The 60,948-nt window shown below is 50.9% G+C and overlaps 2 protein-coding genes across 2 annotated transcripts; one reads left to right on the top strand and one right to left on the bottom strand.

The window, feature by feature from the left end:
• Positions 1 to 4,283: 4,283 nt before the first annotated feature.
• On the bottom strand, positions 4,284 to 8,209 carry KRT18 (keratin 18). Its single transcript, XM_047868489.1, has 7 exons — positions 7,722 to 8,209; positions 6,863 to 6,945; positions 6,350 to 6,506; positions 5,634 to 5,798; positions 5,402 to 5,527; positions 4,857 to 5,080; positions 4,284 to 4,463 (listed from the first exon to the last, which is right to left on the bottom strand). Exons 1-7 carry the CDS (start codon positions 8,136 to 8,138, stop codon positions 4,343 to 4,345), a joined length of 1,293 nt encoding a protein of 430 aa, XP_047724445.1. The 5' UTR covers positions 8,139 to 8,209; the 3' UTR covers positions 4,284 to 4,342.
• A 34,193-nt stretch (positions 8,210 to 42,402) lies between these two features.
• On the top strand, positions 42,403 to 50,036 carry KRT8 (keratin 8). The gene is made up of 9 exons (XM_047868042.1): positions 42,403 to 42,847; positions 45,565 to 45,773; positions 46,389 to 46,449; positions 46,900 to 46,995; positions 47,617 to 47,781; positions 48,058 to 48,183; positions 48,889 to 49,109; positions 49,248 to 49,306; positions 49,612 to 50,036. The coding sequence occupies exons 1-9, from the start codon at positions 42,506 to 42,508 to the stop codon at positions 49,800 to 49,802; spliced, it is 1,470 nt and encodes a 489-aa protein (XP_047723998.1). The 5' UTR covers positions 42,403 to 42,505; the 3' UTR covers positions 49,803 to 50,036.
• Positions 50,037 to 60,948: the final 10,912 nt, after the last annotated feature.

Below are 60,948 nucleotides of genomic sequence, written 5' to 3'. Positions count from 1 at the left end.
CATAATGAAATGAAGGATGAAATGAAAACAGACGGCTGCATAATATAACCTTGGAATTGCTAATATTCCCCTTTGGCCACAAAATGGGCTGCCCCTCAAGAGGTCGTCTTCCCCAGTGGGAGACGAGGAGGATTGGCCCGGGGGCCTTGGGCTTTTCCAGGAGTGTGCAGTGTAAAACACACACATCCGTGACCTGCATCAGGAGGGAAGGCCATGGTGTTGACCCTAGGCACAGCTTGAATGGGAGTCTCCACTTTGCCTGCCTCTTGGAATCACCAAAATCATATTTTAACACTTGCCAGGAGGCCTGGGTCCTCACCCCAGAGCAACCAAATCACAATCTTTGCAGATGGGACCTGGGCGTTGGTATTGTTCGTAAAATGCCTCTAGTGACTGGAATTGCCGCCAGGGCTGGAGAAACCCTGGGCTAAGTTAGAATACACGGAAGAGAGAGTGTGGGACTGGGGATCTGGATAGGTGGTTTCCTGCCTTAAGCCTCTAGCTCTGTGGCCTCGGACAAGTCACATGATCTCTGGGAACCTCAGTGCCTACTTCTCTGAGCTAAAGCCAGTAATACCCTCTGCCTCGCATAGCTCACAGGATTGTAATAGGGATTAAATGCATTAGCGCCCTGGGAACTGGGAGACATTGTCTGATGGGGAGGGATAGTCATATCAGGTGCATCGTTTTGGGTTACCCGGGTCAGCTTGACTCTGCCGCAAGCACTGCTCAGACACTGCCAGGGGCTTTCTGCTTCCCCTTCAGGCACGTCCGCATACCACGTTTGCTTGCAGTCCCACATCTGGCGGCCGGGGCCATCAGTCTCTCCTTTTTAGGGGCCCAAGGAAGGCCGGATACCTCGTGTCTAAATTACACTGAGGACCAGCCAGGGCTGTGCAGCCCTTTGCGGGGGTGTGTGTGTGGGGGAGGGTGGGGGTTCATCATCAGATCTGGGGCTTCCGTGTGGCCTGAGAGAGCACATTCAGTATTACACTTACATATCTAGAAAATAGTAGGGCAGACGGGGCAAGAAAACCACTCTGATTGCTTTCCTAAAACAGATCTCAGAAAGTAAAACTCCCTGCCCCAGGGCTTTGTCTCTTGTAGACTCCTGTAAGGGCTGGGGAGGAGGATATAGACAAAGCAGGGCTTGGAGAGAGGATGTGGAGAGGAGAGGTGGGACGGGATTTTTAGGGTTATTCTGGGGAGGTAGGCTTAGGAAGGGTGAGCAACCCCTCAGCGGGGTGCCTTGGTTTCAGCTAGGATGTTTTCCTCCAGGTAGCAGCACCAAGGAGCCCAGAGAAAGCAAGTGTCCCGGCTCACAGAAGCTCCAGGTAACGTCTTGTGTAACTCAGGAAGCTGGCCCTTGCTCTGCTCACTTTGCAGCTTCTCAGGGCCCTGCAGTGATAAAGACTTCCGCCCTGTCCCTCTGGGGAGCTGCCCCCCCCCCCACACCTCACCCCCCCACACCCATGCCAGCTAGCCTGGAGGGCTGCCTGTCCTGGCTTTTGTCTCCCTGAGCCTCCCGCAGACAAAGGGTCTCAAACAGTGCTGTCTTTAGCTTTTTTCCACCAAGGACCCCATAGTTTTAGAGGTTGCAGAGTAAACATGCTGTATTTTAGGTAAAGTACATGCTGTATTTTAAGTTTATTTCTTCATTTTGAGAGGAGAGAGTGGGGGGTGGAGGGCAGAGGGAGAGAGAAAATCCCAAGCAGGCTCATTACTTTCAGCAGAGCCCCCATGCAGGCCTTGAACCCAGAGCCTAGTGCGGAGCGTGAACCCAGGAGGCGTGGGTTCATGACCTGAGCTGAAGCCAGATGCTTAACCAACTGAGCCATCCTGGTGCCCCCTCTGTAGTTTTTTTTTTTTTTTTTTTAATGTTTATTTATTTTGAGAGAGACAGAGACAGCTTGAGCGGGGGAAGGATAGAGAGAGAGAAGGATAGAGAGAAAGAGAATCCCAAGCAGGCTCCACGCTGCCAGCTGCAGAGCCCGATGTTTGAACCCACAAACTGTGAGATCATGACCTGAGCCAAAACCAAGAGTCAGACGCTCACCCGACCGAGCCACCCAGGCACCCCATTTGTTTTTCATTTTGATTGAAGATCTTCAGGCATACCCCTTTCACTTTCCTGACTCTCCCCACTGTGATCTTCCTTGCCTGCTCAACCCAGGCCCAGGTCACTTATTACCTTCTATATGTTATGTTTCTGGTTTATTCTTGGTGTTTTGTCTCTAGGATATAGAGTTCCATGAGGATAGTAATTTTGTCTTTTTCGCTCATTGATGTATCTCTAGTACCTGGAGGAGTAGCTGGTACATAGTAGGTATTCAGCAAGTATTTGTTGAAAGAATGGATAAAAACGCACATGTTTTTTTTTTTTCTTAGAATTTACTTTTTAAAGTAATCCCTACACCCAACATGGGGCTTGAACTCACAACCCCTAGATCAAGAGTCACACGCTCTACAGACTGAGCCAGCCAGGCCCTCCAAAACTGCACATAACTTTTGACCATTAGGCTGTTACTGCTCTAGCATGGGGCCTGGCATAAAGTAGGCACTTCCTAAATATTCGTTAATGTATAGCATTTTGAGCCCAGCATACCATTTCGAGACATTTGTCCTATAGATCTGCTCACACATTAATACATATTAGTTATGGATATTAATAGCATATTAGCTAACAATAATTGCAACCTTTTTTTTTAACGTTTATTTTTGAGACAGAGAGAGAGAGAGAGAGAGAGAGAGACAGAGTGTGAGCGGGGGAAGGGCAGAGAGGGAGGGAGACACAGAACCGGAATCAGGCTCCAGGCTCTGAGTTGTCAGCACAGAGCCCAATGCGGGGCTCAAACTCACAAGCTGTGAGATCATGACCTCAGCCAAAGTCAGGTGCTTAAGCCACTGAGCCACCCAGGTGCCCCTAATTGCAACCTTTTTGTAAAAACCAAACTACTGGGGCGCCTGGGTGGGTCAGTTGGTTAAGCGGCCGACTTCAGCTCAGGTCATGATCTCTCAGTCCGTGAGTTCGAGCCCCACATCGGGCTCTGTGCTGACAGCTCAGAGCCTGGAGCCTGTTTCGGATTCTGTGTCTCCCTCTCTCTGACCCTCCCCCGTTCATGCTCTGTCTCTCTCTGTCTCAAAAGTAAATAAGTGTTACAAAAACAATAAAACAACAACAACAACAAAAAAAACTACTGGCAATCAAGATGTCCATCACGAAAAGACCTGGGTTAGGTACATTTGTACTCTACACACCATAGTACCAGGCAGCTATTAAGAATAGGGTGTACAATGTACAGATTAAATAGAATAGTCCTTTGCTACCAAATGTAAGTTTTTTTGTTGCTGACACCTGAGAGAAAATCATTCTGGGGATCCTTCTAAAAAAAACGATCCCAATGGCATTCCTATACAGATACAAGACGTTTTACGTAACATGATGTCATATTTTGTACGACATCACTCAAAGTAGACGGAGGACTGTTTACTAAGCAAAAGGTCAAGAAAGGCCTAGGTATCGTCTGTCAAATTGGTTTCTTGACCATGACTGGACATTATACAGATCACGCTTCTGATTCTTGGAAGCATTTGGAGCATGGTAATTACTCTTTGTTGCAGATTGAGAGATTTATGTGATATAGACATTCAGATGCATGATGGGGAGGAAAAAAATCATCAAAATGGCTATCAAAACAGGAGAGGTGATAGAGTGCAAAGTTACTGCAATTCCATGCTTTTTCCCTCAATAGCGGATCAACCATTTCCTTTCGGAGAATGGAATATGCATGTGGATTCCATATGAAGGTAGAAGAGATTCCAAATTCACTCAACCGGGCATAAAAAGCAAGGTAGGTCTACACATACTGCTTTAGAAAGGTGTCTAAGACACACTGAGATGAAGAAGGCAGAGTTTGGGAGTCCAGGCTGCAGAATAGTACGGTCCCACATACATAAAATAAAAGGAAACACATTCGTATATGTCCAGTTTAAGGGACTGTTTTACAAGTGGTTGCCTCTGGAGTGGGGTAGGAAGTATTTCATTTGATTTCCTTCTTTCCTTTTGGATTCTGCGCAGGTTGCTTGTATACCTTTTTCAGTTTGAAAAGACAAATTCTCATCGACCATTCCCTCCTCATTCGGAGAAGGTGGGTCCTCAGAAGAGCCGCCCCCCCGCCATATGAACCCCTGCGGTCAGCAGTGACTTCTGCCTGGTCAGAGATAGGACTACTGGGTCAGGGCGTTGGCACGTGTTCTGAAGACAAGCAAGGAAGACACAAAAGTGACCTCTGAATTTTTTATTGGCCTCTCGTTCCCCAAAGGGTAGCCTGCTTCTGCTGCTTCAACGCCTCAGAACTTTGGTGTCGTTGGTCTCAGACACCACTTTGCCGTCCATGATCCTGCGGGTGGTGGTCTTCTGGATGGTTTGAAAGGAGTTGCTGGTATCCAGGGCGTCGCTAAGACTGTCACAGAAGACCAAGCCCCAGTTACAAACAGCTCGCAGAGTAGAAGGGAGTCAAGGAAGAGGAGGAAAAATGCCTCCTGATCCCTGCCTCTATCTCCACACTCTGTTTGGCCGCTTCCTCCAGAAAAGGGAAACCCAAAGCCAAACTCCACGTGTGCTCTAAGTACGGCTGGGGCAATACTCAGTCTATTCTCTTCTCCAGGGAGGGAGCCTCTGAAGCTCTTACTTACTCCCTTGGAGACGCAGGAGCCCGCACAGAGCACCGGCCCAGCGCTCAGTGGACACCGATGCTCAGGGATGAGGGGGGCGGGGTGGGTTACAAAAGCTCAGACTCTGGGGATAAGTGTATCCTGACCCCAGCTTGTGAGGGTGGGAGGAGAGCCCCATTTACCTGAAGTCCTCCCCGTCTTCCAGCAGGCGACGGTAGGTGGCGATCTCAGCCTCCAGCTTGACCTTGACATTGAGCAAGGCCTCGTACTCCTGGGCCTGCCGCTGCCCCTCTGTCCGGGTCTGGGACAGCTCTGACTCCAGGTGCAGCAGGACCCCGTTGAGCTGCTCCATCTGCAAGGTGTAGCGGGCCTCCACCTCCCTCAAGCTGTTCTCGAAGCTGGCCTTCTGCAGGGGCGCAGAGAGGAGGGGCGGGTGAGCCCCGAGATGGGGTGGAGGGAGTGTCTCCGCAAATTTTTCAGCAGAACAGTCCAAATCCCACGACCGTTCATCCCTTCACTCTCGGAAATGTCTTCGAGAACTTAGGGTGTGCCAGATACTAGGGTCGTGGGTAGGAGCAGTGGGAAAATGCAAAGAGAAACCACCCTTTCTAAGCATAAGGGACTTAAAATGGAAGGGAGTAGGATTTGGGCTGAGATAGGACTGGGTCTGAGGTGGACAGAGGGTGGGACCAAGAGTAGTTGGGGCAGGTGACGTGAGGACTCTCACCAGGTTTCTCATCGAGTCCAGGTTGATCTCCAAGGACTGGACCGTGCGTCTCAGCTCCTTGAGGGTTTTCTCAGCTTCTGCTATCTCAGCAGTCTGGGAGGTGATCACTGTGGTGCTCTCCTCAATCTGCAGGGACAAGAGAGTCCTCAGGTCCCTCCTTCTCCGTCTGCTTCCCTTCCACACCCTCAGGCCTCTGCGCCTAGCCTGGCACCCATCCCTTCCCTTCGTGCACCTGCTGGGACCAGTATTTGTCCAGCTCCTCTCGGTTCTTCTTAGCCAGCTCTTCATACTGGGCCCGGATGTCCGCCATGATCTTGCTGAGGTCCTGAGATTTGGGGGCATCCAACTCCACGGTCAACCCCGAGTTGGCAATTTGGTTTTGTAGACCCTTTACTTCCTGAAGGAGAGAGGACCAGAGTGAGGAAAGAGGGGACTCGGGGCCAGAACTCCAGGAAGGCTCCACCTCTGCAACTGTCTCTTGCAGGAGGCCTGCGGGGTCAGTTGGAGACAGGAACAGAGAAGACTCTCGGTTTTGTGCTCTGGGCGATGCCAGGTCTGGGCTTTCTACTCCAGATGGATAAAATGGCACCACTCACTATCACCCACAGGTGGTTTCTCCCTTCTCACTTTGCTCTGTCCCTGCATCCACCCTCCTTCCACAAACCTGCTCCTCGAAAGTTCTTCCAGGAAGCCCTGCCGGCTCCACTTGCTCTCACTCCCCCCTCAGCCCTCACCCTTAGTGCTAGCTGCTTCTACCTTTTGTCCTCACCTCGCTCTCTCACCCATGTCCTCTTGACCCCCTCACGCTGTCATTCAGGTGACCCTGAGTGTGGCAGCTGTGTGATTCAGAAGAGCCCAGGCTGGGAGTTCTAGGCTTCCCTGTAAGCTACTTACAGGTGACACGGCCCATCTATTCCCCCACCCAGACTTGTTTGGTCCCCTGCTTGCCTCCTCATGGTTCTTCTTCATGAAGAGCAACTCTTCCTTGAGAGCCTCGATCTCTGTCTCCAGCTGCAGCCGAGTGACATTGGTGTCATCAATGACCTTGCGGAGCCCATGGATGTCACTCTCCACAGACTGGCGCATGGCCAGCTCCGTCTCATACCTGTGGGAGTGGAGGCGATCAGAGGGGCCTCCTTTCTGTTCCAGAACCTTCTCAGGCCATGCCACCTAATAGCGCCCCTATGGTCATTGCAAACTATGGAGTTTGCAGTGACCTGATTTTGACTCAGCAACCTGAGTCAAGATCAGGTGCTAATCCTCTGGGCACTGTTCTTGGCACCTGGGGGACAGTATTCTTTAACTGTGTTACATGAATGAATAAACTGATGGAGCTTAACTCTCTCTTATCCACCCAGCTCCGACCACAGCTGAAGATCCCACTGTGAGCCCCTACCTGACCCAGCCTGTAACAGACCGTTCTTGGCCCCACCCTCAGCTCCCTAGCACCCTGAGGCTTACTTGACCCTGAAGTCATCAGCAGCAAGACGGGCATTGTCAATCTGCAGAACGATGCGGGCATTGTCCACAGAATTTGCAAAGATCTGGGGGATTGTAGAGAGGTTGCTCCATAAATGGGAAATCAATGATGGGCTGAGCATGGGAAGGTGTTATGTGTCTGAGCGACACTTCCTGGTCCCAAGGAATAGCCAGAGGCTCTTCTTGAACACCTATCCCCTTCCACCTGTGTCCCTCACACTGTTCCCTCATTTCATGGAGTCCCAAATCCCAGAGCTCCCACGGGTCTCCCACTGCCCGTTTTTGGGGCCTCTGCTGGCCTTCCCGCCCTAAAGTAACAAGTCCTCTCTCTGGCCCTCTCCTGGCATTTTTTCCCAGGTGCACCTGCTCACCTCTCCCCGGCTCCCCCCATTGGCCCCTCCCACAGGTAGGCCTCCTGTTTACTCCTAGATGACTCAGCCTTAGCCACATCCGCTTAACCCTCCAACTGTCTCCATTTGGCCAGAAGCCAGAGGGTCCTTTTTATGGGGCCTTGCCTCACCTCCTTCCATGTGTCTACTTCCTCTGCAAGGCGTCCCCCCTCTCCCCTTCCCACCACCTCTTGGGAAAGGGCCTAACCATGCCCAGTCGCCACCCTTGGGGTCCCAGGGGACAGGGGGATGTATGGAAATGCAAGGCTTGCCGACACCCTACCTGGGGAGCAGGGGGCGGAGTAGTGGGCGGGGTGGCGAGGGGAAGCGGGAAGGAGTCAAGGCACCTCCACCCCTATTAAAATTCCTATCCTTGGGGGAGGCGGGGGAGAAGCAGGGAGTGGATAACTGGAGGGTCAAACATGGCTGGGGGTCGGGGGAGGCCCCCTTACCTGAGCCCTCAGCTCCTCGATGGTCTTGAAGTAGTGCCCCCAGTCTCTGACCTGAGGTCCCTTCTTCTCCAGGTGTTCCCGGATTTTGATCTCCAATCTCTGATTATCAGCCTCCAGGCTCCTCACCCTCTCCAGGTAGGAGGCCAGGCGGTCATTCAGGTCTTGCATGGTCTCCTTCTCGCCCTGGATGCCCCCGATGCCCGCCAGAGCCCCGGTCATCACGGCGGCCATGCCCCCGGACCCCCAGCCGCTCCGGAAGCTAGAGGAGCGGGATATGGAGATCCGGGAGCCTGAGCCCCCGGCGCCTGCATAGACGCTGGCTGCACTGCTGACCGGCCGGACCCGGTGGTTGGACCCCTGCACCGAGCCCACGGACCGGTAGTTGGAGGAGAAGATGGAGTGGGTGGTGAAGCTCATGCTGTTCTAGGAGTAAGAAGAGAGGCCAGGACTCAGGCTCGGGCCACGAGGGGGGTCAAGTCCGCGACTCAAGTTATATCGCCGAGGGAGGGGGTGGGGACCGGCCCGGGCAGGCCCCGCCCCCGCCACCAAGTCGCCTGGAAGCTTGGGCCACAGGTGGATCGCGGCGGGACTCCACGCCCTCCGTTCCCGCCCCTCACCCCAGCCTCCCTTCCCCCAGCCTCCTCAGCACCTTCCCGCCAACGCCATCCTCGACCCCCCCACCCCCAGAACGGGCGGGGGGCGGGGGGAGGGGAATAACCTGGACCGACCAGGGCCGCAGGTGGAGTCGGCTTTGGCGGTGTAATTTCGGGGCAGGAAATGACGTTATTACACCCCCCCCCCCTTTCCCAGGTAGAGGAGGTCCCCGCCGGTTGCAAATTTGGGGGTTTTTAGGGGACGAGTGAGTGAAGTCGGGTGTGAATCTCTGTAACTACCTTCAGCCTGCAGCCCAAGGTCCCACCTGCAGAGGAGACCGAGGGGGGATCCCTGAGCCCCAGGAATGCTGGGGAAGAAAAGTTTGGGGCTGGAGAAGAGGAGGAGAAGCTCAATCCTGAGCCTCAGATCTGCTGTTGTACACACTCGACCCCCACCTCACTTGGTTCCCAAACACGCCCACTTGCCCGTGTGCACTAGCACACCCTCACACTCACATCACATAGACGTGTCTCGTCAAACACCCGCAAACACATTCACTCACTGCGTGGATTCAGACCCCTGGAAACAAACCGATTCTCTGAATCCCCTCCCTCTTGCACCTCTCCCCTCCACTCACTGCCTTGGAAGCCTGCCCTCAGTGGGACACTTTGTGATTTAAACAAGGGACACTCTTCCCTTCTAAACATCTGTGTATCAGCCTTCCCCGCACCCTTGGGTAAACAGATACTTCCTGAGCGCTTTACAGTTCAATAAATATTTGTTGGGCCCCTATTGTGTGTCAGAGCCTGCTCTAGTCGCTGCCGAGAGGACCGCAGTGTAACAGACACTTGAAATCCCTCCTGAAGATTGTAATGTGTCCACATGGTGCAGAGTCGAAGAGGACGGACGTGCACGCCTAGAAATATTCCAGCTGAGTGAGACTCAGTCATTCTGGCCAGCCCCCTCCCCGTCCTTACTAGGATTTTTCTGCAGGTACCCTCCTTCCCGCCCTCCTCCCTTCAAAAGGCTCTCTGGATCCCAAGCTGGTCCCTGGGGGGCTGCCTCCTCCAGGAAGCTCTCCACAGGACCCGGGTCAAAAGGATGGATCTTTGCTCCGTCTACTCTGCTCCCTGCACCAGGGGGATGGGGCAGATGGCCACTCCCCTGCTGAACGAACTGGGGGAATCCTGAGGTACAGGGCCTTCGAGTCTGTCACCATCAGCAGCTTGTTTGTCCGGCAGGGCCTGGCATTATACACTTGTCTGTGCTCTTTGGTCTGGAGTGGACCTATTGATTTTAATCAAGCTGCCAGCTGAACTGAGATGGGGGCAGACCGGAGAGTAGGCCTGGGAGAGAAAGAGGCATAGCTGGGCCAGTGGACCTGCCAGAGGGGAGACACGGCTTAGATGGGGGACTTGGCCCTGGATTCTCCCAGGCCTGCCGCCTTCTGGTGGGGAAAGCCTCACAGAGCTCGGTGGGAGCCGGCCAGGGGCAGATAAGGGCCTGCCGAAGGCCAAAAGGAGAATGGATGCAAAAAGCAGACAAAGGAGTGCCTCCTCGTTTTTTCTGCATGGCAGGTTTCTGGGAGATGAGAGGCGCCAGCCAGACAAAGGGGTTTCTCCTGTTTTCACCTTCGTGTTCCCCGCTAGGTTCCAGAATTGTCATGTGGCGCAGGATTGCACAATAAGATACGTAGGTTATACATGCGATGTATTGCCTTTGCTGTTTTTGCAAAGCTCTAAGTCAGCCGATTTGGGCTCCTGGCTAGCTGTGTGACCTTGGGGAAGTCAGTTCACTCTGAACTTCAGTTTCTTCACCTGTAAAGGGAGAATAATAAAGTCTGTCCAGTCTATCCCCTTGGGTGGCAGTGGATGTGAATGCCAATTATCACTCATTCATTGAACAAATACTAGTTACTTACTGCAGAGTAAGTCTTTAACACATCCAGGAAGGCAGAGGTGGAGGGAGGAGGGGTGGTCAATTTAAATGTAAAGATGGTTCAATGCTATGAGGTCTAAGTCACTTAAGACCCCTGGGGGACTTTGAATTCCATCGGGGATCAAGCCCAGATCCCCAGATTCTTATCCAAACTCCTTCCCAGGTGCTTCTCTGATCCCTGACCCATTCCAACTGCTCAGGACCCTTTGGGGCCTGGGGAGGCTCAGTCTAGTGCAGGAGGGGAGAGCTGCCAGCTGGGTCTTATCTCCCATAGCTGATGTCAGTGGCCACATTCCTGACCTCTTGCAGCATCGGGCAAATACCAACCTCAGCCTTCTAGCACCGGCCTGCCCTTTTCCACCACTTCCAGCTTGCTCTGTGATTCAGGGCCTTTTCACTCAGTTAGAGAGCTTGGGGGGAGGGCTGGGGGAAAGGGGCAGGAGGGAAGAGTTTCAGTCTCCAGATTCCCAGCACTGTGGGTCTGGGTTAGCATGAGCCGCAAGATGGAAAGGGGAGTAGGTGTCTCTGAGGCCAGTCCTGGGAGATGCAGGAGAAGGAGATGCCCTGGTGAGAGGTTTCTGGAACAAAGACAGAGGGCTTGCAGAGTGCAGAGACCCAGCAGAGGGGGCTCCTGGGGGAGGGGAAAGGGTTTGCTGCCCCTCCATCGGGCCCCACATTCTGGTGTCCTGCTGAGGAGGAGTGGGGAACCTAAGAAGCAGGTGTTTTGTTTTTTTTTTTTCTTTTCCTGAGAAGCAGTTTTTTTTTTTTTTTCTTTTCCCGAGAAGCAGGTTTAACTCCTGAGTAAGCTCAGCGATGACCTTCGATAAGGAGGTCAGCCCTTTCCTCCCCATTCCCACATTCTCTGTCCGAGGGAGGGTGGAGCCGGCAGCCCTGGGGTGGGGGGAGGGGGGGACGACTAGATGGTGGGGGGTAGGGGGCAGGGAGGGTCATGGGGGCCTGCAGTCCTTCAGGCTCGGCTTCATCATTTAGGCTGGAAATTTCCTACTTGGGGCCCCAAGGAGGGAGATGTTTAGGAGACCGACTGAGGTGTAAGGGTGGGGGTCTGTAGCCCAGACAGGGAGGGAATGGTGCCCATCATCTTCTGGAAGGATTGAGGAGGACCTCAGAAAGGACTTCCCATAGGTGCGAGTGCATGTTGGAGGAAAGGAGAGGCCTCTGTGGTGGGGGAGGTTGGAGGCAGTAAAGTGGGTGACAGCCTGACCTGGGAGGCTCCCTTCAGCTCTCCTCACTGCCTTGAGGGCCCAGGGCTGCTGAGCTCAGGGCAGAGCCTCAGGGAAAGAAGTGTGGGGGTAGAGTGGGACTCCCTCACCCCTCGCCCTGCATCTGGCATGTAAGGGGGGCTCTGTAGAAGATTTTTATTTAAACAATTAATGAAAGGGCAGGGGTGGGGCTGGGAGAGTCTGGGTAGGCTGAGGAAGCAGGGAGGAGGATGGGGGGTTGCAGCTGGGGTGGATGCAGGACTGGATCTGACACTCTCTCGAGACTTTGAGACTTTTCCGGAGGTGTCCCTAGTCCCATTTGGCGGCCCTGGCGCTGCCTGTCTGGTGTGGCGTCAGGGATCGTTTCTGAAGGCTCAGGCCAGGCCCGTTTTCCCAAGGCTGGGAGGGTCAAAGGATGCCCTGACACTTTCAGATCATTGCTTTGGCTGGGTTTGTACCCGAGGGGTTATTCCCCATGGAAAAGGAAGGAAAGAGCAGCACGGAGGGGCATGTGGGCCCAGGAACCTCCAGTGCGGAAGCTCAGGAAAGAGTCCTCGCAAGCTGGCTCTTCTCTGAGTCCCCTTAGACCCTGGGCCCTCCTGCAGCCTTTTCTGGCAAAGTCAGTGACCTTATGACCCTTTCTCTTCTGACCCAGCCGCTCCTGGTCTCTCTTCAGGTACAGCCCCACTGCACAAACTGCAAAAAGGCAGCCTCTTCCTTGTCTCCTTGACCTGTGCACTGACCGACCTGCACAGCCAGGTGTGGTGGCTCTGTCTGGAGCCACCCGCCTGGGAGGATTTGGGGAAAACTCTGGCACAGATGAGATGGCCTATGGAAAAAGATCGGACCAAAGTGGACAGAGGCCTAAGGCAAGAAGATGGGGAAGAGACAGAGGGAAGGAGAAGAGAGAGGGGAGGGGGCCCAGGCTCCTGCCAGTTCCCAAGAAAAGACCATGAGAGAGGGGTCAGGAAAGCCAAGGAGAAGGAGTATCAAGGAGAAGCGGTCCACGCGGCAGATACAAAGAGTGATCACAGAGGCTGAGGACAAGAAGGGCACGCCCAGAAAGTGGTGGAGACCGAAGGCAGGTGGCGAAAGGCTGAGGAGTGAGTGGTTAGTGACACGGTGGAGGCGGAGCGTTAGACTTCTCTCTCAAGGACTTTGTTGGGGAGGGAAAGGAGAAAATGGGGGGACACGCTATGGTAGGTAGTGAGGTTGCTGGAAGCCTTCCCTGGGATGGTGCAGTTCAGCAAGGCTGCTCAATGGTTACACAAGCAGTAACAATAAAGTGTGGCTGGTGCCGTGTGAGGGCAAGGCCAGGAACGATGGAAGCACGGAGGAGCAGCGGCTAACCTAGCCTGAGATCCTGTGGGAAGTGACATTTAGGCTGGAAGCTGAAAGGGAATAGTGCTTATGGGTGGCAGAGCTGGGACTTGCCATGCGTCGCCTCTACATACTCTTGCCTCTCTACCAGTGGGTAGTGGGGACACAGGCAGAGGAGACTGCACCCTATGCAGTGGGATTCAAGGCCTCCCCACCAGGTGTGAATAGCTGGGGGTCCCAGCGGAAGTGACACAGCATAGCTCTGTGATGATCTCTCTCCTGGGGGATCGCTCACTGAGAGATGAGAGGGAAAGAAGGGTGGGTACTCAGGGGCAGAGGGTCTAGGGAGACTTTGGGCTGGATTGAGTGGGGAAGCAAAGGCATCCAGGAGACCTCCATGGAGGAGGAGGAGTCCAGGGACTGGGAGTTGACAAGACCGATGGCAGCAGCTATGTAGGAAACAAGGGAGCGTGAGACATGGAATGTCAGAGAGGTGTTCTCAGAGTTTGGGTCAGAGCAGATGATGGCATTGGAGGGTGGCTGAAAATCAGGAATCTCAAGGAAGAGAGAGGATGGAGAGAGAGCATAGGTTTTGGAATCAGACAGATCTGAGTTTGTGCCCTAGCTTTGCTGTTTGCCTCTGAGTGACCTTGATCACCCCATGGGATCACAGGATCACGATCTTGGGATAATGTGGGGTTAGTAAGCTTCTCTGAGCTTCGGTTTCCTCATCTGTTGCTGCAGGAATCAAATGTGCCTGGTAGGGTCTGGAGCACAGCCGGTGTTTTTCAAGAGTGCTCCCGTGGGGGCACCAGGGGGGCTCAGTCGGTTAAGCCTCTGACTCTTGATTTCATCTGAGGTCACAATCTCGAAGTTCGTGAGTTTGAGCCCCACGTCAGGCTCTGTGCTTACAGTGCAGAACCTGCTTGGGATTCTCTTTCTCCCTTCTCTCTCTGTCCCTACCGTGCACATTCTCTCTCTCTCTCTCAAAATAAATACATAAACTTAAAAAAAATTAAGAAAAGAAAAAAGAGTGCTCCCTTGCCTCCTTCTCCTGGAAGAACCATCACCATGGACCTTCAAGCCTCCAGTTTGGTTCACTTCCACAGTGAGCTGATTATTATTCAGTTCCTCTAGTAATAATCAGGGAGATCATTATTAGAGGGGAGAGATCATCATTAGAGGGAGCAGATCATTGAAGAAACAAAATACAGTGTGATGGGTGCTATGAAAAGTTCCAAAGTACTATCAGAGGAGAGAGTACCTCATCTATCAACTCTATTATTTTTTAAGAGAGAGAGAGAGAGAGAATGAGTGGGAGAAAGGCAGAGGGAGAGGGAGAGTGAGAGAATCTTTTTTTTTTTTTTAATTTTTTTTCAACGTTTATTTATTTTTGGGACAGAGAGAGACAGAGCATGAACGGGCGAGGGGCAGAGAGAGAGGGAGACACAGAATCGGAAACAGGCTCCAGGCTCTGAGCCATCAGCCCAGAGCCCGACGCGGGGCTCGAACTCATGGACCGCGAGATCGTGACCTGGCTGAAGTCGGATGCTTAACCGACTGCGCCACCCAGGCGCCCCGAGAGAATCTTAAACAGGCTCCAGGCTCATCACAAAGCCCAACACAGGGCTCGATCCCATGACCCTGGGATCATGACCTGAGCTGAAATCAAGAGTCAGACACACAACTGACTGAACCACCGGGGTACCCCAATACATCAACTATTTGTAAGGCACCTACTATCTGCCAGACATGTTCTAGGCTTTGAGGACACAGTAAAGAAAAGATAGATAAGCTTTCTGCTCTCATGAGTGTATATTCTTGGTGTTAAAGGATTGGGGTCATGGAGAACCTCATAGAGAAGGGAGTGCTTGGACAGGGCTTCAGAAAATGAATAAAAACTTGCTAGGAAGAAGCTCCTGGGTGGCTCAGTCGATTAAGCGTCCAACTCTTGACTGCAGCTCAGGTCATGATCATATATAGTCATGGGAGTGAGCCCCCATTGGGCTCAGTGCAGAGCCTGATTGGAATTCTCTCTCTGCACCCCCCCCCGCCCTTGTTCTCTCTCTCAAAAAAAAAAAAAAGCTTTCTCTCTCTCTCTCTCAAAAAAAAAAAAAAAAAAAAAGCTTTCTAGAGAGACCAGGGGATCAAGGAGAAGGCTTTCCAGATCGAATGGGCACTGTGACCTGTTACGGCATCTAACACAGTACCCTCTTCTGAGTTCCAAGTCTGTGTCTCCTGCTGGTCGGTGGATATTACTCCCTTTTGGAGCTTTCAAAGTAATCTTAAACATATCAGACCTGGGGTGCCTGGCTGGCTCAGTCCGTAGAGCATATGACTCTTGATCTTGGGGTTGCGAGTTCAAGCCCCACAGTGGGCATGGAGATTGCTTAAAAACAAAACAAAGCAAAAAACACCACAAACTTATCAGGTCTAAGACTGAACCTATAATCTTTCTGCGTCTGTCTTTTTTTCCTGCTTTTTAACAATTCAGATTTTTTTTAGGTATAATTTGCATAGGGTAACCTTCACTTTTTTTAGGTATAGAATTCCTCAGTTTCTTTTTTTAATGTTTTATTTATTTTTGAGAGAGAGACAGAGTACAAGTGGGGGAGGAGCAGAGAGAGAGGGGGAGACACAGAATCTGAAGGAGGCTCCAGGCTCTGAGCTGTCAGCACAGAGCCCAATGCGGGGCTTGAACCCACAAACTGTGAGATCATGACCTGAGCTGAAGTCAGACGTTCAACCAACTGAACCACCCCAGGCGCCCCTTAGAATTCCTTAGGTTTTGACAAATGGATACAGTTGTAAAACTGCCACCATAAATCAAGGCATAAAACATTTTAATCACTTCAAAATGTCCCACTGTGTTCATTTATAGTTTATGTCCCTGACCCAACCCGCAGCTCTGGCAACCACTGATCTGTTCTCTGTCCCTATAATTTTTCCTTTCTCAGAATGCCCTATAAATTGAATCATACAGCATGTAGCCTTTTGTCTCTGGCTTCCTTCACTTGAAACAATGCTTTCGTGACTCATCCATGTTATTGCACCTATCACTGGTTTGTTCCTTTTTACTGCTATATAGTATTCCACCATATGGAGGTCTTATCATTTGGTTATCCATTCACCATTCACCTGGATATTTAACCTGTTTCCAGTTTTTAAAGTGAATTATGAATAAAGCTGTTATAAACATTGATGTAGAGGTCTTTGTGTGGATGTGTTTTCATTTCTCTTGGGTAAAATACCCAGGAATAGAATGGCAGGTTGTATGATAAGTGTGTGTTTAACTTTGTAAGGAAGTGCCAAATTGTTTTCTAAAATAGCTCTATCATTTTGCATTCCTTCCAGTAATGCATGAGAGTTTCAGTTGCTTTGGATCCTTTATAATTTCGTATCTTCTGTCCTTTTTTTTTTTTTTTTTTTTTTTAATAATGATAGCTTTTCTCCTAGGTGCATAGTGGTATTTCATTGTGGCTTTTTAATATTTTTTATTTTTTTTTAATGTTTATTTTATTTTTGAGACAGAGAGAGACAGAGTATGAATGGGGGAGGGTCAGAGAGAAAGGGAGACACAGAATCTGAAACAGGCTCCAGGCTCTGAGTTGTCAGCACAGAGCCGGACGCGGGGCTCAAACTCACGGACCGCGAGATCATGACCTGAGCTGAAGTTGGACGTTTAACCTACTGAGCCACCCAGGCGCCCCTCATTGTGGTTTTAATTTGTATTTCCTAATGACCAATGATGTTGAGCATTTTTTGTGGGTTTCTGTTGCTATCTGTATTTCTTCTTTGATTGTCTATTCAAGTCTTTGCCCCATTAAAATTTTGGGTTGTCTGGGGTTTTTTTATTTTTAAAATATGAGACTTTTTTTTATAGATCTGGATTTACAACCTTCATCGTCTATGTGATTTACAGCGATTTTCTCTCTATCTACAGTTGCCTTTCCATTCTCTTGGCCATGTCTTTTGAAAAGAAATTGTTAACTTTGAAAAAGTCCAATTTATCAGGTTTTTATTTTATGAATCATGGTTTGGTGCTGTATTTGAGAAGTCTTTGCCTATCTCAAAGTCACAAAGATCTTTCTTATCTTTTTTTCCCAAGAGTTCTATGGTTTTAGGTTTCACATATTGGCCTGTGATTCATTTGAGTTAATGTGTTTGGCAAAATATTTTCTCCTAATCTGTGGCTTATCTTTGTATTTTCTTAACAATGTTATTAGAACAGTTGAAGTTTTATTTTATTTTATTTAAAAAAAATTTTTTTTTAATGTTTATTTATTTCTGAGACAGAGAGAGACAGCACATGAGTGTGGGAGGAGCAGAGAGAGAGGGAGACACAGAATCGGAAACAGGCTCCAGGCTCCGAGCCATCAGCCCAGAGCCTGACACAGGGCTCGAACTCATGGACAGTGAGATCATGACCTGGCTGAAGTCGGCCGCTTAACCGACTGCGCCACCCAGGCACCCCTAGAACAGTTGAAGTTTTAACTTTGCTAAAATTTCATTATCAAGTTTTTCTTGTAAGGTATGTGCTTTCTGTGTTCAATCTAAGAAATCTTTACCTAACCCAGGATCTCTAAGATTTTTTTTCTTATTTTTTCTTCTAGAAGTTGTATAGTTTTATGTTTTCTTTTTTTTAAAAAAATGTTTAGTTTTGAGAGAGAGAGAGAGAGACAAAGCATGAGCAGGGGAGGGGCAGAGAGAGAAGAAGACACAGAATCTGAAGCAGGCTCCAAGCTCTGAGCTGTCAGCACAGAGCCTGACACTGGGCTCAAACTCACAAACTGCGAGATCAAGACCTTAGCCAAAGTCAGACGCTTAACTGACTGGGCCACCCAGGCGCCCTAGGGTTTTATGTTTTGTGTTGATTCTTGTCTATGGTGTGAAGTATGGGTTGAAGTTAATTTTTTTCTTTGCACAAGGATGTCCAATTGTCCTAGCACTATTTGTTGAAAAGACGATCCTTTCTCCAATAATTTACCTTGGCACCATTATGTGAGCCTCTTTCTGGACTGTCTTATGTTCTGTTAATGTATACATCTATACCTATGCTGATATGTCACTGCTGTAACTTTATGGCAAATCTTGAGACTGGGGAGTGTGAGTCCAATTTTCTTTTTCTTTTTCAAAATTGTTTTAGCTATTCTAGGCCCTGTGCCTTTTTGTATACATTTTTAGAATAGTTTTGTCACTTTTTTTTTTTTTAACATTTATTTATTTTTGGGACAGAGAGAGACAGAGCATGAACGGGGTTGGGGCAGAGAGAGAGGGAGACACAGAATCAGAAACAGGCTCCAGGCTCCAAGCCATCAGCCCAGAGCCTGACGCGGGGCTCGAACTCACGGACCGCGAGATCGTGACCTGGCTGAAGTCGGACACTTAACCGACTGCGCCACCCAGGCGCCCCTAGTTTTGTCACTTTTTAACTGAAAGTTTACTGATATTGTGACTGGGACTGCATTAAACTTACAGATCAATTCAGAGAGAGAATTAGCATCGTAACAATATTGAGTCTTTCAGTCCATGAACTTGGTATATCTCTCCATTCATATAGGTCTTCTTTAATTTCTCTCATTAATGTTTTGTGGCTTTCAGCACAAAAGTCTTGTACATTTTTTTTTATTGAAAGGCATTTTATGTTTTAAATCTGATTATAAATGACACTGTGTTTTCAATTTCAATTTCCGATTGATGATTGCTAGTATATAAGAATATAACTGATTTTATTTATTTATTTATTTATTTATTAAAAAAAATTTTTTTTTCTTAATGTTTTTTATTTCTTTTTGAGACAAAGAGAGACAGAGCATGAGCGGGGAAGGGGTAGAGAGAGAGGGAGACACAGAATCCGAAGCAGGCTCCAGGCTCTGAGCCGTCAGCACAGAGCCCGATGCGGGGCTCGAACTCACAGACTGTGAGATCATGACCTGAGCTGAAGTCGGACGCTTAACTGACTGAGCCACCCAGGTGCCCCAAAAATATAACTGATTTTAAACTTTTGGTCATTTATCCTGCAAACTTGCTAAACTCTTTTATTAGTTCTGGTGGCCTTTTGTATATTCTTTGGGATTTTCTACGTAGAATATGATTTCATTTGTAGATGAAGAAACCTTAATTTCTTCTTTTCTGATCTGTATGCCTTTTATTTATTTTTCTTGACTCATTGCACTTGCTACCATCTCCAGTACAATGTTGAATAAAAGTGGTGAGAGATAATATCTGGAACATGTTGTACTCCTGCTTACCCAGGGCCTTTGCACACGCAATGCCCTATATCTAGATCATTCTCTTCCCTTACTGCAGCCTTTTCTATTAACTTATCCTTCATATTTCAGGTCAAGTATTGCTTCTTCAAGGAAGTTTCCTTAACTTCTTCAAATTTAGGCCATGTTCTTTTGTAATATACTCTTATAGGATCATGTTTCTTTCATTAAAATAATTTATAGCAGTTTATTTTATATCCTCATTAATGTGATTACTAGGTTATTATCTTTCTCTCTAACTAGATTGTAAGCTCCAAGGGACATGTCTGTTTTGCTCATCATTGTGTTTTTAGTGCCTGCACTTATTAGGTGAGCAATAGATATGTGTTAACTATATGGGGAGCCAATAGGTAGCAGAGAAAAGTAAGAGGCAGAAGATGAAGTGGGAATGGTTGGTGAGTGCCAGGTCAAAGAGGGCCTCCATGTCCCTGGGGAACATGTTATGAATGCAGGTGTCCAAGTGGCACCCCCCCCCACACACCTGCAGAATAATACTCTTTGGTATTGGGGTCTGGGCCTCCATTTATAACAAGTTCCCCAGGGATGCACCAAAGGCTGTGGGCTACTGTTTCAGGATCTGGAAAGACATTGAAGCTTGAGGCAGGTAAGTGTTGTGATCATTTTGCATTTTGGCAAGACTATTCCAGCTGGATGTCTTAGAAATGTATGAAGGGTCAAGACTGGGAATTACTACAGTCATCTAGGCAAGTGATAATGAATGCCTGAACTAAGGGAAAATGAGTGGAAACACAGGGAAGAAAATAGATTCAAGGAACATTTAGAAGTTAGAGTTGGCAGGCCTTGGTGTCTATTGGATGTATGGGGAAGGAAGAAGTACGAATACCAACAATAATAACTAACAATTATTGAGAACCTATGATGTGCCAGGCGCAATTCTAGACGCTTTACACATATCGCATTAGTTAGCTTTATAACAACCATATGAGGCAGATGATAATATCATCCCCGGGACTTCAGGTGACTGCTAGATGTCTTGCTTGGGAAGGGGTGATGCTGTCCATCAGATGAGAATTATGAGAGGAAGTGAGGCTAGGCGGGTAGCGTTATATAATGACTTCACCTTGGAACCTTCTGATTTTGAGACTTGGGTGAGACATCCAGGTGGTGACTGGAAGGAAACACAGTTCTGCAGCTCTCTTGGGAGTCTGGGAGCCAACATCCTGGAGTGGATGGGATTGGCCAGAGGAAAAGAGCTTGAGGCCAAGGCTCACGGTCTGGCCTCTGTGGGTAGATTTCCTGAGTACATGGGCCTCTTGAGTTAGATTGGAGATGCTGGCAATCTGTAATCATGCCAAATGAGTACGTGGTCCATCAAAGAGATAAAGGACCCCAGATACGAGTCGTGGGCAGATAAAGAGGATTCAAGAATGAAGATTGGAAAGGAATAGCCTGAGAGATAGTAAGAAATTTAGAAGGAGATGTCAGGAGGCCAAGGAAGTAGTCTTTTACGAACCATGGAGTGGTCAGTGGTGTCCAGTCCAAAATTCTAGGGAGGTCAGATAAGAGGAAACTTGAAAAGAGTCCACCAAATTCAGCTATTAATTGATCGTTAGTGTTTTTAATGATTTCCACAGCTGGTGGCTGGGGGAAGTGGGCAGGGTAAAGCGAGAATTGAGAATGAATATGGCCTCTTCGTTTGGGAAACTTAGGTGTAGACAGAGAGGCGTCAAGGGTCAAGGATAATTTCCCTCCCCTCTCCCCTTCCTTCTTTTCTTCCTTTCTTTCTTTTTTTAAGGAGGAAAGGGCTTGCACATGGATACAGGAAGAGGGGAGAAATCCATGGCAGTGGGGGTAGCAGGACCGAGAGAGAGGCCACTTGACGGAGCAAGTAGAGGGGGTAGAGTTGAGAGCGCTGGTGGAAGTCCTGGCCCTGAGTGCAGGAAGTGCCACCCGCAGGAAGGAGTGAAGGCTGGGGGTGAATACAGATAACAGGCAAGGGAGGCATTAAGGTGGTGCCAGCCATGGAAGTCCTTTCGGGAGCCCCTTTAGGAGTCTGGTGCCTGGCAGAGGGCGAGGCGTGATGTCTCCAGAGGAGGAGACACCCTCTTCTGCTCTGAAGACTTCGTGGCGTTTTCCTTGGTCTGGGACACTCTCCTCCTTCTGCTCTGCCTTGTCTTCCTCCAGGAGGTCTTCCCGGACTGACACCCCCACTCCGCCTCTCCCAGCGGCTGGCTCAGGTCCTCATTCCTTCTTTGCTCCAGCACAGAGGCAAAGAGCTCCCCCTGCTTCAGTATGTCTGTGTGTGTCTGGTCTCTGGAGAGAAAGCACCCAGAAAGGGGAGGGGTGGGATGAGGACATATGTGTATCTGTAAAACGGGTGGCTTCTCTCTCAGGACTGCCCTCTCAGTTCTCAGGATGAGCTCAGGCCACAAGGGGGCTGGCATGGTCTGGGAAGCCCGCCCAGTTGGCAGGCTGGCAGCCAGGCCCCTACTCTGCCTGGGACCTTTGTTCCCTGCTCTGATGGCCCTGGCCTCCGTTGCCATGGCGGCCCCTTAGTTTGGGGGTAAACAGAGCTCTTCCTCCTCCTCTTGTCCAGTTCACTGACATCGAGTGTCTCTCCAGGGATGGGCTGGAATTTCAAGTGTGCAGGCACCCCCCCCACCCCGCCCCACTTGGGGAAGGCACAAGGTGATGAGTCACAGAATTTAGGCCTCTTTCTGCCCCCTCACTGTTATCTCACTGCCCCTGCTGCTCCCTTCCTGCCCAGCCTGTGTCCCGCTGGAATTGCGGAGGGATGGAGATAAGGACTGAGACTCATTTGGCCTATCGGACTGGGCGGTGGGTGTAGGGAGGAACCTTTCTATCCTGGATTCCCTCCTTCAGGCTGTTTCCAGGCTATGGAGACCTTCCTGAGGCCCATCCACTCCCTGGTATCAGTGAGAATAATCAGGGCTTCTCTTCTCCCTTATCTTCTGGATCCTTGGGGCCCAGAGTGAAGGAGAGGAGAAGATAGAAAAAAGGAACGTGGGAGAGAGGAAATGGGGATCAGAGTGGTGAAGACTCACCCAGGTAGAATAGAATCATAGAACCATTCATTCATTCATTCATTCATGTCATGAATCAAACCACTTTTTGTGCTGAGTACCAAGGGAAACAGAAACATGTGTAAGACACGACCCTGCTTTTTTTTTTTAATTTTTTTTTAACGTTTATTTATTTTTGAGACAGAGAGAGACAGAGCCTGAACAGGGGAGGGGCAAAGAGAGAGGGAGACACAGAATTGGAAGCAGGCTCCAGGCTCTGAGCCATCAGCCCAGAGCCCGACGCGGGGCTCAAACTCACGGACCTCGAGATCGTGACCTGAGCTGAAGTTGGACGCCCAACAGACTGAGCCACCCAGGTGCCCCGACCCGACCCTGCTTTTAAGGTAAGTGACTTGGTGCTGACGTGAGGGCCCTCTACTTGGCATTTGGGGGATTCTGTTTTATGCCCCAATTACTAGCTGCTGGGCAAGTAACTTCTCTGAGCCTTGGGTTCCTCATCTGTGAGGAAGGTTAATGTCACTGATCCCCCAAGGTCATTGGGAGGACCAAACGAGACAAATATGCAAGACTGCCTCCTTAGCTGATGTTCAAGGTATGTTAGATGCCTGCGGATCAGGTTTACAACCAGGGAGGTGTTCGGGCAAGGGTAACCCAGCCCAGGGGTGTAACAAAGGCTGGTTTTGGGGGTCTGTCTGGGAGTGCCAACTCCCAGAGGTGGTGTGATGGGGGCAGGCTGTGTGGGCAGGTGCCTGGTGTGTGGTTTTCATTCAGTAAATATTTGCAGAATGAATGGGGTGTGCGGGAGCCAGGGCCTGCAGGAAGGGTAAGGTTTTAGCAGGTGCAAGTGGTAGGGAGGTGTTGTGGGAGGGAAGGGCACAGCCCTGGGGCTGGGGCAGGGAGGCAGCTAGTGCCAGGCGGGGAAGGCTCAGCTCAACCAGAGGAGGAGTTTGACCTTTCCCAAAGGCAATGGGAAGCCCTGAGCTGGGGAGTGACAGCACTATAAGTGGTGTTTATAGAGGATCAATCTGGCTGGGCATGGTGAGAGGACGTTTCAGAGCAAAGCCACTTGGGGAGGTGGAGGGGCACAGGGACAGAGGGGTGAAGGGAGAATGTGTACGTGTCAGAGCTTCAGGGCAGGTAATAGTGTCATCTCCCCCTCCAGTCTGCAGGGGGGCCCTTCACCCCAGCATGTCTCCAGGGCCCATCTCAGCTGCCTGCAAGAAGGAGGAGGGAACATCACAAGAAGGTGGAGAATTTCTCAGGAACCCAGAGAGCCAAAGAACACTACCTCCTTTCTCCTCGCCCCTCCTTGGGACTCAGAGCCCAGCTCAGAGTAAGGGGGTGGGGGGAGAAGACCAGGATTGGAGCTGGGACCTGGGTCCTTTGGTTTTCTGGGTCCTGCTCCTGTCCTCTAAGAGGAAGAGTGACTCAATGTGTGTGTGTGTGTGTGTGTGTGTGTGTTTTAAGTTTTTGATCTTTTATTTATTTTTGAGTGAGACCGAGTGTGAGTGGGGGAGGGGCAGAGAGGGAGAGGGAGACACAGAATCCGAAGCAGGCTCCAGCCTCCGAGCTAGCAGCAAAGAGCCCGACGCGGGGCTCGACCTCACAAACTGGTGAGATCATGACCTGAGCCAAAGTCGGACGCTTAACTGACTGAGCCACCCAGGCGCCCCTCAATGTGGTTTTTAAAGCTAGAGAGGTAGTTACTGGTGGCAGAGAGAGTGAGATTCCATTATGCTCCAGGAAGAGCTGTGAGGGAACCCCAGAGCTCAGTAACCAGAGGTTGAGGTGACAGTGTTGACCGGCCCTGGGACTGAACTTCCCTGGGAGGGAATTTTCTGTCTCGGGGCTGGCCACTAGGAATCTGAGACCTTAGCCTTTGCTGGGATCAGTCATCCTGATCCAACTCTTCTCCCCCTTTGCTCCCACCTCCTTTGGTCCCGTCTCCTCTTGGACCACACACCCTGGAGGCACGCTGCCCTGGTCCACCACCCCCTCAGCCACCAGCTCGGACTCAGCCTGAGCCCCTGGGAACTCAGAGATAACTAATTTTGCTCTCCCGAGGTGGGAGATAAGGTTTACAACTCTGATGGGCCCATTCGTGAGGCAGTCTGTTATATACACACACACCTTCAACTGCATTCCTTCCGGGGCCTGACTTTGCCTTACTCAGTCTTTTCTAGAATTGCAGACCATCTGGGAGCATCATTTTCGTCCCTGAGGGCAGTTCCCCACTGTCCCGCCCTTGCTGTGCTCCTGCTGCTCCCACTGTCCTCTGTTCTTCGGCTTCTGAGCAGGCCTGACCCAGTCTAGGTCCGAGTGGGGACCTAGCCTCTAGTGACCCTAGTCACTCAGTGCTACTCCTATTACTCCTTGGATGAGCCAGTCCTTCGTCCAGTCTATCCTTTGGCCCCTTTCAATGCTCTGTGAAGGAGAGGATGCTGTCATGTTCACTGGCAATTACTGCAGTAGGAGGGAGCTATGGTCGACTCCGGAGTATTGTCGAAGGCATGCTTCATCACAGGGGCCCTTTAAGTAAAGGTGGGAGATGAAGGACAGGAGGAAGGGTGAATTCTTGGAGAAGAGTTTGTAGTTTTCTGCCATCACGGTAGGAGTCCTATACAGGGACTTTACAGGGCAAAGAAAGTCTCTTGCAAATACTGTCACCATATAATTCATTTGATATACGAGAGAATTACAGCTGAGAGCCCAGATCAGGTATGATTTCAAGTTTAATGCTGTCCCCACTATGCTGCAATAACTTCGGGAAATTCTAACTTCTAAAAATCACATGGGTTTACGTGAACTGGAAGGAATTCCAGAAATAAATGGTGCCTCTCCTTCGTTACACAGATGCCACTGTAACTCAGAGAGGGGAAGTGACTTGTCCAATGTCACACAGCAATTTAGAGACTGATTTGAGATCAGAACACATGTTATTAGATTTCCAAGTTTATCTTTTTCAGCTACTTTACCTTGTTCTAGGAATGGTTTAAGACAATTCTCAAGGGGCGCCTGGATGGCTCAACTGGTTAAGCGTCCCACTCTTGATTTTGGCGCCGGTCATGATCTCACCGTTTGTGGGATCGAGCCCCGCATTGGGCTCTGCTCTGGGCGTGGAGCCTGCTTGGGATTCTCTCTCTCCCTTTCTCCCTCTCTCTGCCCCTCCCTCACTTGTTCTCTCTTGTTCTCTCTCTCTCTCAAAACACATGAATATTAAAAGAATAAAACAATTCTCAAAATGGAAATTAATTTTCATTCCATTTCATCTTAATCCCAAATCCAAGAGCACTTAGTGGTGGTAGGAATTCGCAGATGTGAAAGGGCCTGAGGGCATGTCAGCTGGCAGGATAAGGAGGGAGGGTGGAGAGCCAGAGGTCAGTTATGCCAGCTACGCCAGCGGGCGCTCAGCTGTTCTGGGATTCCTGGGTCTCCCCAGATCAACAAGGCAGCGTCTGGAGGCCTTCTGGAAGGCATCTTCCTTCATCAGAAGTGCTGGCTTTCTCTGCTGGCTTGCAGACGACGCTGCTATCTCCTGCCTCCCTCCGCCTGTCTCTGGCTAGACCTAAGAGCTTGGGAAAGCTAACTTTGGGTTTTAGAGCCAGAAGGGTTGGGTGGAATTCTGAGCCTGGCGCTTAAGTGCTTTGTGACCTTAGGAAATATTTCGAAAGTTTCAGAGCTTCTGTATCTTCAGATGTAAGATGAGGCTATTTGTACTTTCCTATAGGCTTAATTGTGAGGCCTGAATGGGGTTATAAAAGGTGTATGGTATGGGGAGTGCCCTGGCATCTGGCACTATCTTGGAGCGACAGGGAGAGAGGGAGGTGTAAGGCAGGAAGGCGAGACAAGGCTCTGGGGGCAGAGAGGGTCCAGTTCTGCCTTTCCCATTGGCTACTGTGCAACACAAGCTTTTCTTGACCTCTAGGCTGTTTCCTCAGCTCTGAAATGGAGATAGCACTTGTTTCATAGTTTCTGTAAGGATGAAATGTAGTCATTACTGTCTTAGGGGAACTCCTAGGCCATTGGGAGTGGCTGAACCCGCGCCCGGGTCTGGGAGACCAGGTCAGAGCTGAGGGTGTCTAATCAGAGTCCAGGCTTGGAGGGCTGGTGGGGAGAAGCCTGGGAAGGAATGTCTGGGAGGGCTTCCTGAAGGAGGTGCTTAGGGTAGAACCAGACTGGAGGGACAGAGAGAGAGAGAAGGGGGGTCCCCGGTCTGGTGACCTGTGCGGGTAGAGAGAGGGTTTGTGTAGGTGCTGGGTGCCACGTGGAATAGGGTCAGGTCATGGGTGGGAAGGGGCGGCTGGAGGTGGAGGGTCAGTGTGGCTGGATGTGGGAGCCATGGGAGCCATGGACCCACGAGTTTGACTCCTGTAGCTGGACACTTCTGAGACAGAAGCCCAAATCTGGGAGGGGAAACGGCCCTCTCCTTGGGTAGGCCTTTCTCTCCTCTGCCTTTTTTTTTTTTTAAGTCTTGCACAAACAGTATGTATTTTATCTATTTTTTCTTATTAACAATTTATTTCTTTTTTAATTTACATCCAAATGAGTTGGCGTATGGTGCAACAGTGATTTCAGGAGTAGATTCCTTAGTGCCCCTTACCCATTTAGCCCATCCCCCCTCCCACAACCCTTCCGGTAACCCTCTGTTTGTTCTCCATTTTTAAGAATCTCTTATGTTTTATCCCCCTCCATGTTTTTATATTATTTTTGTTTCCCTTCCCTTATGTTCATCTGTTTTGTCTCTTAAAGTCCTCATATGAGTGAAGTCATAAGATTTTTGTCTTTCTCTGACTGACTAATTTCACTTAGCATAATACCCTCCAGTTCCATCCACGTAGTTGCAAATGGCAAGATTTCATTCTTTTTGATTGCCGAGTAATACTCCATTGTGTGTGTGTGTGTGTGTGTGTATCACATCTTCTTTATCCATTCATCCATCAGTGGACATTTGGGCTCTTTCCATACTTTGGCTGTTGTCGATAGTGCTGCTGTAAACATAGGGGTGCATGTGTCCCTTCGAAACAGCACACCTGTATCCCTTGGATAAATACTTAGTAGTGCAATTGCTGGGTCATAGGGTAGTTCTATTTTTAATTTTTTGAGACTCTTCTCTGCTTTCTATGTTCTGAAGGCTGCTTCTGCTGCTCAGGCTTCTCTTAGTTTCCAGAGACGATCACCTGGGAAACCTGAGGAGTCAAGGAAGGAGATGAGGCAGCCCCTGGCCTTGGGGAATAGATGGCCTTAGCCTGAAATTCTGTTGGGAACACATAAACACACACCAAACTGTGTTGCCATGGGAGCCTGCCTAACACTTCCCTGAGGCTAAACTGGCCCGGCCACACCAATGGCCCTCCTTGTGAGTCCATTCCTAACTTTCAGGTCAGCAGGCTTACCAGAAGACCTATGAGAGAGTCACTGTGTCCTGCTTTGGATTGTCTTAGCTCTTAGAGCCCACGGGATCTGGGAGGTAGGTTGGTTTCTGAGTGATAGATAGCAGGCCCTTCCTTGACCTGAGCTACTGATTTGTAAATTCATTCATCCTATTATTGGTGGCATGCCTGCAAGGCATTTCCCAAAATTTTATTATTTTTTAAGTTTATTTATTTACTTTGAGAGAAGAGAGAGAGAGAGAGAGAGAGAGAGAGAGAGAGAGAATGAGTAGGGTAGGGGCAGAGAGAGAGGGAGAGAGAATTCCAAGCAGGTTCTTCGCTGTCAGCGCAGGCTCCCATGGGCTCAAACTCACAAACCGTGAGATCATGACCTGAGCTGAGATCAAGCTGGGTGCTCGGGGCGCCTGGATGGCTCAGTCGGTTGAGCGTCCGACTTCAGCACAGGTCACGATCTCGCGGTTTGTGAGTTTGAGCCCCGTGTCGGCCTCTGTGCTGGCAGCTGGGAGCCTGGAGCCTGCTTCGGATTCCGTGTCCTTTTATCGCTCTGCCCCTCCCCCACTCATGCTCTATCTCTCTCCCTCAAGAATAAATAAAACATTAAAAAAAAATTTTTAAAAAGATTTGGATGCTTAACCTACTGAGCCACCCAGGTGCCCTGGCATTTCTAATGCTGCCATTATGGTCATTAATGAGACAATCAAGGTCCCTGCCTGTATGGAGCTTTTTCCTCTTGGTGGGAGAGGTCCCCTAAGTCTGTCAGAATCCCTGAAGTAGGAGGTCTAATTTAGATGTTTGCCATATACTAATTGAATAAATGTAATAGATATATTTTCAAGTTACTAACTAAAATAAGAAAACCGTCTTTGGACAATTTCTTCTGGATTATCCACATTACCGCTTCCCTTGGTGGAGACACCTGGATACTGACTTTGTAAGAAAGCGTCGCTGGAAAGAGCATGTGCAGGCTTTGGACTTAGTCCAGACTTGAGGTCAAGTCTTGAAGGGCTTTTAGTTTCCTGATCTGTAAAATATGGTTAATGGTACCTTCCTCATACAAATAATATATGCAAGAGATCTGACACTTAAAAAAAGTTTTTTTTATGTTTATCTACCTTTGAGAGAGAGAGAGAGAGAGAGAGAGAGAGAGAGAGAGAGCACGAGCAGGGGAGGAGCAGAGAGAGAGGGAGACACAGAATCCGAAGCAGGCTCCAGGCTCCAAGCCATCAGCACAGAGCCCGATGCAAGGCTCGAACTCACAAACTGCAAGATCATGAACCAAGCCGAAGTCAGAGGCTTAACTGATGGAGCCACCCAGGTGCCCCGAGATCTGACACTTTGATATTAGTGGGAGCCCAATAAATGAGGGCTGCCACCATTATCCCCACTGTTTCGACAACCACCACCACCACTACCATTGCTGGCAGGGAAAGGGGCCCTGGGCTGAGAGCTGGGGATGACAAGAGGGTGGCAGGGCTCAGTTTGCATGGCCAGCTCCCTAGGAATTGGATTTGCAAGCTTGTGTTTTGCATGGTGGCAGATTTTTGCATGCTATCCTTTTATTACTCTCCCCTAGAGTCCTCCTTACAGCCCCAATTGCCACCTCCCTCAGCCCTTGTGAGCCAGCTCGAACCCACCTGGGCACCTACCGTGGGCTGGGCAAGCACTTTGGAGGACACAACGATGCACGAGATACTGTTCCACCCTGCAAGAGGGAATACTGGGACATCAAATTTTTTTTTAAATATAATTTATTGGGGCGCCTGGGTGGCGCAGTTGGTTAAGCGTCCGACTTCAGCCAGGTCACGATCTTGTGGTCCGTGAGTTCGAGCCCCACGTCAGGCTCTGGGCTGATGGCTTGGAGCCTGGAGCCTGTTTCCGATTCCATGTCTCCCTCTCTCTCTGCCCCTCCCCCGTTCATGCTCTGTCTCTCTCTGTCCCAAAAATAAATAAACGTTGAAAAAAAAATTAAAAAAAAAATAAATATAATTTATTGTCAAATCGGTTTCCTTACAACACCCAGTGCTCATCCCAACAAGTGCCCTCCTCCCTGCCCATCACCCATTTTCCCCTCTCCCCCACCCCCCATCTACCCTCAGTTTATTCTCAGTCCTTAAGAGTCTCTTATGGTTTGCCTCCCTCCCTCTCTGTAACTTTTTTCCTCCCCTTCCTCTCCTCCATGGTCTTCTGCTAAGTTTCCCAAGATCCACATATGAGTGAAAACATATGATAGGTCTTTCTCTGACTGACTTATTTCACTTAGCATAATACCCTCCAGTTCCATCCACATTGCTGCAAAAGGCCATATTTCATTCTTTCTCATTGCCAAGTAGTATTCCACTGTGTATATAAACCACATCTTCTTTATCCATTCATCAGTTGATGGATATTTAGGCTCTTTCCACAATTTGGCAATTGTTGAGAGTGCTGCTATAAACATTGGGGTACAAGTGCCCCTATGCATCAGCACTCCTGTATCCCTTGGGTAGATTCCTAGCAGCGCTACTGCTGGGTCATAGGGTAGGTCTATTTTTAATGTTTTGAGGCACCTCCACACTGTTTTCCAGAGTGGCGGCACCAATTTGCATTCCCACCAACAGTGCAAGAGGGTTCCTGTTTCTCCACATCCTCACCAGCATCTATAGTTTCCTGATTTGTTCTGTAAGGGTTAAATTGTAGTGTAGGGCTAATGCTTAGCTTGAAAAATAACAGCTTTGTGTTGACACTGAAGGTTAAGAGATAACAGCCTTGCTTTGCTCTGGTAAACTACGCCTCATACCCTTGTAAATTAGGCTTCACCAATTAAGGAAACAAAAGTTCAAAGAAAAGAGCAACAGAGGCAGGGTCAAGGAGATCCACTGGTTGCAACTTAGAGGCAGAAAGTCTAAAGTAAACACCTCATTAGGCAACTGTTTCTAACTCATCTGGAACCTGTTTCTTTGTTCTGTTCCCAGGTGATGATAAAACGATGTGATCAGTTATAAAAACTCTGTACCCCGGCTGTTTGGGGCCGCACTCTTATCAAGAGTGTTGGTCCCGATCGGTCGGCCTTGCCTCTCATTGTAATAAACTTTGTTGTGACTGTCACTGGTGCCCGTAGCATTCTGTTTCAGGAGTCGTGTGGATGCAACAGTTCATTTTTGGGACTTTAATTCTTACAAGGCCAATGTGTCCAAGCAGGTACCTGCTCAAGTTCCACGGGGGTGGTGCTGAAGGGGGAGAAGGGGTGGGGAAGCTGCATGGAGGGAGGCTTTAGGAAAGGCAGGGGGACGCGAAAAAGAGAGGCGGTGGAAATCAGGCTGACATTGACTGGAAACCTGCAACTGTTGGGGAAACATTCCTTTATCTCATGTTCACATCAGCCCTCTTGGGTAGTTGTCTGTATCTGCATTTTCGGCCGAGGAAAAGGAACGTCAGAGACATAGATTAAGTAACTTGCCCAGCTCCGCACACTTAGGAAGTGGCTCCAAAATTCTTTTGATTGCATTCACCATCCTGTGGCTTTCCGTCACACCTGGCTGTGCGTCAGTAGCATGGGCACGGGGACAATCCCAGCAGTGAGGAATCCACGGGGTTCAGATCCCAGTTCTTTAAAAAAAATTTTTTTTAATGTTTTATTTATTTTTGACACAGAGAGAGACAGAGCATGAGCAGGGGAGGGGCAGAGAGAGAGGGAGACACAGAATCTGAAGCAGGCTCCAGGCTCTGAGCCGTCAGCACAGAGCCCGACGCGGGGCTCGAACTCACGAATCGTGAGATCATGACCTGAGCCGAAATTGGACGCTTAACCGACTGAGCCACCCAGGCACCCTAGGACCACAGAAGTTCCGTGGTGGCCTCATCATGCTGTTGCTGGAGTGAAGGTGTGCACTCACATGCATGTGTGATGAACAAAAGGAAGAAGGCAAGTGTAAACTGTTCAGGGGAGGGTCTGCATACTCACTCTGCAACATCCACTCCGGGCCAGTGCCCTGCCAGGAAGAGGCTGGCACAGAGATAGGAACCAGACTTGGACACTAGAGGACCCCGACCTGTCTGCAAGGAGCTCTGGTCTGGCGCCGGTGGGACAAACGCGATGGCAGGGGTGGGCCCAGCAGCCGCTCTGGCAAATGCGTGTACCAATCTGGCTGGAGCAGAAGGTGGGTGCTAGGGTTGAGCGGGGAGTTACCAGAAGTGCATCTGAGCCACCATCTTGCTTCCCTTCACCTTGGACCCAGCCCTGCAATCAACTGCCATATCCTGTTGGTTCTTTCTTCTTACGGTAAGCTCGATTCCATCCCTGCCTTCGCGCCTCACAGCTCCCACCCCACCACAGGGCTCCCCACTTATGTTCTGCAGTAGCCCCCGTCTAGTCTCCTGCCTCCAGTTTTGCCTCTACCACCTAACCTACACATCTCAACTCACTTAATCTCCCTAAAACACTGCTCTAACCACGCTGCCCTCCTGCCCCACACCTTCACTGCCTCTGTGACCTACAGGATGAGCTCTCGTCTGGACTTTGAAACCCTCAGTCCCCCCACCTCCTCACTACCTAGTTTTTCTGCTCCATTCCAGAGGATTCCTGTTCCCGTCTAATGACTCCTCGCATTTCTGGATCTTTCCATCCAAATTCTTCTTTTGTAAACTCAACTCAATGAAGCCCCAAACCATTTGAAACAGTGCTTCGCCTTCTTCGAAGTCCTAACAGCGTAGGTTTGGATCACTCATGTATTTGAAATCAATATTTCATTGAAAAGGTACAAAAGGTAGACTTTGGCCAGGCAGAATTTATATTTGCACAAGGGCTCAGCGTGTACGTCGATATCTTTACACCCCTGCAGCCCTCTAGATTTCCATGCCTTCCTTTGTGTACATTTGGATTAGTGTAGGTAGCGAACATCTGTTGTTGTTACCTGCCCTATATCTCATCCTCCCTTTTTGGCGAATCACCAAACTACCACTTTCCCATAGTTTGGGTGGGGCGGACCACCCCTCTCCAGGCTCTGGCCATGTGTGCGATCTGGTCTTATCACGGTTTACAGTCTTGTACAGCCCTGGTGGGTTCCGGGACGAGCACGTGATCCAAGACAGCCCAAGGAGAGTCGGCCTTGCCACTTAGGCTGGGAGGATGGGGTGGTTGTTCCAGCCGCAGCCTGGAGCCGGTCTGCCCGGGGAAGGAAGGTGACACAGAGGAAAATAAGAGAAGTAGAGAGAGACACTTTCTTCTTTTTTTTTTTTTTAATTTTTTTTTTTTTCAACGTTTATTTATTTTGGGGACAGAGAGAGACAGAGCATGAACGGGGGAGGGGCAGAGAGAGAGGGAGACACAGAATCGGAAACAGGCTCCAGGCTCTGAGCCATCAGCCCAGAGCCTGACGCGGGGCTCGAACTCACGGACCGCAAGATCGTGACCTGGCTGAAGTCAGACGCTTAACCGACTGCGCCACCCAGGCGCCCCAGAGAGAGACACTTTCTGATGCCATCACTGAGCCCCTCATCCGGCTATGCCAAAAGTCAGATGCACCCCTGATCCTCCCAATTGGGTGAGCAAATAAGTGATCTCTGACCCTGAAGCCCCTTTGAGTTGGATCTCAGTCGCTTGCAAGCAAGAGTCGTGAGCAATGTGTATCTGCGTGCTGGGGTGTGGATGATATGGCCCCTTGTCCATGGGTGTGTGTGTGGTGTACATTGAAGAGTGGTGTGTATGTGGCTGTGAGGGGTGGGCAAGGTGAGGGGGCGGGCACACGCTCACGTGAGGGAGGGCGATGTGTGGTGTGTGTGTGTGTGTGTGTGTGTGCGCGCGAGCCTGTGGGGTGAGGCTGATGTGACTAGCTGTGAAGGCATGTGTACGTGGGGACAGGGGATGTGGGGTATAGATTGGGGTTGTGTGTGCATAGGTGGGGGTGGACATGTGAGGGATTGTTTGTTCTGGCAGAGCACCTGCCTCCTGTGTGTCCTGAGGGCAGGAGTCCAGCTTTGTGTCTCTATATACCCAGGGAGAACCCAGCGCTTGCTCAGAAAACCCCTGTTTATCATCAGTAGCCTCCACCCTTCAGAGAAAACCCTCATTGTTTTTAGACTGAGGCCAAATTGCTTGGAACCCTTGAGTGACATATGAAATCATAAAACGTGATGTTCTTGAGTAAGTCAGAAATATCCGAGGCTGTTTAGACCAACTCCTAATATCAGAGGAGGAAACTGAGACTCAGGGTGTGTGACTCCTTGTTTGTTACTTCCTTTTAACCCAGAGGGTAGGGACAGGGGTGGGCAAGGCTGGCATTGGGGCAGCTCACTTTAAAAAAATTTTTTTTAATCTTTATTTATTTGTGTGTGTGTGAGAGAGAGAGAGAGAGAGAGAGAGAGAGAAAGTGGGGGAGCAACAGAGAGAGAAGGAGACACAGCAGAATCCAAAGCAGGCTCCAGGCTCTGAGCTGTCGGCACAGAGCCTGACGTGCGGCTCGAACTCACGATCCGTGAGTTCATGACCTGAGCCGGAGTTGGACACTCAACGGATTGAACCACCCGGGTGCCCCTGGGGCAGCTTACTTTTTTTGTTTACAGAATTTTTAATGTTTTTATTTATTTTTGAGACAGAGAGAGACAGAGCATGAGCAGGGGAGGGGCAGAGAGGGGGAGACACAGAATCCAAAGCGGGCTCCAGGCTCTGAGCTGTCAGCACAGAGCCCGACGCGGGGCTCGAACTCACAGAGTGTGAGATCATGACCTGAGCTGAAGTCGGACGCCCAACCAACTGAGCCACCCAGATGCCCCATGGGGCAGCTCACTTTTGAGGAGACCCCTCCTCAGTCCTGCCTCTCCATGGGCTATGGTTGTTTTTATGGTGGGTGATTAACCTCTGGCTGTGCGTAGATACTGGGGTATTAGATACCGGGGTGTTTATGACTTCCCTTGATGGGTGCCCTTGATCCCTGAGCCTTCTCTGTAGGGAGGGCTGTGCTTTAGCTGTTTGCATCCTGTTCCTCCTTCAGCTCCTCACCTCCCTAGAACAGACTGGTGTCCCCAAGCCAGAGTGTCCCAGCCACCATGCCAGAAATGGGCTATTACCGTGTGATGTATTGGGCCCCTCAGCCCTCTGAATGTCTGAGTCAGGCCTGACCGCATCTGGTCTCAGGCTGAGACCCTTCTGTTCACCCCAACCTGCCATACACAGATGACCATTTCTTATATACCATGATCCACAACTGTGGAAAAGGTTAGGAAAGGCCTAAGCAGTGGCCGTATCCCTGAATGAGGTGGAGACCCGAAGAGCACCTCTCAGAGGCGTAGGCTTCGCGCATGACTTTTCAGGACTCCGCCGGTGCTGTGCCATTGGCTTTTCTGTCACCGGTGTGGAAGGCTCACTGCTCCTGTGTAACACAAGCAACAGAGGAGCACTTCTCTTCACCCGGGGGCAGGGAGGGTGCCTTGGGCTACACGTTAGTGTGTGCCTAACCTGGGGCCATCTGCCAATATGGGGTATCGGGGATTCAAAGGTTCTTGTCCAACCCCCTTGTGTTATGGATGATCTCCTTTAGAAGCAGAGCCTGAGAATTTTCTGAGGAACTGGGGCCAGGGGGAGGGGGCTGGAAAATGGAGACTCCGAAGTTTTCATCCCAGACAAGAGTGACTTCAGGCAGCGTGGAGGTGAGGAAGCTCTTCTCCGCAGCTTTCACCATCCTCCTTGCTGGACCCTGGGGCTCGTGGTGGCATCCTGTTCTCAGCCCTTTCTCTCAGGCCCTGCCCCCTGCTCTTTCGTACCATGTAAGTATCATTATTAAAGTATTAGAGTAAGTGGCATTACGTGTCTCTCTGTCTCCCTCAACACATAGTGAAGGCCGTTAGGGACCCTGCTCCCCCAGAGCCTTCCCAACACGTGCCCAGTGTTGAGCCAGCCACCAATGTACTGAGTCAGTGACCGAGGACTCCTAATGGTCACTTTGCAATAGAGATCTTCAAGATGCACTTTGCCTTGGCCAAAGGAGGCTCCCACGTGTGCCTAACTGGTGCGAAAGGACCCCAAAAGCTATCTCCCCAGACTTTTCAGGTTGGTGCCTGATAGGCAAATGAATAGATGAAGGAATGAGAGGGTGAATAAAAGCAGGAGGGAATCGAGACCGTGGGTCCCTGCCCCAACTCCCCACCTTCCGGCTCAAGTTGCTAGGCAGGAAGTTCAGAACAATAGACCTCTGGATGAGAGCTCCGTTGTTGCCTGTTGCCCAGATAATTCTCAGGGCTGGAGGGTGGGGGTGGGCCTGGCGGCTGAGCCTCAGGTCCTGCTTTTTCTTTCCTCCCTCCTGCACTCCTGTCTGGTAACCTGAACACACTCTGGAGGAAAACTTTTTTCCTGCAGTGGAGCTATGGGGGTCCCGTGTGACTCCTTCCGTAGGGCTCCTCCCCTCTCCCCTGGGAGGCATTCTCCAGTGACTCCTTGACTTCCACTTCCTGTCGCTCAGGTCACCCACACCGTTGTCCTCACTGCCACGAGTGGGCCCCTTTCAGGCCTTCTTTTAGTCTCTGTTTCCTTGGCCAGCGCCGTGGAATGCCAGGCTCTGGGGACCAGCCCCTCTGTTTCCCTTCTTGAGGAACAGGCATATTATCCTTTGTAAGTAGGGATTCTGCAGTGATCTGGGTTGGGGCTTTGGCCTATTTTTTTTTTTTAATTTTTTTTAATGTTTATTTATTTTTGAGAGAGAGACAGAGAGGGACAGAGCGTGAGAGGCGGAGGGGCAGAGAGAGAAGGAGTCACAGAATCTGAAGCAGGCTCCAGGCCCTGAGCTGTCAGCAGAGAGCCCGATGCGGAGTTCGAACTCACGGACCGCGAGATCATGACCCGATCTGAAGTCAGACGCTCAACAGACTGAGCCACCCAGCTGTCCTGGGGGCGTTGGCCTATTTTCTCTGGGGAGAGAAGAGTGTGTTCCTGGAAGTCTGGATAGTGCAACCAGACCTAAAGTCTTGTGTTCGACCTTGGATTAATGGAGGAAGCTTTCAACAAAACCAGATGGATTGCAGCCTGGATGATTTGGGTGTGCAGGCTCCAGGCGGAACCTAAGTAAACAGGAAGGACTCCAAGTGGCTCCCTCCCACCTCGGCTTGCTGGCTCACCCGATGGATGGCGTCTTCCAGTTTGATATGTGCGGAGATCAGGGTGTGAGGAGGTTAAGGTGGGCAGGAGACCTCATCATCTCCAGGCTGTTGGGTGGAGGACTGCAAAATGATTGGTCCCAAGATGGGCCACTTTGGCATGTGGATTCTTTTGAGCTGAGGATAATCAAGGCCCACAAGACTCAGAAAGAAACATTGATGTTCCCCCTAGCTGCCTAAAGGATTTAGATAGAGGACCTCTGTTCCAGGAAGGGAGCTATCACCACGGATTACAGAATAATATGAACTAGAGGTGGTAGACATGAGAAATTCAGCAAAGTCTGTTAAAATTCCTCTCTGTGTCCCATTGTTTCCTTATGGCCCAGCCTACGTTTGTTTACCATTTACTCTTTTCCACCTTCCTGTGAATTGCTTTCCTTTCCCTTGAAGTGCCAGACCCTATAGCCTTGTCCTTAGCTCAGGATGACATATACACCTAATTTTGCCCAACTGTCTCTGGAATCTCTCATGTTTATGAGGATTCCTCATACATAATTAAATTTGATTTCTCCTGTTAAGCTGTCTCATGTCAGGTTCATTCTTAGACCAGTCAGAAGAATCTTGAAGTGTAAAGGGAAATTTTTCTCCTCGAACACGAGGTTGTGTGTCTTTTTCCTCTGCGATGAGGCTTATCTTGCCGTCCTTCTTCCCATGCTTGTTCTAGTAACACATTTTTAAAAAATCTTAAACAATAATTTTTTTTTAATGTTTACTTATTTTCGAGAGAGAGACAGAGTGTGAGTAGGGGAGAGGCAGAGAGAGAGAGAGAGGGAAACAGAGAATCTGAAGCAGGCTCCAGGCTCTGACCTGGAACCCGACGTGGGGCTCGAACTCACAAACTGTGAGATCATGACCTGAGCTGAAGTCAGATGCTCAACCGACTGAGCCACCCGGCATCCCTAAAAAAAATCTTTTTTAATGCTTGGTTTAATTTTGAGAGAGAGTGTGTGAGTGGGGGAGGGGGGAGGGGGGTGCCAGAGGGTCCAAAGCGGGCTCTGCGCTGAAAGCAGTAATCCCGATGCCGGGCTCGAACCCACGAACTGCGAAATCATGACTTGAGCGAAAGTTCCAACCCGCGAAACCGTGAGATCATGACCTGAGCGAAAGTCAGACGCTCAACCGACTGAGACACCCAGGCGTCCCCTAATGACTTCTAATCACATCTCCTATCAGGATCAAAATTTCAGTTCAGAGAACATTCGTGGACATCTAATCTTCTATGTGTAAAGCTCTATGGTGGTGGGATATGGATCAAAGGCTCTGAGCGTGGAGGATTTGCAAGTTCTAGTCCTAACCCTTACCTGACCTAGGAATTCTCCCTGAGCCTGGTGGGCAGCTGCTAAGCCAGCCTTTGTCTCAGTACTTCTCAGGAGAGGAGCTTGCTGTCTCTCTAGGCAGTCTATTCTCACTCTGGCTTTAATCATCAGAGCCGCCACTTATCATGAAGAAAAAGAGTCACCACTTAGTGAACATTGAACAATTTAGGCCTGAGGCCCACAGTACAAAAATCAACCATAAAATCCACTTTATTATTCATGATTTGGTTTACTGATGGGTGTTCCCGACATCTGTGGCTTCCCACTTAAACTAATTGTTCTTGCTGCCTACGAGCTAAACTCAGCTATTTTTATGCCAACATTAAGATTTTAAGTTGCCCATCTTTTCGAGTGATTTCGGTGCTTTGGGAACACTGCCCTGGTTACTAATGGAGAGGCAGGGAACCTGCTGACCTTTGACATCTAAACAAAACCTTCCCTCCTGTCCCCTGATCCCTATGCTGGCCCACAGGTAGGTCTCTGTTTTATATATGTGGCTAATTTATGTTTTTGTGGCCCTTTTGGGTAACAGCTTTATTGACCTATAATTCACACACCGTACAATCCAACCATTTAAAGTATACAATTCAATGGTTTTTAGCATTTTCATGAGCTTGTGCAACCATAACCATAATCAAATTTAAAATATTTTCATCTCTCCCAAAATAATACCTTTGTTCTTTTTTTTCTTTAATGTTTATTTGTTTTTGAGAGAGAGAGAGAGAGAGTAAGCAGGGGAGGGGCAGAGAGAGAGGAAGACAGAAACTGAAGCAGGCTCCACGCCGTCAGTGCAAAGCCCGATGTGGGGCTCGAACCCACAAACCTGGGAACTGTGAGATCATGACCTGAGCCAAAGTTGGACATTAAACCGACTGAGTCACCCAGTGTCCCAAGAATACCTTTATTCTTTAGCAATCACCTCCACTCCCCACCCAGGCTGGAGGTGGTCCAGCAGCCATGAACCGATTTTCTGTCTGTACAGATTTTCCTGTTCTGGAGAATTCACATAAATAGAATTATGCAGTATGTGGCCTTCTGTGATGGCTTCCTTCACTTAGCAGTGAAAGTGTTACCATATTGTAACATATATCACGACTTCATTCCTTCTTTTTTTTTTTTTTTTTTAAAGAATTTTATTTTTTATTATTTTTTTTTCAACGTTTATTTATTTTTGGGACAGAGAGAGACAGAGCATGAACGGGGGAGGGGCAGAGAGAGAGGGAGACACAGAATCGGAAACAGGTTCCAGGCTCCGAGCCATCAGCCCAGAGCCTGACGCGGGGCTCGAACTCACGGACCGCGAGATCGTGACCTGGCTGAAGTCTGCCGCTTAACCGACTGCGCCACCCAGGCGCCCCACGACTTCATTCCTTCTTAATGTGGATGATGTTCCATCATGCGGCTCATCAATCACATTTTGCTTATCCATTCATTCATCAGTTGGTGGGCATTTGGGTTGTTTCTTTTTCGGCTATTACGAATAGTGCTGCTATGAATGCGGTGTCTTGTGTCTTCTCTCCTGATCACCGAGAGGAACTCTGTGCAGACCGTCTTTCCTGATGGTTTCGAGAGACGTGAGGGTAGTGACTATCCTGCTCACCAACCTCTGCCCCTCCCCCCGCTTCCTGACACAGCTGCCCATGACTCAAGGCCTCCTGGGGTCTTTGAGCTATACCATCTGTCTCCTCTTTCCTCCTTCTGTTCTCTAGGAAAGGCAGTTTGGGGCAGAGTCATCTGGGTTGTCAGGGTCGGGCACAGTCAACGCTTTCCCTTTTGTTGGGCAGACCGCAGTGACCAGAGACAGCCTTATAAGGAGTTGGGCCCTGGGCTGCCCCAGGCTGGTTTTCTCTTCACTCACCACTTGGCCCTAGTTCCGGGGCCTTTCCCTTCTGCCTCCAACCCCAGAATCCCAGGCAGGGGCCCTTGGAGAGGGCAGCTCGGGCCTTCTTTTGCATTGAGGCTGGCTTGGGGCATCAGGGGAGGGGTTGGCTGGGGTCTCTGGGCAACAGGGAGCTGACAGATGAGATGCACATACTTCTAGCCTAGGATAGTTCTGCGCCGCCCCACAGCTTGAAAACCACAGGGCTCCTTGTAACCCCCTTTGTCCTCACCTTAAACAAAACGCACTTTAAGAACCAGAAAGCCAGGTGGGTGGAGGCAGAGGGGCTGAGATGTCAGGACTGGCTCTGGGTAGTTCTTTTGTGCTCAGGACTTCCTGTAGGATCCTCCCCCCCCCCCCAACATTCTCCCTCCTCCCCACCCACCCTGCCACCTCTGCCCCTAATCTGCCCTGGTCCACCTGACGACAGTTGTTGGGGAGGGGAAGAAGTGGGGAGCTGGTGTCCTCCCTCCCCAGGGCTGCCATACCTGTCTGACCAGCCCCTCCCTCTCTCTTTCCGGCTCAGCTCTCCGTCCCTGGTTTTGGCCATGGGCCCACATGCCCTCCCTTTGGTCTCTGGAAGGAGAAGTCTCTCTGCCTTGCTAGCGTGGGTGTTTGTTGCAGGGGTAGGGGGGCATGCATTCGATTCACTTTTTGGAAATCAAATCTTCTTTGAAGGGGCTGGGAGAGGGCCTGGTGCAAACAGGTACTCACTGGATTTCGCTGTGCTGGTCCAGCACCTCAGGAGGTGGTGGGGAGAGTGGGGAGGAGAAAAGAGGGGAGGGGAGAAAGGAATGTGGTCTTTGTGTTCCCTCTGGGAGTCTCTGACTCATCTTTCTGGAAGGGACTTACGAGTGTGTATCTGTGTGTGCGTTTGGTCTGAGTGGAGCTTTTCTGTGTGTTTTTCTTTTTGGATTTATCTCCGTCGCCAAAGAGGGGGCTGCTGGGTCTTTCTGTCCCTCTGGGTAGGGGTCTGTGTGTCTCTCCTTCTGGAAGTCTGAGCGTGTCTGCTGAAGGATGGGAAGGGTCCTGTATACCTGGCCTCCTGGCAGGTGGGGGCAGTCACTGTCACCCCTTTCCCTGGGGGGGGTGGGCGTGTGCTGCTCAGCCGTCTCCTCCAAGGGACTCAGGTTTCTGGCATCAAGTTGGATGTCACCCAGTCCCCACCTCATGCCCTGCAGGAACTTTCCAAAAATCTAGCCCCAGTCATCACTTAATTGCAGCTGGAATCTCTGCCTCAGGGACCCAAACCTCTTGCCTTACACCTGCAGTCTGCCCCGCCCAGCCCGCCCAGGCCCCGGGGTGCCCTGCACAGCTCCCCATTCTCCAACCTTCTACAGGTGCGTGCTCTGCCCCAACCTGCTGTCCTGACTCATTCTAATAATGGGTTCAGGGAGACAGGTGCAGGGACTCCTCCATCTCCTCCGGCCTGAGAAGAGAAAGAGGGGCCAGGTGGCTACAGCTTGACTCGCCATCAGTGCCCCCAACTCCACCCCACCCCACACCTTCCTGCCTCAGGATCCTGCCTCCCTTCCTGTGAATTACCCCCTGGGCGCTATGGGAATGACTCACTCTTCCAAGGAGCAATTATAATGCAGCTTCCCTCTCTCCCGGGCTCCCTCATCTTTCCTTAGTCCTTATTTTTCATTCTCTGTGCCCTTTAGTAAGGCCTACAGTGTTCAGCCTGGCCCCGGGGAATCCTGGGATCTTGGGAGGAGAGGAAGGCACTAGGCCGTGTGCAGGAAAAGTGCTCTGTTGGATCTCACTTTATCTTGCACCTAGAGACCCAGAGGGAAGACAACCAGTGTGTATGCGTGTGTGTGTGTGTGTGTGTGTGTGTGTGTGCATTTATGCCACAATTATTTACCTAGCCACTTTGGGTACTATAAAAAAAAAGTAACTGAGGAGAAGGGGAGCCTGGGTGGCTCAATCGGTTAAGCGTCCAACTTCAGCTCAGGTCATGATCTCAGGGCTCGTGGGTTCGAGCCTCACATTGGGCTCTGTGCTGACAGCTCAGATCCTGGAGCCTGCTTGTATTCTATGTCTCCCTCTCTCCTGCCCCTCCCCCGCTCATGCTCTGTCTCTCAAAAAATGAATAAATGTTAAAAACATTTTAAAAAAAGCAACCAAGGAGATACCAGACAGTTGGTTGGCCTCAGGTTCAAGGATTTGGAACCTAGAGGGCCTGTCCTCCAGCCTGGGCAGAGTTTCATAATCACCGTACATGGAGACAACATGAGGTGGTGTCTTTGGGGTGTTGGGGGTTCAGGGATCCCTTTCCTGCTATGCTTCTGAGTCCTTGCATTTATTTCTCCAAGGAGGGAAGGAGATGACGCCCAGAGTAGGACTGCAGCAGCTCGGTGACCCCAAGCAAGTCTCTTTGTTATGTGGGGCCCCTGCAAGGCAACCGGTCTCCCCAGTTTTACACTTCCGGAATCCTTTTCTGAGCTTTTGGGGCAGTGTTAGAGTGGGCTCCTGGGTAGGAGCAGCTCTCTGCTGCCCCCACCTGAGTCCGGCCTGTAGGTGGCAGGTGTCGGGTTAGGCCCAGCCCCCTCAGGGCCTAGCCACTCAGGTACCAGGCTGATCCCCCTCCCCTTGGGCTGTGCTCTCTGTTATAAAGGGCCAACCCTGGGGAGCTCTTCCCACCATAGAAGCAGCTTCTCGGCTTCTTCTCGAACCTCAGGCAGGTTCAGCCTACTCGCCTCCACTCCAGCCTCCACACCGGCCTCCACCATGTCCATCAGGGTGACCCAGAAGTCCTACAAGGTGTCCTCCTCCGGCCCCCGGGGTTTCAGCAGCCTCTCCTTCACTAGTGCGCCTGGCTCCCGCATCAGCTCTGCCCTGTCCCGGGTGGGCAGCGGCAGCAGCTTCCGGGGTGGCCTGGGCAGCAGCATGAGTGTGGTTGGGGGCTATGGCAGGCCCGGCGGTATGGGGGCCATCACGGCTGTCTCAGTGAACCAGAGCCTGCTGAGCCCCCTTAAGTTGGAGGTGGACCCCAACATCCAGGCCGTGCGCACCCAGGAGAAGGAGCAGATCAAGACCCTCAACAACAGATTTGCCTCCTTCATCGACAAGGTGAGGACTGCCCCCCACCCCCGCTCCGCCCCCCGCGTGGCTGGCAGTGCCTGGGGCTTGCCAGGGGTCCCGACCGGTCTCTTGGTCACCCAGTCTGTGGGTACATCTCCAGCTCTCCACTGGCGACCTGTTGGGCGCCACCCACCCTGCAACACTCTCCCTTCCAGCGATGACTCAGTCCTCCCGTGCATTTTGGTTTGGGCTGGGGCAGCTGTGGGGAGAGGGTCCGGGCCGCTTCTGACTCTCAACCTTGAGGCTTCGTCCCTTCACGCATCTCACCCCTACCCGAGTGCTGACCGGGCTGTGAAGCTTTAGGCCTGGAAGAGCCTTAGCTGTTCAGTTGTGGGGTGGGACGGGAGGCCCCTCGTCCAGGTTCACCCTCTCCCTAGCCCTGCCCCTAGGGCTCCCCAAAGGTGCCCCTCTGCTTTTTTTTTTTTTTATTTAAATAAGGTTCGATAGGATTCTGGAAGAAGGAAACGGGTGCCTTGACTCAACCAGGCAAATATTGATTGAGGCCTTTGTCGTCCCAGGGCCCGGGTGTGGGGGCACCGAGATGAGTCATCACCCGGCCCCTGCCCTGGGAACCCGCGGGGTGGGCGGGGTCGGGCGGGGCAGAGCCTCGGTTACCCCCCCCCCCGTCTCCCCCCCCCCCCCCGCCCCGCCCCGCCCCGTGGGGTGAGGGGCTGAGGCCTTCCATCGTGGGGGAGCGCTCCCCTACTTGGGGAGCTCTTAGTTTCTGGGGGGTGGGGTCGGGGTGAGGGGACGCCAGGGCCTGGCTTCGGGAAAGCTCCATCCAGGATTCAAAGTCTGCGGGCGTTGGATACCTCGCCCAGGTTTCGTGTCCTGTTCAACCCCATAGTTTATGGCTTCAAATAAGGTGTCTGTCCGCCAACGCCCCTCTCCTCACTCGGCCCTTGGCCCCTTTCACTCTTCCCTACCCCGGCTCCGCCCCAACCTGGCTCCACTTTCCCGACGGCAGGCACCTGGCCGGGTTTTGCAGCCTGGATGTTTGCTGCCCCAGGGGCCCCGGTGGGGGTGGGGGTGGGGGGGAGTGCCCAGCGCGCTGGAGGATTGGGCCACTCCCTGCTGAGTGGCTCCTGGAGGCATTGTGGGAAGGGAAGGAGGCAAATCCTGGGGCAGAGTGACGCCCTTAGGAATTGGAGTCCCCCAGGGAATTGGCACTCCCCTGTTTGTGGCCGGCTTGCTGCCCCCCTTGGCCCAAAGCACCCTTGACTTTACTCCTTGACGGGGTTTTGTTAGCTTTGGGGTCCTCGCAAGTGAGTAGTTAGGCACCGGGCTCTGAGTCCGAGTTCCTGGATCACAGTACTCTGCCCTTCCCTTTGATGGGGCTATTTTGCCAAATCTGATCTCATCTATAAAATGGGCTTGATAATCCCTAAATCAAAGAGGTTTTGCCGATTCAAGCATATGATGTATGTAAAGAGCTTAGCAGTGCTTGGCCCATATTAAGCAGTCCAGTGAGGCTAAAGGTTAAAATCATGTACTCTTTATAATTTGGGGGCTGAATGACATGGGGAAGAAAGGATTTCTAGAGAAGAATTTGTTGGCTCTCGACCAGACCCTTAAATCCACCTTCTCTTTTAAGTCCCCTCAAGTTAAAGAACAGAAAAAGTGACGACTTGGGGTTAAGAAAAACACATTCTTGTTTTTGGAACCAGTCTGTTATTCTTTCTTTTAAAAATTTCCTTTCTGGGGAGCTTGGCTGGCTCAGTCAGTGGAGTATGTGACTCATGATCTCGGAGTTGTGAGTTCAAGCCCCATGTTGGGTGTAGAGACTACTTAAAAAATAAAATCTTATTAAAAAAATGCTTTTTGATATGCCCTAGTTTCTTCCTGAAATCTGGATCCCTTGAGCCCAAGGAACCCAGAAACTTTGTGTTTGGGGCCGGAGGAGAGGGCTGTGGATTCAGGGTGGGGGGGGGGAGTAGTGGGAAGACCTCCGTGATGCTGGAGAATCACAAAGGGAGTGTGGTGGAGACGGGGGTGTTTGGTTTGCACATAGATCTGCCTGGTCTCTTGCCCCTTTCCCAACGTCCAGTGACATCTGCACAGAGATAGGCTCCTGAAAGGGCCCGCCTGGGCTTCTCTAGGCTACCGCAGGGTTGGGGAGACCCAGGCTCAGAGAGAGTAAGCAACTGAATGTTGCTCGGCACAGGTTGGTAGCAGCATTTGGCTAAAACCTGGGTCTTCTGGTCAGTGTTCTCCAGGCCGAAGAGCTCAAGTTTCTCTGTAATCTCTAGGAGTCCCTCAGAGCCACTCCCAATAATAATGATGATGACAGTAATATTTGATATGAGCCCTTGAATTTCCTTTTCAACCTTACATAAAGTATTAATCGAAACTTGGCTATTCTTGCTGATTTGTAATACACAGTCTAAGTAAAGAAGACCTATTCGTTCTACGAGTATCGTTTCAGCGTAACTCCCCTAGCTGATCCCTTCCGTCTATGCACTTGCCTATCATTCCCACTTGTCCCCACCCCAGCACTAGAGGCACATGGCCCCCTAGTCCACTCACCGCCGTGCTGTCTCTTTCAGGCCATTGGTGATTCTCCCAGAACAGCTAACCAGCTCTCTGGGTTCTGGAGACCCCACTGCCCGGGAAGTGGGTTAGAGGAAAGGACAATGCTTGCTTCCCCCCACACTGCACCCAATGGCCTGATGTGGACCTTCTTGCTCCCTCCTTCCCTCATGCAGGTGCGGCACCTGGAGCAGCAGAACAAGATTCTGGAGACCAAGTGGAACCTCCTGCAGCAGCAGAAAACCGCTCGCAGCAACATGGACAACATGTTCGAGAGTTACATCAACAACCTCCGACGGCAGCTGGACACCCTGGGCCAGGAGAAGCTGAAGCTAGAGGTGGAGCTTGGCAACATGCAGGGCCTGGTGGAGGACTTCAAGAATAAGTGAGCTGCTCTCCCACCGCCCCCTACCGACTGAAGTCCTCCTGCCCTGCCTAAGACCCCAGGGCCCTCTGCTTGTTGGGCAGTGCAGTCCTATGTAATTAGGGTGACCAGAGGCCCAGGCTTTCCAGGACAGTCTAGGTTTATGCCCATGGTCCAGGCATAATTGTTAACAGCACCCACCCCCTTTCGATCTCAGAACTGTCCAGATTTGGACAACAAGGTGTATGTTAATATTTACGTCGTAAGCATCAGATGGGAGAGGCCTCTGGTACGTACCTGCAGCCCTGGCCTTATTTTTTCCTTACCCTTGATTTCCAGCACACTCCAGAAAGTTCTGTCTGAGGTCTCCTGTCAATCCCCGCTGCTAACCCTCTTCATATGCCTAATCCAATGTGCACACGTGGATTCAGAGAGGGGTTTCCTGCCACAGGCCTCCCCACTGGCTGATGATAGGCTGGGGTAGGGGTGGGGAAAGAGTTGACTGGTTGGGGCGGAAGCACCAGACCAGCCCTCGTGTCCTTCATGAACTGAGTTTCCTAGATTTTGCCTCCCCAAATACTCAGGATAACCTCACCTTTGCCTTCACCCTCTGATTCTAATTCTGTTCCTCACCAGATACGAGGAGGAGATCAAAGAACGTACAGACATGGAGAATGAATTTATCCTCATCAAGAAGGTGAGGGAACACTCCTCCCCGACCAGACATGGGATGTGGAGCTTAGAGACTTGGACTAGGAGGTTTTCCGGGTTCTGTCCCTAAATGTGTCCAAGTAATGGGGCATTTGGGTGCCTCCCAGGTATACAGCATAGAAAGATAGACAAGGACTGAGGGATACTTAGGTACATTTGGACAGAACTCTGAACATTGATGTTAGGACGTGGTTAAGAAAATGGAGGTCTGGCCATGGAAGGGCCTCTTAGTGGAGGAGGAGGAGGGCTGCAGAAACTGAGGTAAACGTGTTTGGGCTGGGGATACAGGTGTGATGGGGCTGAGGCTGGAGAATCAGGCCATGGAGTGAGGTGGAAAAGTCAGTTGGTTAGAGGTTCTGTGTCTGGGCCATTGAGTGTCCCTGGTTGGGGTTGTGTGTGGACACTCAGCTCAGGCTGCCCCTCCCTTACCACCCAGGATGTGGACGAAGCTTACATGAACAAGGTAGAGCTGGAGTCCCGCTTGGAAGGGCTGACCGACGAGATCAACTTCTTAAGGCAGCTGTATGACGAGGTATGTTCTTGGGGGCTGAGGACTGAGGGTCCCCCGCCCTGTCAGAGGCTCCTCCCAGCCCCCAGTGCATCAGCAGACAGAGTATCACCAACTGAATGATTACAATTATTGACATAACCCAGCGTGTTGGTTCTATATGTTTTGCCCCCCCTGCATGAGGGTGAGGGAGGCTTTATTACCCCATTTCGTAGGCGAGAAAACAGGCTCGGGAGTGAAGTATCTTGTCCAAGGTCTTCATACAGAGTGGTGACCCAGCTACAACCTGAACCTGCTCTGTCCCCAGAGCCTTTGTTCTGAATCTTTGGGCCTTCTAGAAAGCTCTTCAGGGGCTTACTACTGGTAGCTGAGTGTGGAAGGGCGCTGCTGCTCAGGTTACTCACCTGAAGCCAGGTTGCCTTATTATCCTTATCTTCTTTCACCTGTACTTCCCCCCAGGTTTCAGGTCTTTGACATGTCTTCCTTCTTCAGGAACGTGGCCCTCTCCCCAGCTCTAACTCCACCTGCTTCTCTCCTCTGTTGCTGGCCTCCCTGCTTTTTCCCTAAAGAAGTCCCTTCTGCCAGAGGGGGCTTCTTGGGTGCAGGGACAGGGCCTTACCCCCCCACCCCACCTGCCCCCTACAGGAGATCCGTGAGCTGCAGTCCCAGATCTCGGACACGTCTGTGGTGCTGTCCATGGACAACAGCCGCTCCCTGGATCTGGATGGCATCATTGCCGAAGTCAAGGCCCAGTACGAGGAAATCGCCAACCGCAGCCGGGCTGAGGCTGAGACCATGTACCAGATCAAGGTGAAGAGTGGGGTCACTAGGCTGGCCCTTCCCTCTGGCTGGTTCTGTGCCCTAGTACTTAAGGAGGAAGCAGGATTTCAAAGTCGACCTTGCCTGCTGTGAGCTGGGCCTGCTGAGTGGGTACTGTGGAGACAGGGATATCCGTGTTCCTGGAGGTCTGGAAGAAGGCCGGCAGTGGTGTGTGCGTGCGTGTGTGTGTGTGTGTGTGTGTGTGGTGGGGCAGGGGTGAGGTGAGATGAGCAGGGCACTTGCCTCACTCCTGCCTCATACCTGCAGTACGAGGAGCTGCAGACATTGGCCGGGAAGCATGGGGATGACCTCCGTCGCACGAAGACGGAGATTTCCGAGATGAACCGGAACATTAACCGACTCCAGGCTGAGATTGAGGGCCTCAAAAACCAGGTATGGGCTGGGCTGGCGGTGGGAGAGGATCCCTGGACATGTGTGGGTGACAGCGAGCAATGCATCAGGGAGTGAGAGGCCTGGGAAAGAATCCTAGACCAGACTTCCAGGTTCTCAGGCTGCTCCTGGGAGGCTGAAGGGTGCGGAAGAGGTTCCTGGGGCCGTCACAGGGGCCAGAGGGGGTGCGACAGACAGTTTGGGGTCCAGAATGGGTTCTCCCAAGCCTGCTTTATTTTATTGTCTTGTAAATCAGGGTAAGGTCAGGCTCTGCTGCTTTTAACACAGTCTGGAAAGCAGAGAGCTGGCCCAGTTAGGGCGGGGATGATGCTTCATGGCGTCCCAGGTGAGAAGTTTGTTCAAGGAAGAGTCTGGGAACTGCTTGGATTTCCCTATTCTGGTTCCTTTTTTTTTTTTTTTTTTTTTTAATTTATTTATTATAAGTAAACTCTATACCCAACGTGGGGCTTGAACTCATGACCCTGGGATCAAGAGTCACATGCTCCACCACCGCCAGCCACTGCCCCGCCCCACTCTATTTGGGTTCCTGAAGCTCATTGGTAGCATTTTCTTGGTGCTAGGTGGAGTTGGTTAATCTAGGTCAGGGAGAGGCTCTGGTCCCTAAAAAAGGGAAAGGGAAGGTGGGTGCAGGGGGAGGAGATAACCAGGCTCTGCCCTGACCTGCTTACCTTCTCCCTGCCCCCACAGAGGGCTTCCCTGGAGGCCGCCATAGCTGATGCCGAGCAGCGTGGGGAGCTGGCCGTGAAGGACGCCAATGCTAAGGTGGCCGAGCTGGAGGCCGCCCTGCAGCGGGCCAAGCAGGACATGGCCCGGCAGCTGCGGGAGTACCAGGAGCTCATGAACGTCAAGCTGGCTCTGGACATCGAGATCGCCACCTACCGCAAGCTGCTGGAGGGCGAGGAGAGCAGGTGGGTGTTGGGGTCTCTGAGCGGCCCTGGCGCCCCAGCCCTGGGACCTGGCATGGGGAGGGGTGGGAATTGAGTCCCGTGGTCCTGGAACCAGGGTCAGGAGTTGGGTCTGATGTCTCGTGTGTCCTCTGGGTCCAGGCTGGAGTCTGGGATGCAGAACATGAGTATCCACACTAAGACCTCCACCGGCTACTCAGGTGAGTGTCCTGGCCCTGGGGTGCAGGGCAGGAGGGTGGGGCCTTTTCAGCCAGCTCCTATACGTCTCCCTCTTGTACAGGTGAGGAAACTGGGGTGCAGTCAGATGTCTTGTCCAAGGTCACATAACTAATTCAAAGCTCTGTCCTACTCTGCTCCTGGTTTCCCCCCAGTAATCCTAAAATAACGAAGCAGGGTGATTTCCCAGGCCTGCGGACTATGTAGGGAGTGACAGGGAACAGGGGACACGGAGCCTGATGTGTACATGGCCTTGTGCGCTCATGTGACTGCTTCTATCCCTGACCAGGTGGGCTGGTCTCAGCCTACGGGGGCCTCATGAGCCCTGGCCTCAGCTACGCCATGCAGTCTGGCTTCGGCTCTGGTGGGAGCTCTGCTTCCTCCAGCCGTGTCAGCTCCTCCAAGGCTGTGGTGGTGAAGAAGATCGAGACCCGTGATGGGAAGCTGGTGTCCGAGTCGTCTGACGTCCTGTCCAAGTGAACAACCACTGTGGTCTCTCCCAGCCTCCCCGCTCCAGTGGCTGCCATAGAGCTTGTGGGGGAAGGAGCTGTGCAGGGGAGCATCGGGAACGGGAGGCCCACCTAAGCCTCGCCCCAGTCCTCGGCCTACCCTTAGGGGGAGTCCACTGCCCTGGGTACCCCCTCTTGCCCCCAGCTAAAAGCCAATTCAAGAGTCTTTTCCCAAATAAAGCCTCAGATGGCTCTGCCAATCCCACTTGGCTGTGTGCAGCCCGTGTTAAGGGGTGGGGTGGGGTGAGGTGGGGGAGAGGTGGTCAGGAGGCCTCTCTTGGGACTCAGAAGCTGGGGGGAGGGGGTCCTGGAAAGTAGGGGGCGCCGGGGAGGAAAGTCTGGCCTTCTCTAGGCTGTTCCCAGAGAGACTTCTTTGCTGAAAGCCAGATGACGCCTTGCCCATTAACGTGCTCTTAAATACCCATTTCATTTTATCTGTGCAACAAAGCCTTCGAGGCCAGCAGAGCAGGTTTTGGGTGGTATTATCAGGAGAGAGTTCAGTTTCCTTTCTATAGCATCACAGGACCGCTTGCACATAGGGCCAAGTAACTGGCCCAGCTAGAAAGAGGAGGGTCTGGCATTCGAACCCAGTTCAGTTCCCAAGCCTCTCCTCGTCCTCCTCAGCCAGGCACATGGCATTTTCTCGGTGGCCACAGATGTCTTTTTACCATCGTGATTCCTTTGCAGCTGAGGACCAAGGAGTCCTGGTTTTCCCATCCCTTCAGAAGCCCAGAGTCCATTTCTAGTAACTGGGTGTGTGTCACACCTGCAATTTCTAGAAGCCAAGATCGTATAGGACTTGGCATTGATAAGTGGGCTCTTCTTGTTCCACTCACGGTTGCACCCACCCTACAGTGGTCTTTGCCCCCCCCCCCCTGCTTTCCACCCTTTTAAATGCACTTTTTATATTATAGACACAGCTGAGTATGCGAAGGGCGTGTGCGTTCTGTGTTTGCATGTGGAGGGTGTGCTGTGTGTATATGGGTGTGGATATATTCTGTGGAATGTGTAAAGGGGTTTCCCTGTTTTTGCTGAAATGCAGCCTCCAAGGTCTAGGGCAGGACCAGAGGTTTAGGACACAGCGAGGTGGGGCAGCGCATCCCTGGCCTGTGGTTTCACTGCCACGACCAGGGAGTTCTAGGCTGATATGTTGGCCGCCTAGACTAAGTGTGGACAGGCCCTTATTTACTTTCTGAAACACCAAGGGAGAATAAACAAGACAATACAGAAGTGTGGACAGCTGGCACTGGAAGTTCAAGTTCTGGTCCTGCTTGTGGGTCTCCAAGATTCTGTCCCCAGACCCTTGGTTTCCCAGCCTCTGGACTCTATCTTGCTACCTCCCTAGCCACCCACCTCAGTGAAGCTGCTTCCAGACTGATTCCCCTCATTCTAGTGCCCCACCCCCTCCCGGGGCCAGGGTTCTGGACTCTGTTGCAATAAAGGACTTCCCTCTTCAATGATAAAACTAAGCATCATTATTTATTTATGTATTTATTTATTATTAAAAAAAAAATTTTTTTTAACGTTTATTTATTTTTGAGACAGAGAGAGACAGAGCATGAATGGGGGAGGGTCAGAGAGAGGGAGACACAGAATCTGAAACAGGCTCCAGGCTCTGAGCTGTCAGCACAGAGCCCGATGCGGGGCTCGAACTCACAGACCGTGAGATCATGACCTGAGCCGAAGTCGGACGCTTAACCAACTGAGCCACCCAGGCGCCCCACTAAGCACCATTATTTAGAACAGCACTGGGGTGCCTGGGTGGCTCAGTCTGTTGAGTGACTTGGGCTCAGGTCATAACCTCATGGTTCGTGAGTTCGAGCTCTGCGCCGGGCTCTGTGCTGACAGCTCAGAGCCTGGAGCCTCGGATTCTGTGTCTCCCTCTCTCTCTGCCCCTCGCCCGCTCGTGCTCTGTCTCTTTCTCCCTCTCAAAAATAAAGAAACGTAACCAAAAAATTTAGAACAGCATCGTCTCTCTAATTATTGTGGCAGCAGCTTGAAGTAAATTCATTTTTGTTGCAACTTGCAAATGTATATATACAACGCTAACCAGCCTTCTGCTCACGTGTGACTGACTCACCAGGTCCCAGGAGGTGGCAGGGTAGTGTTAGAGCCCAGAGCAAGCCCACCACGAAGTGAAAGGGACCTCTTGCCCACTGAGGCCCCGAGTCAATATTTTCTATTGTGCCCCCCCCCCCAATCCTTCTTGAAGCTAGCCACCCTTCTTATTATTATTTTTTTTAATTTTTTTTTCAACGTTTATTTTTGGGACAGAGAGAGACAGAGCATGAACGGGGGAGGGGCAGAGAGAGAGGGAGACACAGAATCGGAAACAGGCTCCAGGCTCCGAGCCATCAGCCCAGAGCCCGACACGGGGCTCGAACTCACGGACCGCGAGATCGTGACCTGGCTGAAGTCGGACGCTTAACCGACTGCGCCACCCAGGCGCCCCGCCACCCTTCTTATTAAGCCCTGCCCCCCCGGGACAGTGGGCATGCAGGGGGCAGCCAAGGGTCCCACCAGTAGCCTCCTGGAATTTCCTTCTACACCCCAGGTGTTTGTTCAGGGAAAGACAGAAAAGCTTCGGGGAGAATTCCTTTTCCCTCCCTCCCCCTCCTTCCTGTCCTAGTTGCCGTGTACCTACTATGTGATCAAGGTCACTCAGGAGATAACAAAATACCAGAGCTTAGACAAGGACACTGAGGAAGGATGGAAACGTTACTTCAATACCCACTTGAGGGCGGAGCTTGTCCATCACATTCCAGCCCTCCGAGGGGCCTGGGTATTAAAACCCCCATTTTATGCACAGATTTTGCATAAGGTTACCCTGTAAGTGATGGAAGTGATGTCTGATGCTTGGACCAGCGGGCGCTTTTTTGACGATACTCGATTTTTATCATATGTACACATGTCACACGCAGCTGAAAAAATTTAAGCTCGTTTTTGTTTTTGAGTAGATCTAAAGGTCCCCCACACAATTCTAAGTACAAACGGCCTCCTTCCTCACCAGCCACCCGGTTTCTCTCCCAGAGGGTAACTAACATTACCTGTTTCTTGTAATTCATCTCAGCTAGAGTTTATGTACATATTAATTCCTTAGGTACATACATATATACAGGTGTACTTTTCTTTCACAAAGGGTTTTACACTATATGTAGTATTGTATGTCGTGCTTTGACATTCAGTCAGTGCCTGTTCTTCCATATCAGCATGCAAATTGTTGTCTTATGCTTTTTCAAAGCTGCATAATATTCCGCCTATGGATGCTATGTATGTATTAGTGTCAGGAAGTAAGTAAGCAAGCAAGCTCTATGCCCAATGTGGGGCTTGAACTCAGGACTCTGAGATCAAGAGTTCCGTGTGCTACCGATCGAGCCAGCCAGGTGCTCCATATTACAAAAAAATTTTTTTAATTGAGTTTTTATTTATTTATTTTTTCAACGTTTATTTATTTTTGGGACAGAGAGAGACAGAGCATGAACGGGCGAGGGGCAGAGAGAGAGGGAGACACAGAATCGGAAACAGGCTCCAGGCTCTGAGCCATCAGCCCAGAGCCTGACGCGGGGCTCGAACTCCCGGACCGCGAGATTGTGACCTGGCTGAAGTCGGACGCTTAACCGACTGCGCCACCCAGGCGCCCCTAATTGAGTTTTTAATGTTAATTCCAGGATAAAGTCTCATATTTTATTTAACCAATCCTCAAATTGTGGGTCTTTTCAATCTTCTGCTATGACAGCAAAGTTGCAGTTAATGACCTTGGATACATGGCATACTGTACATGATGAGGGTATCTGAATAATTCCCGGAGTTGCTGAGTCAAAGTAAATGTACACTAAAATTTTTTTTTAAGGTTTTATTTTTAAGTAATCTCTACACCCAGCATGGGGCTTGAACTCACAACCTCAAGATCGAGAATTGCATGCCCCACCGACTGAGCCAGCTAGGCACCCCTGTACGTTTAAATCTTCCATAGATATTAGAAAAGAAGCTTGTGTTTTTATAGGACTGAATTTTAGTTTTCTAGAAAATCTATGGGTATAGAAGGCCCATGTTTGACTATCCCAGGGAAATCAGACATTGCTCCTCAACTCTCACCCCTCCAGGAATAAAATAATGAATCTTGCAAGCATTTGTGGGCCATTCTTCATACATTGTCGTTTCAAGGTTTGCTCTGCCCTCCGAAGGTGATCTGGGCTAAGATGGCCCGTGATCACCTTAGGTGATCTAAAGCAGGCTCAGGAGGAGGTCCGGACAGAACTAGGGTGCAAGGTGGTGGGAAGGGAGGAGGCCGCTGGGAGAAGTACCCCGTGAGGAAGAGAAGAGGGGGCTGGAGATCAGCTGGCCAGTGGGCCAGCCACAGGCTGCTTCTTTGCATATCCTGGTCAGTGTTAGCTGCTTTGCCTATCGGGCACCCCTTCCCCTGTTCTGGTAACAGAACAAAGACTCCGCCTACCTGGCCACTCCCACTGTATCCCCCTTCTTTTCAGGAACTGTCCTTTCCAGCTCTGGCCTGTGGTTCTGGTGGGCCTGCCAGTCACCGTACCTCTTCTCTGGGCCCACGGAGGGCTGGAGTCAGCCTGGCCAATCAGAGAACAAAGCCTTTGTTCCTTTTTTGCTGAAGTGTAACATAGATGTAATAAAAGGCAGAAAGGGCTTGATGGATTTCTGCTTATCTTCCCACATACAACATAGAACATTTCTTGTATCATAGAAGATTTCCTTGGACTCCTTGCCAGAGTGCGCTTTTTTTTCTTTTCTTTTTTAATGTTTATTTATTTATTTTGGAGAGAGAGCACGAGCAGGGGAGGAGCAGAGAGAGAGGGAGACACAGAATCCAAAGCAGGCTTCAGACCCCGGGCTGCCAGCACAGAGCGGGACAGTGCGGGACTCGAACGCACGAACTGCGAGATCAAGACCTGAGCCGAAGTCGGACACTTAATCCACTGAGCCACCCAGGCGCCCCCAGAGTGCACTTTTAAAAGTACAAATGAGGGGCACCTGGGTGGCTCAGTCAGTTGAGCATCTGACTTCAGCTCAGGTCGTGATCTCATGGCTCGTGAGTTTGAGCCCCACATCAGGTTCTGTGCTGACAGCTCAGAGCCTAAAGCCTCCTTCTGATTCTGTCTCTCTCTCTCTCTCTCTCTCTGCCCTTCCCCTCTAGTGTTCTGTCTCTCTCTTTCTCTCAAAAATAAATAAACGTTAAAAAAATTAAAAAAAAAGTACAAATGAAAAATAAAAGTACAGATCAGACTTGGTTACTCTCTTACTTAGAACCCTCTAATGTCGGGGTGCCTGGGTGGCTCAGTGGGTTAAGTGTCCAACTCTTGATCTCGGCTCAGGTCATGATCTCATGGCTCGTGGGATCGAGTCCTGCGTCAGGCTCTGCCCTGAGAGCGTGAAGCCTGCTTGGAATTCTTCTCTCTCTGCCTCTCTACGTGCACACACGCACCTGTGTGTGTGCCTTTCTCTCTCTCTCTCTCTCTCTCCCTCAAAATAAATAAACATAAAAAAAAGAACTCCTTGATGTAGACACTCCCCACGTCCTGCCTCGGCCCACAGTTTGAGCCTGCTTGGCCTCTGCCTACTCCTCAGGCCTCCTCCTGGCCACTGTCTCCTGTGTTCTCGTTGACTCAGTGATGTGGGCTTTTTGGTGCTTGGTCACACTTCCTTCTGCCCAGGGCCCTTGCACATGCTTGTTCTGTCTTTTGGGGGACATGTTGCTTTTCTATGCACACATAGCAGTTTCCTATTCTTTTTTCATGGTGCAGCACAATGCAGCTTCTGCAGGAAAGCCTTCTAGACACGTGGGCTGGGTGGGCTATTTCTTTAAAAAACAAATTTTTTTTTTTTAATGCTGATTTATTATTGAGAGACAGAGAGACAGAGCATGAGCATGGGAGGGGCAGAGAGAGTGGGAGACACAGAATCCAAAGCAGGCTCCAGGCTCTGAGCTGTCAACACAGAGACGCACGCGGGGCTAGAACTCACAAACCGCGAGATCATGACCTGAGCCGAAGTGGGACGCTTAACCTCCTGAGCCACCCAGGCGCCCCGGGGCTATTTCTATAATAAGTTCTCAAAGTATCCTGTACTTTGTCCTTGTAGACTACCACCCTCTGCTCATCTGTAGTGATGCCTTACTCATGTCAGCCGTGCCTGTTAGACTGGAAGCTCCATTGGGGCAGGGACCACATCACATCTGCCCAGTTTTTCCTTGTCTTCAGTACCTAGCAGAGTGTCTGGCATAATGTAGGTGATCAAGAAAAAAAATTATTAAATAAAAGAATAAGTAAGCCATTTCCCTATTGATGGTCATCTGTTTTTTATTTGTTTTAATTTATTAATTTATTTTAATCCTTTAAAAGTCCTTCCTTAGGGCTGCCTATCTGGCTTAGTCAGCTGAGCATGTGACTCTTGATCTCAGGGTTGTGAATTCAAGCTCCCTGTTAGGCATGGAGCCTACTTAAAAAAACAATGTCAGGGCACCTGAGTGGCTCAGTCGGTTGAGTGTCTGACTTTTGATTTCGGCACAGGTCATGATCCTAGGGGTCGTGAGATTGAGCCCTGCACCTGCTTGAGATTCTTTCCCTCTGCCTCTCTCTCCCACTCATGTGCTCTCTCTCTCTCTCTCTCTCTGTCTCTGTCTCTTTCTTAAAAAAAAAAAAGGTTAAAAAAAAAGGGTGCTTGGCTGGATCAGTTGGTGAAGCACGTGGCTCTTGATTTTGGGGTTGTGAGTTCAGGCCCCCACTGGGTGCAGAGATTACTTAAAACTAAAACCTTAAAAAAAAAACAAAAAAATCCCTCCTTCTTTTAGGGGAAAAATGATCAATTTGCTCATACCTAGTCCAGAAACTGCTGATGTAGTGGTCTTTTTTTTTTTAAGTTTATTTATTTATTTTTGAGAGAGAGCACGCGAGAGAGATAGAGAGAGCAAGAGTGGAGAAGGGACAGAGAGATAGGGAAAGAGAATCCCAAGCAGCCTCCCCCCACTGTCAGTGCAAAGCCCTACTCGGGGCCTGAACTCATGAACCATGAGATCATGACCTGAGCCGAAATCAAGAGTCAGATGCTTAACCAACTGAGCCACCCAGGTGCCCCTGATGTATTGGTCTTTTAAAGCATGTCCCTTAGGGGCGCCTGGGTGGCTCAGTCCGTTAAGCATTCGACTTTGGCTCAGGTCACGATCTCGCTGTCCGTGGGTTCGAGCCCCGCGTCAGGCTCTGTGCTGACTGCTCAGAGCCTGGAGCCTGTTTCAGATTCTGTGTCTCCCTCTCTCTCTGCCCCTCCCCCGTTCATGCTCTGTCTCTCTCTGTCTCAAAAATAAATGTTAAAAAAAAAAAAAAGCGTGTCCCTGCAAAGTGGCCTCGGCCCCACATCAGCAACTGTGGCCTTCGGTAAGTGCCTGGAAAGGAGTGGGAAAGCAGGCTTGGGACCAAACTTGGCCTAAATGTGCCTAGCTAGCAGTGTGTGCCTGGTGCCTGGAGGGTGGGGACGAGGATGGCAGAACTGAATCCAAAGACACCTACGACGACGACGGGGTCCTTGCCTTCAAACGACTTCCAGCTTACCCGGGAAGACAATACACAACCCAGAAAAGTCAACTTCACTTGCTCATTCAGCAAGCCGTTGGTCACCTGGGAGGAGGCAGACGGTCAGACACAGGGTGGGAGAAGGCTGGACGTTTGGCACGTGGCAAGGTGAGAAGTCGCTGTGCATGATGGACTCAGTGATGATTTAGGGAGCATGGACCACGGGTGGTCCCCCAATTTGCGTTCTCTCCCCCTTTCCTCAGTAGTTTGGATGCCATTTTTAGGTGGGCACATGGTCACGTAGACTAAAGACTGCATACTTCTGCCTTCCCTGCAGTTAGCTGTGGTCACGTGACAAAAGGATAGAAGTGGAGGGTGCAACTTCTGGGAAGTATCCTAAAAGGGAGGGAGTGTGAACTGCTCCCTTCACCCCTCCCTTCTGCTGGTGGGAATGCATACGAAATGGCTGCAGTTCAGCAGCTATCTTGGACCATGAGGTGACCTGGGGAATGAAAGCCATCCTTAGAGCAAAGGAGAGATGAGACCTGGGTCCATGGCACCATGGGATGCCATACTAGCCTTGGACAGATTATTTCCATGTCTGGACATTGGGAGAGAAATAGACTTCCATCTGCACTGAGGCATTGTTATTTATTTATTTTTTTTTCTGTTACGCTTACCTGAAGCCAATCTTTTTTTTAATTAAAAACAAATTTTAATGTTTATTTATTTTTGAGAGAGAGAGAGAGAGAGAGAGAGCACAAGCAGGGAAGGGACAGAGAGAGAGGGAGACACAGAATCTGAGCTGTCAGCAGAGAGCCCGACGCAGGGCTTGAACCCACAGACCGTGAGATCAGGACCTGAGCCGAAGTCGAATGCTTAACCTACTGAGCCGCCCAGGCGCCCCCTGAAGCCAATCTTAATACAGTGAGCATATTAGCCTGACTCAGGGGTATAGCTGCCAGAGGAGCCTAGAAGATGATCAGAGAGGGGGCTGGCTGGGGTAAGCAAACTGGCTTCCAGCCCCGTCCTGCCTTTGACCTGCTCTGGAAGGTTTGGAAAATCTCTGTCTTCTCTAGGCCTCAGTCCGCTCTTCTTGAACGGGGTTGTTGGACTCTTTGGCTGCTAAGATCTCTTCTTCCCCTGCCATTTTAATCTTCTGGCTATTTCGGTGAGCCCTGGAGGCCCGGAATGCTGCGCTGGGGAAGTTGTACTTGATCTGAGAAGCAGTGGGGGTCACTGGGGATTTTTCCCGGTGGTGGGGGGGGGGGGCAAAGAAGTGAAGTGAAGGAGGAAGTGCTTTAGGAAGATGAGCCTGGCAGCTCCTGGCAGGGATGCGTGGTGACATGGGGTGGGCACTGGATGAGCGTCAGAAGGCCGGCTTTCCCCCTCACAGGGTCTGTGGACACCCTGCCTGCCCTCTCCGAATGCCAGTTTGCTGCCGGTGACATGGGAATGATCAACACCGTCCCGGGGGGGGGGTTGGAGCTGGAACTCGGTAATGAACGTGAAGGTGTTCTGTGAGCCATACATGGTGGTGCCTGCTCTTTCCCTCGGGAGCCCTTTCAGGATGAGTCCTCTCTCTGCCTTCCCTTCTGTGTCTGTCGCTCACCCCTGTGACCCACTCCCCAGTAAGACCGGGGAGCCCCACGAAGCATGGCGCTGGCATTATGGCCGAGGGGCCCTCAGGCAACTGCCCATTCCGGTCCCCTCTCCACCTCCACGCCCAATTTCGCCCTCTCGTGTATCGATCGGGCTTCTTCGCAGATGTCAGAGAGCTTACGAAGGCTTCACTGGGTCTGGTTCTCACATGTTCTCTGTGAGGAAGGGTCACGTCTCATTTTACAGGCGAGGGACGGGGTCTGAAGCCAGGGAGGGAAAGTCATTTCCTCAGGGTTGCCCGGCTGTTTGGTGGCGGAGAGTGGATTGGAAAAAGGAGCGCTAGGGGCGCCTGGGTGGCGCAGTCGGTTAAGCGTCAGACTTCAGCCAGGTCACGATCTCGCGGTCTGTGAGTTCGAGCCCCGCGTCGGGCTCTGGGCTGATGGCTCAGAGCCTGGAGCCTGTTTCTGATTCTGTGTCTCCCTCTCTCTCTGCCCCTCCCCCGTTCATGCTCTGTCTCTCTCTGTCCCAAAAATAAATAAACGTTGGAAAAAAAAAAAAAAAAAAGAAAAAGGAGCGCTAAATCTGGATTATTATTTGACCTGTCCAGACCCTTCTAACCTGGGGGGGTGGGGGGGATCTTGTGGGTTAAGAGGAGAGGACTGTGGAGTAGGCCAGGCTGGTGGGCCGCCGCGGGGCTGGGGGAGGGGCAGCTGGGCTTCTGTGACCTTGAGGCCCGTGCGTCACTTCGGGCAGGCTTCAGGTGCCCCCTGGCGGGAACTTTGGGGAGTGCGCAGCCAATCCGTTTCCTCGCTGTAGCCTGCTTCTGGCTTCTGGATGGTTCCCCTGACGCTACCTTTCCTTCCAGCTGCTGGTCTACCTGTGGGACTTATTGCAACAGTGAGAACGTGAGCAACTTGGAGGATTTTTTTGGTGGAGGGGGTTAAAAATTCAAATGCCAATGGGGGCCAGACAGCTAAGGTAAAAGAGGGAAGTTGGTCTGGGGTGAGAAATTGTGGATAGTCACAGGTTGTTTGCACATAAAAATTGCTGGGGTAGGGGCGCCTGGGTGGCTCAGTTGGGTTAAATGGCCGATCGTGGCTCAGTTGGTTAAGCAGCCGACTTTGGCTCAGGTCATCATCTCACAGTTCGTGAGTTCCAGTGTCGCATCGGGCTCTCAGCTGTCAGTGCGGAGCCTGCTTCGGATCCTCTGCCTGCCCCTGCCCCCCGCCCCTCCTCTGCTTGTGCTGTCTCTCTCTCTCTCTCTCAAAAATAAATAAATACTAAAAAAATTGCTGGAGGTATTCTTCACATTCACAAAGAACTATGCTTTCCCACTGTCTTTTTGGAAACATGCCGGCTGTTCATCCTCCCACTGTAGACTGAAAGATAAGCATAGGATGGGTTACTTTTCTTTCTCTATCTCATCTTTTCTCATTTTCTCATTCTTTTCTCTATTTCGTCTTTACCCTAAGATGGCCCAAGTATAGACATGGCATCGGACACTCAGCTTCAATATGGGGACAGCGAAAGGGCATGGTGAGGACTGTGGCAAACCAGAATTACTTACAGTACCTGAGCCAGAGGCACCCCTTGCCAGGCGTTTTGACAGCCCTGCTCTGTTATCCTCTGCCTGTGCCCCTGCATCCCTGGTGGTGAGTCCGAGGGGCCAAGGGAGTGTGCCCACCCACAAAGCCTGGGTCTCCCCATCCTGTCCACATGGCCCTAAGCTCACTTCCAGGAACTGCTTGGGCTTCTTCCCTGGGTCCTGCTCCCTTTGCACCTAGTCCTGGCGAGGGGATGGCTGATTTGGGGGTGGGGGAGTCTCTAGAGCTGCCCTGTCCCACCAGGCAGCCGCCAGCCACGTGCGGCCGAGAACTTCGAATGTGGCTAGTCTGCATTGAGATGTGCTGTAACCATAAGATACACACCAGCCCTTGAAGACAGTGTGAGAAAAGATGAATATAAGATATGAATAATTTTACATAT

The sequence above is a fragment of the Prionailurus viverrinus genome, chromosome B4 (genome assembly GCF_022837055.1).
Source record: "Prionailurus viverrinus isolate Anna chromosome B4, UM_Priviv_1.0, whole genome shotgun sequence".
Lineage (NCBI taxonomy): Eukaryota > Metazoa > Chordata > Mammalia > Carnivora > Felidae > Prionailurus > Prionailurus viverrinus.
This window is presented reverse-complemented; position numbering and strand designations above follow the sequence as displayed.

Bases quoted from the DNA above. Each gene is read 5' to 3' on its own strand.
- KRT18 (XM_047868489.1), bottom strand. From the start codon at position 8,138: ATGAGCTTCACCACCCACTCCATCTTCTCCTCCAACTACCGGTCCGTG. The intron at 5,081-5,401 runs GTGAGAGTCCTC...GCGCCCCTGCAG, and splicing joins TGGACTCGATGAGAAACCTG to AAGGCCAGCTTCGAGAACAG. The intron at 4,464-4,856 runs GTAAATGGGGCT...CTTCTGTGACAG, and splicing joins GAAGACGGGGAGGACTTCAG to TCTTAGCGACGCCCTGGATA.
- KRT8 (XM_047868042.1), top strand. From the start codon at position 42,506: ATGTCCATCAGGGTGACCCAGAAGTCCTACAAGGTGTCCTCCTCCGGC. The intron at 46,450-46,899 runs GTGAGGGAACAC...CTTACCACCCAG, and splicing joins AATTTATCCTCATCAAGAAG to GATGTGGACGAAGCTTACAT. The intron at 49,307-49,611 runs GTGAGTGTCCTG...ATCCCTGACCAG, and splicing joins GACCTCCACCGGCTACTCAG to GTGGGCTGGTCTCAGCCTAC.